We start from the raw sequence: 72089 nt of genomic DNA, 5'->3' as shown, positions 1-72089 counted from the left end.
TTGGAAATGCTAACATGCAAGTGTGTGCATTCATGCAAAATGCCAAGCTGCATGTGCCTGTCAAATGGACTTCCATGCACAGACATGTGCAGGTTACAGACCTGCAGTAACCAAAAACAGCAGGATGGTCCAGAACTGGACTTTGAACTTGGGGAGTCAGATGATGAGAGAAACGAGCAGTTTGATGAATGACAGTGTGATGATTCTGATGGTATTACTGTGGTAGTAGTCTATTGATGCACAGGATGTTGATTCTGGACTTGGTTACCCAGAGCTTGATAACAATAATGTAACCATATTCACATATACCCATTACCCTACCCATTACCATTACATATACCCACTAATGATATGGGATTACATGTATCATTGACTAAGTATATGTAAATGTCAATGTTGTTTAAAATATTATAATAGTTCATTACCTCACTATGGTATTCCTTTTTATCATGTATTTTGATTGTGTATTTAAACAAATGTATAGAGACCAGTTTGTGACCTAACTGGCTTTGGTCTAGTTCTCATTTAAGGCTCACAATCACCTCACACAATGGAATAGTATGGGTATATTATACATTTTCTGAATCTTTACAGTCCTGTGAGTATTCCAGTTTTTGTGTTTTGTGTCCCTGATATTCCTAGATGCCACAGGGCTAAAAGAAAGTATATAGTTTAGGCGAAAATTGCAGAAAGATGTGTGTTATTGACGGGTTGAAGAGCTCAAGTGACCTCTATATTTGTGAGAAATATCCACAACAGGGCTTGAATGAAAGCTAAGAAGGTCCCCTTTAAAATGATACCAAAGACAATATTATAGAACATTGAAAAATGTCCTGACCATGAGGCTAAACCAGGATATGCACCAGCGTCTAAAATGCAATTTAGTTTAGCGGGTGGTTAACTTCATGAGCTGATAACTGTGATACAGCTGCCACTCAGGAATGGTTATCATACCAAAATATCATCTACAGACATGGATCCTTTCAAAAATTATAAGTAAGTTTTGCCACCTTGAGTGTACCGAAATATCGTCTGGCCCATGGACTATAAGGTAGTCCTGAAGGGCTTTACAATCAGTACAATATACAACAATATGACTTGAACCTGACATGCAGGTGGCTGGTGTGACAGAAGAAGATGCAGAGGACAAGAAGAAATGGAAATGGATGATCCGCTGTGGAGACCCCTAACGGGAGCAGCTGAAAGTAGTAGTAGTAGTAGACGACATACAACAATATACAACAGTATACGACATATGACACCCTCTATCTTTGGACCCTAGACCCAGTTAAGGAAAAACTACACAAACCTCTTTCCTCAAATGATATATGTGTTGAATGGGACCTCTCATCTACAGCAAACATCTTTCCTGTGTTTGCTTAACCATGTTCTGTATGGCGCATCAGTCTGGGTAACTTTAAATTAAGACATTCAGACACTGCTCCATCTCTGCGCTGAAATATTTTTGAATATTTTTTCCATGTTTAGGAAAGAATGAATTCTTATTTGGCAGCTGGATTTACCTAGACTCGGGGATGTAGCACTCTGCCAAAAGCATAAACTCTTTTCCATCAAAACCATCACAGATGTACACCTTAGGGACCAGGCCTGGAGTGTGGTGTTGCCGGTGAAAGCCCTTCTCCTTTACTGGTGTGATTCATCCAAGTTAAATCCCAACTGGAGTCAGGCTGGTAGGGCTCAACAGCATTGAGTAACACGTGTCCATCAGAGACTTGCAGGCCATTCAGACCAGCAGGGTGAATGTGCAGGGATCATCTGGCACCAGCACAGGCGAGTAGGTCAACCATGCACTGAGGAAGTGTAAGCCCTGTCAAAGCCACAGTGTACACATATGCAGCGGTATGCAGCACCATATTAAGCTTATAGAGTTTTCTCTGGGTTAGTTACATACACCCATCTGTCAATTCGGGCATAATTTGACTCAGTGCCATTGATTTGACTGTTGCTACTCCGGCCTCCAAAGGGTGATGGGATTCCATTGGATGAGCATGGTTGAATCAGAGAGTTGCAGGTAACAGAATGAGAAGATCTGGTCATGCTCAGCTCACACGTGATTCTCAAGATTTCGTTGATGATGCACTTGAACTGATTTTTTTCTCACTATAATGTCAAGTTGTTCATAAACCACAGTAGCAGTAGGTCAGTTGCACATGGGGAGACTGCTCTTGATCTTTATCAGGATAAATTTGTGGAAGATGCCAGATATTCTGGAGAAAGAGATAATTAACTTATGATAGACTCATCAATTACCTTGGGCTGCAGTACAGGGATACGGGCTTTACAGTCCTCAGGTGAGTGTAGAGTCCAACAGTGCCTCGAAGCACCACATCTTCCTGCTTCAGTCTGAGTTCATCCTGTCACTTGAGTGAGATACTGGGAACTCTAAAGAGACCCACACCAGCACCTCAAAATGAAGCAGGACAGGACAGAGACGTAATCCTGTCATTGGTGGTCACAGCAACCTCTCACAATGTCCTTTAAAGTAACTGGTCTGCGGCTGTCAAAACTCCTCCAAAGTCTCTGATGTCACTCACATTGAACAAAGTGAAAGCAAACTCAATGATGACACCCGTCATATATGGGAGCACACTAGAGATGTGGTTGACCTGCTTACATGTTCCTGTCTATCTTCACGTTCCTATCATACATTCAGATGTGGTTGGAGCCACACGTAAAGATAGGATTTGGATGCAGAGTGCATTACTGCATTGTGGTGGTTTGATTTCAATAACTATGTTAAAGGCTGCTTCTTCACCATTTGTAATAGCTTATTCTCCCTCTGCACTTTCACTCTGTGTGAGTGGTGTGCCTGGGTCTGCCTGCTGTGTATATGAGAGCTCTCTTCTTTTTTCCAGGGCTCTGTGGCCCTCAAGTGATGCTGCTGCATGGGGTTATATTATATGGGGTTTTTCTGTGGCAATGTTTGGGGAGGATGCTTGTCCTGCTTGTGATTGCAGTGCTGGCCAAATGGCCACTTTTCTTTTCAAGTTTTATCACTAGCAATAGTTAAAGGGAAGGTTTACAAGATAGTTGTGGGACCAGCTATGTTATATCTTTTGGAGACAGTGGCACTGATGAAAAGACAGGAGGCAGAGCTGGCGATGGCAGAGCTGAAGATGCTAAGATTTTCACTGGGAGTGATGAAGAAGGACAGGATTAGGAATGAGTATATTAGAGGGACAGCTCAGGTTGGACGGTTTGGAGACAAAGCAAGAGAGGCAAGATTGAGATGGTTTGGACATGTGCGGAGGAGAGATGCTGGGTATATTGGGAGAAGGATGCTAATTATGGAGCTGCCAGGGAAGAGGAAAAGAGGAAGGCCAAAGAGGAGGTTTATGGATGTGTTGAGAGAGGACATGCAGGTGGCTGGTGTGACAGGAAGATGCAGAGGACAGGAAGAGATGGAAACGGATGATCCGCTGTGGCGACCCCTAACGGGAGCAGCCGAAAGTAGCAGTAGTAGCAGTTATCACTAATTGTTTTCATTTAGTCCTGTTATATTTCTAAATCTGTTACTGTCATTGAAGAGGGATCCCTCCTCTGATGCTCTTGCAGAGTTTTCTCCCATTCATTTTCTCCTCAGAAGTTTTTTTTTGCCTCATCCAAATCGAGCCTCAATTCTTCGTTCCTTAATTATAGAGCGTTATCCATTGACGTCTCTACTTGTTTTTCATCATGTGAATGTCATGCCCTCTGATACTGCAGCTGTTATTTAGGGTGATACAAATTAACTTGACTTGATAAGTGGTAAGCAGCATAATCTACGCATGGACATTTTATTCAGTGTAATATGTTGCATGAGGTGAAACGTTTGTCCTGCAACATACTTAATGTATCAGGGTATCTCAAGAAAAGGCAGTTAATTCTTCAATAGCCTCTAGTGGCGCTTTGCATTTACAATGAATTAACTAATGCTACTATTGGTGTCGGCTGTTACTATTGGTTCCGTACTTTAACATCATTATTATGTCTGCTATTGTGGCCTCCATTTATCTGCTGTTAGAATGACCATTTAGCGGCTGAATGATGCAGTAGAAACAGATGCTAAGGAGATGGTAAGGTGTATCATGTGGTGTTTATTCAGAAAAAAAACTACAGCAGTACAAGCATTGCAGTAATACAGGTAATGAAACCTAACCAGCAACACAGACAGATAGAAACTGGCACATTTTATAGTGTCACAGCTATACTAAATTGGATGCTTCCATTAACAGGTGTTCTCAAAATATTGTCATATGGCTACATTACCATAGACCATCTATATTGAATATAATTTAACACATATTTACAATGTTATGTTTACTATTTACACCAAAAGTAAACACATAAAACATATTTACAATAAATATACATGTACACAAAACTACCAAACCCCTGCTCTCCTATCACCTGATCCCTCCTGAAACTTTTATTTTTGTATGCCCAGGGGTGTAGAGTGGGCCAACGTGGGACCCGCGGGCCAAACTTGGCCCGCCTCAGGTTCGATTTGGCCCACCACATGTTTCTAGTAAAAAAAATAAAATAAAAAAAACCCCGATAATAATAAAAATTAAAAAGACAATAAATGTCGAAGATTAGAATAGAAATCACTGTTTTTGCCATTTCATTTTTGTGAGGTAAACAGGTAAACATATGTTTAATATGTTGGATCGCTAATTATTAATAATAATAATTTTTCATAATCTGGGCACGGTTGGCAGTGACACTTTGCGCAGGAAGTTTGGCACAAGTGAGACGAGAGTAACAGAAATGGAGCGACGACTGTGGCACACCGATAAAGGGCATTTCAAACAAAGCTGGTGAGAAGACTTCTCTTTTACAGAAGTGAATTCCAAGGCAGTCTGTCTTATATGCAAGCAATGTGTTGCTGTACTGAAGGAGTACAATGTCTGCCGACACTATGATACTAAACATGCAGCAGCTTTTTCAAAGAACCGCAGCGACACATGAAAGATAAACACCAGTGAGCTGCTAGCTAAACTTCTCTCACAGCAAGGCACTCGCATTCGACCCTTGGCAGTTCAGGAGAGCGTGACATAGGCCAGCTATGAAATTACAGTGGTGATTGCTAAAAGCGGAAGATCATTTGCCATTGGGGAGTTTATCAAACAGTGCCTCTCTTTGGCTGCTTAATTGATGTGTCCCTCTCAGGCAAGGTTGTTCTCCCATGTGGGCGTCCGTGTAGTGTAGTGGTCTATTCCGTTGCCTACCAACATGGAGATTGCCAGATCAAATCCCCGTGTTACCTCCGGCTTGGTCGGGCATCCTTACAGACACAATTGGCTGTGTTTGTGGGTTGTTACGGGGTCTAGGTGATAGGTAATCGACTAGCCAGGCTATCATACACCAGAAGCCATTAGGAAGCTATTGACACCGGGCCTGTCGAATCAGTACCTGGGGAGGTGCACTTCGAACTGGATAAGAGCGTCACTCAAGTCCAGTGCGCTCCTCACAATGTACCCATTGCAATGAAAGTGGTTGTGAAAGCACAGCTAGATGAGTATGAGGCAAACGGCCACATGACATCTGTCACTCATCCAACTGACTGGATCAGCAATATGGTCCTTGTAAAAAAAAAAAAAGCCAGAGAAACTGAGGGTCTGCATTGACCCAAAGCTCCTGAACCAGGTGTTGAAACGCTCTCATTTTATCATGCCGACACTGGAGGACGTCCTCTACAAGCTTTCCAATGCCAGGATCTTCACCGGTGGATGCTTGAGATGCGTTCTTGCAATGCAAGCTGGATGAGGAAAGCAGCCTCATGACCACCTTCTGGACCCCCTGGGGTCGAAAACACTGGCTCAAGCTCCCGTTTGGCATCTCCGTGGCACCTGAAGTCTACCAGCACAAGCAGTACAAGTTACTGGCTGGGCTCAGGAGCATCGAACCCAGCGCTGATGATATCCTGGTCGTAGGCTGTGGTGACTCTGATGAAGAAGCAGAACATGACCATGATGTAAAGCTCCTGTCACTGATGGAGTGCTGCCGAGTGATCAAGCTGCGCCTTGGCCTGAAGAAGCTGCAGTTCAAGGTGAGAGACGTTCACTTCCACAGCCATATTCTCCATATTCTCTCTGCCACAGGCCTCGAGCCAGACCCTGAAAAAGTGAAGGCGATCCTCGACATGCCAAACCCGACAGATGTAAAAGGAGTGCAGCGTCTCATCGGCTTTGCTAACTAGCTCACAATGTTCATGCCACGCTTGTCTGGAGTCTGCGAGCCTCTGCGATGGCTGCTGGACAAAGAGACACCATGGCACTGACTACCCAAGCATGAGGCAGCAGTGCAGGAGTTGAAATCTCTGGCCTCGTCTATGCCACTGTTGCATTACTATGATGTAACAAAGCCTGTCACAATCCAGAGCAACTCCAGCCAAAGTAGACTTGATTACTGCCTTGTGCAGGAGGGTCCACCAGTCGCGTTTGCCTCAAGAGCTCTCACTCCTACTGAGCAAAACTATGCACAAATCGAGAGAGAGTGCCTCATCATCATCTTCACCTGCCAGTACTTCCATCAGTACTTGTACGGTCGTGAGATGATCACTGCAGAAACTGACCACAAGCCACTCATTGCCATATTCGGCAAGCCTCTCCTCACTGCACCCAAGAGGCTTCAGAGCATGCTCCTTACTCCTTACTCAGATATTTAGCCTCTTTGGACTCCAAAGAGGCTAAATATCTGAGTTTCATTGCCAGCCAGTCAGACTAGCTTGGTCTAGTCAGAAAGGCACGAACTGATGAAGCCTCTTGGATGAGAGGCGAAACGTCTTCACGGATATATAACCAAGTCCAGTTGCACTTGATTCAATTCCTTTGGATTGTGGATGACATTGATCAAAGCAAGACATTTTTGTTGGCATAGTGAACTGTGAAAATGAGCCAGAGAAAGAAATTAATGATGTGAGAGAAGACAAATGGATAGCACATCTGCAAATAAACGGGACTTTGGTCACAATGAAACTGGACTCTGGTGCAAAAGCAAACCTGATCAGCATGTCTGGCATAAAAGAAATGAAAGATAGGCCCAAAATACAGAGAAAAACACCTAAACTGAAAGACTACAATAGACAGAGAATCGAGTGTTTAGGCACATGCAAGCTAAAAGTAATGGTGAAAAATAAAACACACCACCTACTCTTTTCTGTTGTTGCTGAAGGACTTGAGTCACTACTGGGTGATAAAGCCTGTGAAGAATTGGGGCTGGTGAGAATAGTGTACTGCATCAACATAGCCTTGAGCACACCAAGTGACTGTTGACTCCATTATACAGAACTTTACAGATGTTTTCAAAGGTTTTGGTGTATTGCCATTCACATACAAAATCCAGCTGAAAGAAAATGCACAGCCAGATGTGCATGCTGCTCTAAGATTTCCAACACCACTAAGAGACTGCCTAAAAAAAGAGTTGGACAGGAGGACAGTGCTTGATGTGATAAAGAAGGTTGAGGAACCAACAGATTTGGGTCAACTCCATGGTGTGCGCAAAGAAAAAGAATTGTGACCTCAGAATATGTATGGACTCGAAAGATCTAAATGAAAACATCAAGTGTGAACACTACCAAATATCCAAGCATGAAGAAATCACCAGTGAGGTGGCAGGTGCCAGATTCTTCACAAAGCTTGACGTGTCACAAGGCTTCTGGCAGTTGAAATTGGATGAAAGCAGCACCAAATACTGTACTTTTAATACACCTTTTTGCAGATATTGTTTCCTCAGGCAGCCTTTTGGAATAATTTCAGCATCAGAAATATTTCACAGAGCAATGGAGCATATCATTGAGGGGCTGGAAGGTGTCAGAGTCTATGTGGACGACATCATCGTCTAGGGCGCCACACTTCATTAACACAATGAAAGACTGAAAAAACTGCTGGAGCGGGTACTAAAATATGGATTGAAACTCAACAAGAGCAAATGCCAGTTTAGAGCACAAGAAATTGTTTTCCTCGGAAACAAGCTCTCTGCACAAGGTGTCCAACCTGACCAAGAGAAACTCAATGCCATACAGGACATGCCAAGGCCCACAGACAAGACAGGTGTGCTATGCATCATGGGGATGGTTAACTTTATAGGTAAATTCATTCCTAACCTTTCTGCAAAAACAGCCTGCATCTGTGAACTCCTGCACAAAGGCAAATGGACAGCCAAACATGAGCATGAGTGGCAGAAGCTCAAAGAGACACTTACAACTGCACTTGTGCTGACATTCTTTGACCTGACAAAAGGGGTGAAAATATCGACTGATGCCTCTAAGGATGGTATTGGTGCAGTACTCTTACAGGTTGAAGGTCAGCATTGGAAACCAGTGGCCTATGCATCCAGGTCCATGACAGAGACTGAGTGTCGATATGCTCAGACAGAAAAAGAATGCCTGGGGTTAGTGTTTTGCCCAGACAGGTTCCATGGCTACATATATGGCCTACCCACTTTCACTGTAGAGACAGACCACCGTCCACTAGTTGCCAATATCAAAAAGAACCTGAATGAGATGTCACCAAGAATGCAACGGCTCATGATGAAAATGCAGAGATATGTCATTGAGCTGATTTACATGCCAGGAAAGCACCGGATCCTTGCCGATGCACTTTCACAAGCACCCATAGGGAAAAGTGTGAGTAAAACTGAGGAGGATGTTCAAGGTCATGTGAACATGGTGTCTGCTGCGCTTCCTGTATCAGACACAAAGTTCAGACAAATAGCAGAGGAAACAGCAAAAGACACAGAGCTGCAATGTGTTATTGAGAACTTAAAAAATGGATGGCTTGCAGGTTCCTGTCCACTGTTCTACAACATCAGAGGTGAATTGAATGTTGTTGATGGACTGTTGCTGAAGCAAAACAGAATCATCATCCCACAAGAATTGATACGGGACATACTACAAAGACTACATGAAGGTAATCTCGGTGTCAAGAAGTGCAAAAGGAGGGCGAGAGATACAGTCTTCTGGCCTGGAATTAATAAAGACATTGAGAGACTGATAATAATGTGTGAGACATGTCAGAAACACAGAAACAGGCAAACCAAAAAGCCTATGATAGTAGCAGATGTGCCAAAAGCACCATGGCACAAAGTAGGAATGGACTTGTTTCATCTCAAAGGTAAAGACTTTGTAGAGGTCATTGACTATTTTTCAAACTTTCCTGAAATGGCATTGCTGTCAAACACATCGTCAACCTGTGCCATAATGCACACAAAATCAATTTTTGCCAGACACGGCATACCAAACACAGTGGTGAGTGACAACAGACCATGCTTCAACAGTACAGAGTGGCAGAAATTTGCAGAACAGCATGGCTTCAACCATGTGACATCTAGTCCTCTATATGCACAGTCAAATGGAAAAGCTGAGAAAGGCGTCCCCATTCTCAAACACCTCCTGAAGAAAGCTGCTGACAGTGAGTCAGATCCCTATCTCGCTCTACTCAGCTACAGAGCATCGCCACTTGAGTGTGGACTGTCACCTGCTGAGTTGCCGATGAATCAAAAGCTGTGCACCACACTGCCGAGCTACTAAAAGCAGAAACATCCAAAACTGGAACAAAAGCTACAGCAACAAAAGATCAAGCAGAAGTTGTTTTATGACAAGACAACCAAGCAGCTTCCACCACTGTAGTAATGATACAGTCAGGATTGAGGAGCCTGATGGATGGAGTACGAAAACCACTGTTCTTCAAGAAGTAGCTCCATGGTCATTCACTGTGAGGACGGAGGAAGGACAGATCTCCAGACGCAATCGTCGAATTCTGCTCAAAACACAAGAGCCAAATCAAAACAGTGACACCCCTGAAAACACCTCTAAAGACACAGTGGGACATGCCAGCAATTACAGGTTTGTTCTGGTTTACCGAAGCAAGCAGATGCTGCAGGTCCTGAGGTCAAAACATCTGCTGAAACATGCAGCAGACCGAGAAAGATTATTAAGGAACTGGACAGATTAATTGAAAGTATCTGAGATGTTAAAAAAAAAGTTTATGTATTTTTGTTTATTGTATTTTAAGATCTTTCATGCTGTTCATCCTTAAGGAAAGACTTGTTTTGTTTTTTTTTTAAAGGAGGGAAGATGGGTTGTTATATGCCTTTGTTAGGAACTGCGTTACCCAGAATCCTAGATGTTATGTTGCAGGCTAGTGACTGCTGAGGTCAGAGGTCAGGACATATGAAAGGAGTCTGGCTCGTGGGATAAATAAAAGCTTCGACATGAATTTGGAAAAGGTCTCAGTCCATTCATTTAAAACAACAAACAAAACAAACACGTGATCGCTAACGGTCCAAATCGGGGGGGGGGGTATTTGTCTATTGGCATGATTTGTTCTGACCCTAGCTAGGTGTTACATTACTGTACTGAATACACACTCTTTTGTATATTAACTGGATTCTCTTCCAGGTGAGAGACGCACACAAACAACTCAACTTAGAACAAGATTCCTTCCTGCTCTCTATAACTGCATGAGAACTGAAGACGACAGAACTGCCTGTAATATTCTCCAGAATATAATAGCCCGTTTGGCTATAAGGATGTGACACAAGCACTCCTATTGGCTGTTAAGTTAGCTGCAAGCTGATTGGTCCATCTGACGCATGAGGACGCAGGGGGGCCACATAATCGTTAGTCTATGTTTAGCACTCAGACTAGTCACTATTGCGGAGCTAGCTATTGTATGATTGTTTAAATAAAGACACTGAATTACAAAGTCGTCGTCGGATTCCTCCAAACTGACAGAAAGTCAGACATGGTGTCAGAGTAAAAGCGTGAAAAGGAGAAGAAAGAAGAAACAGAAAAGTCAGAATGGACGTCGCTGAAGTTCCTGCACCCCGCATGGACTGGGAAGCTAGCAATCTGCCCGAAGCATGGCGCAAGTTTAAACTGCACGTCGAGTTGATGTTTTCTGGACCTTTAAAGAGGAAATCGGAGGAAGCTACCTACTGATTTGGGTAGGAGAAAATGGACGGGACATTTACAATACACGGACGCTCTCAGAAGCGGAAGGAAAGTTGTTGGAAACATACTACGGTCGTTTTGAACGGTATGTAAAACCCAAAGCAAACGTGATCTTCGCGCGCTATAAGTTCCATGGAAGGGCACAGGCAGCTAGCGAGCCTTTCGAACAGTTTGTGACAGATTTGAGACTGCTTGTGAAGGACTGTAATTATAGAGAGAGTGAAGAGGAGATCAGAGACCGTATCGTTTTCGGAGTTCATTCACCGAGAGTGAGAGAGAAATTACTGAACATCGGTTCCGAGCTAACATTGGAAAAAGCAATAGACTTTGCTAGGTCTCATGAACTATCACAAGCACAGCTCAAAACCATTGCTAGCACCAGCACGGGCACGCGCGAACAGGCTGTGCATGCAATCGGTCGGGATGCAACAAAGAAGAAGCATTGGAAAAGGCGCGAGGACGACAGAAAATGGCGCGCAGCGTCAGACAATGCCTCATGGAGAGCGAGAGACAACAACCGCAGTAAAGGATGCAAATTCTGTGGGAACAAGACTCACAGTGGAAACGAAACCTGCCCAGCAAAAGGCAAGCAATGCAACAGCTGCAGCAACTGGAATCATTTCGCTAAAGTGTGTCTCTCCAGACCAGGAAAAGGCGTACACACTGTGAAGGAAAATGAGTCTGACAGATGCTCAGACAATGAAGAACTGTTCATCGACGCATTGACACAAGGTAAAGACGGTAAAAATATGGATCAAATTTTCGCTGATATGCAAGTAGGTCCAAACAAAAACACACTCAGTTTTAAAGTAGACACTGGGTCCTCAGCTAATGTCATTCCCACACAAGCTTTCAGAATGTAGCGCTATCTATCCTTTTTAACTGTCAAGGACAACGCTCCTGAGTTCTCTATACAACTCGGTATCCAATAAACTATTGAAGTATGTTAACTTCGCTTTTTATGTGTTTAAAGTATGTTCTAAAGGCTCTAAATGTCTTACAGTGTCATCTGGTAACTCCAACTAAAAAGGTTGACTACCCCTTTAAGGCAATCTAACATGGTCTAGACACCTCAATGTGTCACCGAGTAACTTATATTAAAATGGTGGACTAGCCCTTTAAGGTTGTCTCAACATGTCACTTACCATAGCCTAGACACCACAGGAATAAACGCACATGAATAATCCACACTCACACAGGTACATAGAATTATATATATACAAATGTATTATGAGTAATAATTATTAGAATGAATGAAAGTGATAAGCCTCAATGGCTAATGAGCATCTTCATTCAGATATACACAAATTAATCAGACTAACACATTAGCATACAGCTCAATAACCCTATAACTAAGCCGGCAATAAAATAAAAGAAAGTCAACCCCCAGTTGCAGGCCTGTTTCTTTATCGGGTACGTGGGGACCCTAAACAGCCCTCTTCGCTCCCCTTGGGAGCCCGCACATCCGGCTTGTACTCACAAAGAATGCTCCTCTTCGTCTCGCGCTTCCCGCCGCAGCGCAGCAGCGAACGTCAGGCCGGCAGCCATCCTAGCTAACTGGCTAGTTAGCCGTTAGCACCATCTCACGGTCGAACCGTGCGCTCGCCTCGGCAGCCCAACACGGCAACAGACGACTCCTTCTGCGTTCCTCGATGGTCGCATGAACCCACCACTACACTGTAACTGATAATGTTACTTCGCTAAACTAGAAGACGGCCCGACTCACTGTGGGGCAAGCCCCTTACCGCATCCAGTCCAATCGCCCGTCTTGCTGTGCTAGCAACGAACACCGACTGGCTAGCTCGCTCCGTAACGTCACTGGGTCCACATATGGGACTGACGAGTAGTCAGTTTGTCTCCACAGTCCACACAAACAGTTCCCGGGATGGGTCTCGGTCAGACACCCGCACACATCACTGTTCACTAAACTTCAATTACATTTCTCTCACCGCAAAATAGCATATATCAACTCGACATCAAACTGCTCCGTTTTGCTCACACCAGGGACGAGAGACCTCCTTCCCTCCGTCCAGTCTGCTCGTGCTGACATTTTCCGCTGCCCTCTCAACCAATCACATTCAAGGTAAGGTATTCTCTCCACAGCCAACCAATCACAACAATGGTAAGTTTCAACACTAAAATAAATGCATTTCACATTGGTAAACAACTGTTTTGCAGAACAATATCAACAATATAATATATTCATATTCAAAAGGTATACAAAATAACAAACATAGGCCAAACTCTTATCTAATAGTGCAATATATCTAAGGCCTATAAATTTAACCACAAGGTTACAAGAAGACTGGGAATACAGAGTGCATTGCAGCCCTCCACTCGCCCACTATATGGCTATGGTGGTGAGCGGCTCGTCATTCAAGGTAAATGTGACCTGAAATGCCAGTACAAAGGCACCCAGTCAATGTTGAAGTTCTATGTTGTTGACACACAGGCACCACCTGTGCTAGGATTAAAAGCATGCCTAGACTTGGGACTGATCAAGCTCATACTGTCTGTATCCAACACACCCGAGGTATCACTCATTGAGGAGTACTCAGATGTTTTCAAAGGAATAGGACCGTTTCCTGGTGAATGCATAATCCACGTTGACCCAAATGTAACACCTGTGGTCCACCCACCGAGGCGCGTTCCAGTAGCCTTACGTGACCGTCTCAAAGAGGAGCTACAGAACATGGAGAAGCAACAGATTATTGTGAAAGTCACCGAACCGACTGAATGGGTCAACTCAATGGTGGCAGCAGAAAAGCCACGCACAGGAAAGCTCAGAGTGTGCCTCGACCCGAAGGACCTGAACAAGGCTGTGAAACGACCTCATTATCCTCTACCTACCCTCGACGACATCACCTCCAAACTGGCAGGGGCCTGCTATTTCAGTGTCATGGATGCTCGCTCAGGGTACTGGGCGATAAAACTCGCAGAAGAGTCGTCCAAGTTGACAACATTCAACACGGTGTTCGGAAGATACCGTTTCCTTCGTCTTACCTTTTGGGTTGATCTCCGCCCAGGACGAGTTTCAATGGAAGGTTGATGAGACCTATGAAGGTCTACATGGAGTCACAGCCATAGTGGATGATGTCCTCATATATGGAAAGAGCAAGGAGGAGCATGACAGCAACCTCCGAGCCATGTTGCAGCGCTCCAGAGAGCGAGGAGTGAAACTCAACCCGGAGAAGAGCACGATCTGCGCCACCGAGGTCAGCTATTTTGGGCATCGCATCACAAAGGATAGAGTCAAGCCTGACCCAGTCAAGATTGCAGCTGTGAGAGACATGGAGCCACCCAAGGACAAGGGTGAGTTGGAGACAATCCTTGGTATGGTTAACTATCTGTCCAAGTTTGCCCCGATGCTCTCAGACATCAACGCACCCATGCGTCACCTGCTGAAGGAGTCAAGTGAATTCAGATGGGATGCGCAGCATGACGAAGCTTTCAGGAAGATGAAAGAAGTGATCACACGCGAACCAGGACCAGTCTTAGCCTACTATGACCCTGGTAAAGAGCTCAGACTACAAGTCGACGCATCAAAGTACGGACTAGGTGCAGTCCTGCTACAGGAAGAAAAGCCCATCGGATATGCATCCAAATCGCTAAATGACAGTGAAGTCAATTACGCACAAATAGAGAAAGAGCTATATGCTATTCTGTTCGGATGCAAGCGTTTTCACCAATACATCTATGGTCGTCATGTCATCGTGGAGAGTGACCACAAACCGCTTGAGTCCATTATGAGAAAACCACTCGCAGCAGCGCCTCCGAGACTACAGCGGATGATCCTCCAGCTACAGCGGTATGACTTCACCATCGTGCACAGACCAGGCAAGGAGATCCACGTGGCAGACACGCTGTCCCGCAAGTCACTCACAGACCAAAATGACAGCCTCAGAGAAGGCATGGACATGCAGGTACATACAGTGTACAGTGGCCTGCCGGTCAGTGACACGAAACTGACAGAGATCAGAGCTGCGACTGCCGCAGACACACAGCTCACAATGCTGAGAGAGACAATCAGAGAAGGATGGCCTGAGGAGAGGAGAAGATGCCCTCAGAGAGTTGCAGAATACTGGAACCACCGAGATGAACTGTCAGAGGTGAATAACATTTTGTTTAAAGGTGAGAAAATCATCATACCTACCTCGCTCCGCGCAGAGATGTTATCCCGGATACACACAGGACACAGGGGCATGGAGAAATGCAAGCAGAGAGCCCGTGACATAGTGTTCTGGCCTGGTATGAACAAGCAGATCGAGGAGATGGTTGGACAGTGCCCCCCCCCCACCTGTCTCACCTACAGACCGCCAAATACTAAAGAGCCCATGATCAGCCACAAGATCCCGGACAGGCCATGGCAAGTAGTCGCTACTGACTTGTTCACCTGGAATCATGACAATTACATCGTCACAGTGGACTATTACAGCAGATACTTCGAACTCGACAAGCTACACAGCACAACATCCTCAGCTGTGATACGCAAGCTGAAGGCTACCTTCGCCAGACACGGCATACCTGAGACTGTTATTTCGGATAATGGACCTCAGTACTCAAGTATGGAGTTTGAGACCTTCGCAAAGACTTGGGAGTTCACCCACACGACTACCAGTCCGCATTATCCCCAAAGCAACGACCTCGCCGAAAAGGCAGTACAGATCGCCAAGTTGCTGATGGAAAAGGCCAAGGTTGACCAGAGAGACCCCTACCTGAGTCTTCTTGAGTATCGGAACACACCTGTCGACAGCTTCAGATCACCAGCCCAGCTGCTCATGAGTCGTTGTCTACGCTCAATTCTACCCAACACACACCAGCAGTTTCAGCCCAAGGTCGTCAGTCACAGAGACACGCACGCCAGGAGAGTCCAACGTCAGCTGCAGCGGAAAAGGTACTACGACAGGTCAGCGAAGCCGATGTCACAGCTGCACGAAGGACAACACTATTGTATTTTTAAATCACTTCAGGACACAACCTCTCCGTGGCATTCTTTATTTAGACTGACACAGCATCAAAGGCAGACCCGATCAAACAACCCAGAGCCCGCAGGCATCACCAATCGATCCCAGCACAATAGAACAGCACCAAATCAAATGCAGCACTGTCGATGTGTGCAGACATAACATCCCCCCCCCCCCCCGTCAGGATTTCAAACATGAAAGGTTGACACAAAGTCCTCTAGGTGGCCAGGGCATAAACGTGTGCGAACAGGTCGCGGGGCGGCCTGAGGCTGGGCAGGCCGAGGTGGGGAGGGAGAAGGCAGGGGAAGCTGAGGCCCAGGAATGTCTGGGGCCCGTGTAGGAGCTGCATGAAGCCCCCGGGCGTCTCGCCATGCTGAGGGAATGGCTATGGTTGTGTCACCAGCTGTGTGTGGCGGAGCTGACACCTTCCGTAGACGACTGGAGTGCCACCGAGTGCCATCACTGAGGAGGTAAGTGGCTGGGCCCAGCTGACGGGTGACTTGGAGAGGAGAGGACCAGTATGAAGCCATTTTATTGTCCCTGTGGGGCCTGCGGACCCTGACCCAGTCTGACACATTGATGTCTGGCCCCCTGGTTCGTTTTGACTGGTCAAACCGTTGCTTCATCCGCGTCTGCTGACGAGTGACTGAGGCTCTGACCCCAGAGGGAGGTGCCTGAGGTGTGGAGGGGCGGAGCCTGTCAAGGGGCATGCACAGTTCCTGGCCTAGCATGAGAGAGGCTGGGGAGACGCCTGTGGTCGAGTGCTGTGTGGCCCGATAGTGCAGGAGAGTGTGACGGATGGCCTGCGTGAAAGAGCACCCTTGGGCCATGTGTGCTCTGAGGCCGTTCTTCAGTGACTGGTGAAAACGTTCAACGCTGCCATAGGCCTGGGGGTGGTAGTACGCAGTGCGTATATGATGGATGCCCTTGCTTTCGAGATAAGCAGTGAACTCAGCAGAGACCAGCTGAGGGTCGTTGTCAGTGGTGATGGTCTTTGGGAGGCCCCAGCGAGAGAAAAGAGAGTCCAGGAAGTCGATGATGATCTGTGAGGTCACAGTGCCGGAAGTGGTGAGTTCAGGCCATTTTGAGTGTAGATCGTAGGCGACCACCATGAAGCGTTGGTGGTGGGGAACTCCATGGATCTCACCACAAATGTCCAACTGCAGGTGTTCCCAGGGCTGAGAGGGCCAGGCGAGAGGTTGCAGGGGTGGGGGAGCCTGGTGGCCAGTCTTGCCACTCACAAGGCAGGCAGAACAGTCCTTCACCAGAGCCTCAATATCTCTGTCTATCCCCGGCCACCACACCAGGTCTCCGCAGTGCTGTTTCAGTTTCACAATGCCCAGGTGGCCTTCATGCGCCGTATTCAAAACACGTGCACGGAGAGCAGCTGGGACCACTGTGCAAAAGCCACGTGCCACGCAGGTGTCGTTCCAGCAGGAGAGCTCCTGTCTGACTCGGGCGAACGCAGCCAGCTCCTCTGGGACCTTGTGAGGCCAGCTGTTCTGGATGTAGGTGCGGAGCTGGGAGAGGACAGGGTCCTGTTCGGAGGCTGCCCTCAGCTCCTGCAGAGAGACAGTGGCCTGGAGGGGTGTGTGTAGCATTTGGACAATGTCCTTTTCCACACAGTCAGTGTCCGTCTGTGGAGCTGGGGTGGAGACAGAGCGAGAGAGCAGGTCGGCGACAACATTGTCTCTGCCTGGGGTGAACTGCAGGCTGAAGTTGTACTGGCGGAGGCGGTCAGACCAGCGGTGCAGCCTCAGGGGTTTGTGGCCTGTCCCAGATGTGGACAGCAGCGCTGTCAGGGCCTGGTGATCTGTCCTGAGGGTGAAGGAGCGGCCATAGAGGTAGAGGTGCCACCTTTCACAAGCCCAGATACAGGCTAACGCCTCACGCTCACCCACGGAGTACCGCTGCTCGGTCAGGTTGAGGGCACGGGAGGCGAAGGCAATGAGCTTCTCCACACCGTTCTGGGTTTGAGACAGCACAGCCCCTATCGCTGTGGCTGATGCGTCACAGGTCACAAAGGTGGAGCTGGAGATGTCGAAGTGAGCCAACACTGGTGGTGAAGTCAGTTGAGTCTTGAGATCACGCACAGTGTCACTGCATGCCTTTGACCACACCCATGGCTCGTCCTTACGCAGCAGCTGGCGCAGGGGGGCTGTGGTCGCAGAGTACTGGGGAAGAAACCTCAGGTAGTAACTTGTCATACCCAGGAAGGAGGCGACCTGGGCGGCCGAGCTGGGCTCAGGGATGGCCTGAATGGCGTCCACGTTGGATTGTTGTGGAGTTACACCGCTCGCTGACAGCCGGAACCCAACGAAGTCGATGGCTGGCACAGAGAGGACACATTTCTCAGCATTGAGAGTTAGCTTGTGCTTGGACAGGGCTGCGAAGACCATGTTGAGGCGCTTGTCGTGGATTTCACTGGTGGGCCCGTGTACCACTATATCGTCCAGATAAATGGCCACGCCTAGTATGCCAGCCAGCACGGAGACCATGATTTTCTGGAAGCAGCTAGGGGCGGAGCTGAGACCGAAAGGCATCCTGGTGTAGCGAAACACTCCTGCACGTGTCACAAAGGCTGTGAGGTTTCGGCTGCTGGGGTGGAGGGGCACCTGTAAGTACCCCTGTCTGAGGTCGAGCTTGGAGAACACCTCAGAGCCATAGAACTGAGCAGTGAGTTCTTCTGAGGTGGGCAGTGGATACTTATCAGGGACCACTGCCTTATTTACTGCACGTAGATCGACGCAGACACGCAGGCCCCCCGACTTCTTCTTAGCCACCACGAGGTTTGAGACCCAAGGTGACGCGTCCACCGGTTCAATGATGCCAGCTTCCAGCAGTTGTTGCAGCTCGGCGGAGACCCCATCACGGAGAGCCACCAGGATGCGGCGCAGTGGTTGGATGACAGATTTCACAGCAGGGTTGAGGAGAGGTTGATGGGCGAAGGCGGAGAGGCAGCCCAGCCCCATAAACAGCGATGGCCACTTCTGCTGCCAAGGTGTGGCAACAGTCAGGATTGCTGCCCCCCTTGTGTCTAAGAGGGAGAACCCCAGAGCGGAGAACAGGTCCAGGCCCATCAGGTTGGCCCCACGGCGTGCCACATGAAAAACTGCATTAGGCACCAGCTTGGTTCCATAGCGGACAGTCACTTGGAGAGAGCCAACCAGATCGATTTTGGAGTCACCATACCCACAGAGGACAGCTGATGGTGCGGACAGTGGCAGTGAACCGAAAAATTGACTGTAGGTATCAACATTCAGGAGAGACACACTTGCACCGGTGTCCAACAGCAGGGGAATGCACACATCATTAATGTTGACTGTGCATGATTTGAATGACACTGGCCCAGAGCTCACCTTGTGAATGACGGCGGTTGAAGACTGGGGGGTGTGGCCCTCTGACCCAGCCGGGGAAGATCGACAGACGTTGGCAAAGCGATTGTGCTTACCGCAGCTACGGCATGTCTGGCCACGGGCAGGGCAGTTCTGAGCCCTTGAAACATGAGACCGAGACCCACAGTTACCACAGGACTGTTGAGGGCGGGGCCGAGAACGCCGTCGTTGCAGTTGCAAGACGTCCCCAGTGGAGTCCGCGCCCGCCTCGCTCTGGCTGGGTTGCATCCCGAGGGGCAGCCGTGAGTAGAGGGAGGAGTCGTTGGCAGCTTGACTGGAGGTGGCCACTTGCTGTGTATTTAGCATAGCAGCACACTCAGCCTTTCCCTCAACCTGTAGTGCGATGGTAATTGCTCTGGACAGCAGCAGATCGTCTTTTTCCAGCAGGAGAGTCTCACGCACCTTTGCGTTGCTGGTGTGTTCGATTAGCTGGTCGCGAACCATCTCGTCCTGAAGCGCGGCAAATTTGCATGAGCTAGCTAGCCCTCGCAAATTAGCTACGTACTGCCGCACAGACTCACCAGGCAGTTGGTGTCGCTGACGGAATATAAATCGCCGAAGGAGGGCACTCTGTGGAGCAGCGAAATGGGTGACGTTCCCCAGAGTCCCGAGCACACGATGACCCTCTGCTCCCAAGCAGTGTAGCAACAAAGCCGTCTTCCTAGCCTGGCTCACGTCGTCGAGCCCTGAGGCGATGATGTAATTTTCAAAACTATGTAGCCAGCGAGTCCATGGTACCGGAGGCTCGCCAGGTAATGCCAGGAAGGGGGCAGGTGGTGGGAGAGAGATATCAGCCATCCTCGTCGCCAATATTGTATTTTTAAATCACTTCAGGACACAGCGCTGTCGCTCGACACAACCTCTCCGTGGCATTCTTTATTTAGACTGACACAGCATCAAAGGCAGACCCGATCAAACAACCCAGAGCCCGCAGGCATCACCAATCGATCCCAGCACAATAGAACAGCACCAAATCAAATGCAGCACTGTCGATGTGTGCAGACATAACAAACACATCAGACTCCAGGAGCACATCTGTTGGAAATCAGCAGTTGTCATCCAGCCAGCGGATACCAACAGATCCTACCACGGCCGCACAGCTGAAGGACAGGAGTACAGACGAAACAGACGTCACCTCCTGGACACAAAAGAAACACACACTGACACTCACACCAACACAGGCACTGACGAGAAATATGGTCAACTCACAATTCACAACACACCACACGTCTCAAATGCAGCGGCTGAGACAGCCTCAGAGACTGTCCCCTACCAGACAAGGTATGGACGAGCAGTGAAGCCCAGAGAGGTTCTGGACCTGTAATGTACAAGGGTGTAGGCGGATCACTGCCCTTATCTAAAAAAAAGTATTGTAAATGTTCTTGTGATTTGTATTACCTCTTAAGTGTTTGATTACTTACCGTAGTTTAATATGCATACAGTAATATTGAATGAATGATATTACCTGTTTTATTAAGAGTATTGACTCTATCAGTGATTACTATAAAATGTGTTTTCTTTCGTCTGGATTGTTCATATGTTTGATATAGGACATGTGCTACTAATGTTGGGAGTCTAATGTTTGATTTCAATTTCTTAAGAAGGGGGATGTAATATTCTCCAGAATATAAAAGCCCGTTTGGCTATAAGGATGTGACACAAGCACTCCTATTGGCTGTTAAGTTAGCTGCAAGCTGATTGGTCCATCTGACGCATGAGGACACAGGGGAACCACATAATCGTTAGTCTATGTTTAGTACTCAGACGAGTCACTACTGCGGAGCTAGCTATTGTATGATTGTAACCGTCACCGTTTAAATAAAGACACTGAATTACAAAGTCGTCGTCGGATTCCTCCAAACTGACAGAAAGTCAGACACTGCCCATGCTTTGTTATGACGTTAGGTGTTACAGGGCTGCCCTCTATTGGTTGTTTTAGGTACTGTTTGTTTCACCAGCTGGGAGTTCGTTTTGTTTATCTTCCGCTTGGCTCGTTATGAAGCAGCAAGCAGTGTGTGTGAAATGCGGTCTGTTTTTCTTCGTTTGAACCTTGGAGTAGATGTCTTTTTACAATGTTGAAACCAGTAAAGCCACACTCTGCTGAAGACGGGTTTATTGAGGATTCTTTTTGTTAGCTATCTGTCTAGCCTTGCTCAGACGCAATTGCGAGGACAGAATAGTAAAAAGACATTTACACAACGGGTATAGACAGCGAAAACAGTACTGTGACCAGCACGCTGCATCTTTAGCCAATCAGACGTCCAACTATAAAGATGTCAGAAAATCAGCATTATGAAGAACAAATGCAACAACTTCATGAGGCTATGCCACAAGCCTCTAGTCACAAGTCCTCAGCCAGCGCTGCAGCAACCAGAAGCTAAAGCAGGGGCAGCTGGGGTAAAGGTCTCTTATGCTGAGAGGGCTGCCGTCATGATGAGAGAGAAGGCTCACCTTGAGGAACAACAACAGAAGACATCAGCTGAAACCGCTCGATGCAAGGCAGAGGTGGAAGCTAGTCTGTATGTGTTACAGCTACAGGAGGAGGCAGTAGCAGCATCCACAGAGGCAGAAGTCTATGAAATCGCAGCTGCTGAGCAGGAAGGAGGACGACTTGATGAGTTGACATAGGCACCAGTTACTCACAATGAAAGAGCTCGACGCACTAGTGAGTATGTACAGACTCACTCTCTGACACAATATCCTCTGCAGCCATATTCAGATATACAGACAGAGCAGTCACCCTCCAAAGACCCAGGCCACAATCACCAAAACCAAAATCAACCTCCTCATTACAACTCAAAAAAATATCTGGGCAGAGATGCATGTAAAAAGTGGGAGACAAGACCAGTTGAGTAATGCAAGGTAAATGTATTTCTCCTCTCCTCCTGTGTCTCACTCTCATCCTTTGTCTCAAGCATCTTTCGAAAGAAACTATGTCTCTGCGACACCACAACACCCGACTTGGTCAGATACCTGGTCTGAAAAGAGATGGTGAGCTCTGGGCTGTTGAACTTTGAAGACAGACCGGAAAACTACTGGGCTTGGAAAACATCGTTTCAAAACATCACAAGAGATCTCCACCTGACTGCTAGTGAGGAACTCGACCTACTTACTAAATGGCTCGGCCCAGAATCGTCTCTACCAGCAAAACGGATTAGGTCAGTTCATGTTCACAACCCATCAGCACGTGTCAACATGATATGGCAGCGCCTAAAAGACTGCTATGGATGCCCCGAGGTGATTGAGGATGCTCTTTTAAAACGTCTTGAGGACTTCCCTCGCATCTCCAACAGAGATGCTCGTCAACTAAGAGAGTTAGGAGACTTACTCCTGGAAGTGGAGTCGGCCAAGTCTGTTGGGCTCCTACCTGGACTCGCATACCTCAACACAGCATGGGGAGTTAATCCCATAGTTGCAAAGCTCCCACACAGCCTACAGGAGAGATGGATCACCCAAGGCTCTAAGTACAAGGAAGACCATCACGTCTTTTTTCCACCCTTCAGCTTCTTTGCGAGGTTCGTCTGCAATGAAGCAAAGATCAGAAATGATCCAAGCTTCGCATTCTCCTCATCCTGCAGGTCAAGTTATGCAAAAACAGAGAAAGCTGGCAAATTCCGTAACAGGGAAACTGTGTTGGTAAGGAAAACTGAGGTGTCGGCCACAACTCCAGCTTCACAGCCTGAAACCGAAGAACTAGACAAACAATGTCCTCTCCACCACAAGATACACCCCTTGTCAAAGTGTCGTGGATTCAGAAGCAAACACATAGATGAAAGGAAAGCCTACCCGAGAGAAGAGTCTATCTGCTTCCAATGCTGCGCATCCACCAGACACATTGCAAAGAACTGTAAGGCTGCTGTCAAATGCAGTGAGTGTGATAGTGCCAATCATGTCTCCACTTTGCACCCAGGACCCACATCTTGGTCAACTGAAGTGTTTGAAACTGAGCAAGATCATGGTGGAGAGTCAGAAAGTGAATCCCCTGAAGTCACAACCAAGTGCACAGATATGTGGTGATGCTCCCAGGCGCAGATCATGCTCCAAAATCTGCCTAGTGAGGGTTTACGCCTCCGGCCGTCTGGACGAAGCAGAGAAAGTTTATGCAGTGCTAGATGACCAGAGCAACCAGTCTCTGGCAAAGTCACAGTTCTTTGACCTATTTGGCATTAGCGGCAACCCATTTCCCTACACTCTGAGGACATGCTCGGGCATAGTTAAGATGGCTGGGAGGAAGGCAAGAAACTTCACAGTGGAATCATTTGACGGTACAACACAGGTAGTGCTACCCACTCTCTTAGAATGCAATTCAATGCCAGATGACCGAACAGAAATCCCCACACCAGAGATGACACAGTACTTTCCTCATCTCACTCCAGTTGCACACAAGATTCAGTTTCCAGATCGCAGTGCTCCAATCCTTCTCTTGCTTGGAAGGGATGTTCTAAGTGTGCATAAGGTACATCAACAGTACAATGGGCCTAACAACACACCATACGCACAGCGCCTAGACTTAGGTTGGGTTATTGTAGGAGAGATTTGCCTCGATGGAGTTCACCAACCATCTGATGTTAATGTGTACAAGACCAGTGTGCTTCCCAATGGTCGTGCTTCGTACCTTACTCCATGCACTAACAGTGTTTACATCAAAGAACGCTCCAGTGCTCCATCTCAACAGTACCTTCCCATCCCCGGTCATACAGAGAGCTCAAGAGTCTTCAGCACAGATACAAACAACCTGGGAGAAAACATCTTCCAAACAACTGTGGATGATGACAAACTCGCCCCATCCATAGAGGACAGCATCTTCCTTAAAACCATGGACAGAGAGGTGTACATGGATAAGGAAAACCATTCTGTAGCACCCCTGCCCTTTCGTTCACCTCGCAGGCCACTTTCAAACAGTAGGGATCAGGCAGTTCCGAGACTCACCTCCCTGCAGCGCACACTCCAGAAAAAGCCAGAAGAAGTGGAATGCTTTGAGCTTGTGGAACCATATCTAGACGGCGAGATTCGACCCCTTGTGACAACACTTGCAGCCAAGACCACGGAGCAGCCCCTCGGGACGCACAGGTTTCAGCGCTTCTCAAGCTGGAAGTCTCTCTTGAGAGGTATTACAACACTTACTCACATAGCAAGGTCATTCTCCAAAAGGTCACACAGATGACTGCAAAGGCTGGCACAGCTGTAGAAAGCCTTGCGCCACAGAACTTTCACAAGCCAAGACATCTATCATAAAAGCTGTACAGCAATAGACATACAGAAGAGTTCAAGACTCTGACACAGGTGGGGAAGGTTTCATGGCAAAGCCTTCTAAAGAAATTGGACCCCTTCATTGACGAGGAGGGGTTGATGAGAGTTGGCAGTCGTGTCCGCTTAGCTGACATCTTAGACCAGAAAAAGCATCCGATACTTCCAGCCTGTCACCACGTGTCCACTCTGCTAGTCCGCCACTATCACAGCCAAGTAGCCCACCAAGGCCGCCATTTTACTGAAGGCGCACTGTGTACTGCTGGACTTTGGACTGTCGGAGGCAAAAGGCTTGTCTCCAGCACGATCTACAAATGTACCACATGCAGGAAATTGAGAAGGAGGTTTGAGGACCAGAACATGGTAGACCTACCTGTGGATCGAGTGGCCATGGATCCACCATTCACCCATGTAGGTGTCGATGTATTCGGCCCATGGAACGTCGTGTCATGCCGAACAAGAGGAATCAGCGCTGAAAGCAAACGATGGGCTGTCATGTTTAGTTGTTTGAACACCAGAGCAGTTCATCTGGAAGTAATAGAGTCCATGTCAACTTTAAGTTTCGTTAATGCCTTGAGATGCTTCTTGTCTATTCGAGGCCCAATCAATCACCTTTGGTCTGACAGAAGCACAAACTTCATTGGAGCTTGCAAGGAACTACAAATCAACTCAGAAGGCTCAGAGATCAAGAGCTACTTACAAGATCAGCGCTGCACATGGACATTCAATGCATCCCATTCATCCCACATGGGAGGAGCGTGGGAGAGAATGATTGGTATTGCTCAACGCATCCTTGATTCAATACTGCTGAAGAGCAGCGCAACACGCCTCACACATGAGGTCTTGACCACTCTTATGGCCGTGGTTATGGCTATCATGAACACCAGACTCAGGTATCTCTGTGTCGGAGATACCTGAAATTCTCTCGCCTGCAATGCTTTTAACCAAAAAAGCCAGAGTAACACCAGCTCCTCTGGGAGACTTCAAGATGGATCACCTCTGCAAAACCCAGTGGCAACAGGTTCAGAGCCTAGCAGATTCTATCTGGAAGAAATGGAGGCAAGAGTACTTAGTGACGCTGCAACCAAGGCGGAAGTGGACTGATGAGAGACCCAATCTTAAGGAAAGAGATGTGGTCCTGCTGAAGGACAATCAGGTGAAACGCAACAAGGGGCCAGTTGGACTCATTGTACAAGCCATACCAAGCGCCGACAACAGGGTTCATATGGTCATGGTGAAAACCATTAAGGAAGGTACTGTGAAAAAATACCTTAGGCCTATTAGTGACTTAGTTTTGCTATTACCTGGTGAAGTACAGAAGGACTAAGGGACAATAGTGGTATAATAGTATTATACCAGATTGGGAGTGTTCTGACCCTAGATAGGTGTTACATTACTGTACTGAATACATGCTCTTTTGTATATTAACTGGATTCTCTTCCAGGTGAGAGATGCACACAAAAAACTCAACTTAGAACAAGATTCCTTCCTGCTCTCTATAACTGCACGAGAACTGAAGACGACAGAACTGCCCATGCTTTGTTATGACGTTAGGTGTCACAGTGCTGCCCTCTATTGTTTGTTTTAGGTACTGTTATTTTCACCAGCTGAGAGTTCGTTTTGTTTATCTTCCGTTTGGCTCATTATGAAGCAGCAAGCAGTTTGTGTGAAATGCGGTCTGTTTTTCTTCGTTTGAACCTTGGAGTAGATATGTCTTTTTACAATGTTGAAACCAGTAAAGCCACACTCTGTTGAAGACGGGTTTATTGAGGATTCTTTTTGTTAGCTATCTGTCTAGCCTTGCTCAGACGCAATTGTGAGGACAGAATACGATTTATTTATAATTACAAAATAGGCGCTTATATCTATGTCTGCAACTGCTGCCCAATTCATTCCTGTTATTCAATGTGGACATTTCTGGTTTGCAAACGACAAAATATTTTTCAGTTAGACATAGATTGCACATTTTACTACTGGTTGAATATGCTTTGCTCTTTGAGAGGATTTTCCAGGTGGTTGAATAATTAACGTTTCTGTCCGCCAATGACCACATATAACGGTTGAAAGATGTTACAAAATCACTGTAGGGTACTGATGTTTGTGGCCAAGGTATCACTGTAGGGTCATGTGCATGACGAGGCAATAAATGCTATGTTCCTTTCCGAGTAGCTTTATTGACAGCTGATGATTGCTTATGGCATGAAACAGGCTTGTACAGTCTCATAAAGAATTTACTTGATTCACTGGATTTTTATATAAATACTTAGCACAAAAAAAAGGAAATTTGTGTTTGGTAATTATTTCTTTCTTGTAACAATGCTTCTTGGCAATAAATCTTATACCGTTGGAAAGCCTGTTTATTTTCCTTTAAAATGGTGCCACATATGTAAGGAACATGCATTTGTGGGATGAGCAGCAGAGTTGAGTATTTGGGTTGCGCCCATGAAAAATTTGCCAAATCTTCTCTGCCAATGCCAAACAGCTTATTTTGCTGTTGCTATTGACTCTTGTTTTGAGCTTCTGGTACCCCAGGTGCTGACAATCAGGTGCTTGATATAAGATTTATTGCAAAGAAGCATTGTTACAACAAAGAAATAATCTACCAAACACAAAATTCCTTACTTTTGTGCTAAGTTTATATATATAAGCAGAGGTGGACACCCCGGCTTCAGAAAGTAAACATTCGACCGCATATTTGTTCTAGCCATTCACTAAACAAGGTGATTTCACTGTTCCTGGCTGAAGAGTTGAGCGAATTAAATTCAGCTCGTGTAGTGTATGGGTGGAACAAAAACGTGGCAGGACGTTTACTTTCTGAAGCCAGGTTGTCCACCTCTGCAGCCCTCCCCGGATTGGCAGAGGGGGTGGAGCAGCGACCGGGACGGCTCGGAAGAGTGGGGTAATTGGCCGATACAATTTGGGGGGGGTGTTCTCCCAAACCGGCTTGTCACGGAATACAATAACACGCCGCATTGAAAACATGTTTTAGGACATCAGCGAGCAAATTAAGGCAAAAGCTGCTGAATTTGCCGCCTTTTCAATTGCGTGTGATGAGAGCACAAATATTTCAGATTCAGCGCAGCTTTTGGTGTTTTTGGGGGGAGTGAGCGAAAACTTCGACATAACACAGGAACTGGCTGGCCTCGAGACACTCAGCAGTACCATAAAAGTGGAGGATTTGTTTGCGGCTGTTGAGAGAGTGCTGGAGAAGAAAGGTTTGCCCTGGGAGAGACTGGCTGGGATTACAAAAAATGGAGCCCCTGCCATTGTTGGGAGAAAATCTGGCCTCGCCACACTTTATCCCAAAAGGTTGGTGAATGTGGAGGTAAAGTGGCAAAATACCACTGCATCCTACACCAAGAACAGCTGTGTGCCAAATCCATCGGGCTGAGAGATATGATGCATGACGTTATTAAAATAGTCAACCACATATGCTCAAATGCTCTTTCACACCGCCAGTTTCAAGGCTCTGTTAGAGGAGATGAATGCACAGTATGGTGATGTGCTGAACCACCAGGAGGTTAGGTGGCTGAGCCACAGAAAAGGCCTGAAGAGATTTTTTTGATCTGCGTCATACAATCAGAGATTTTCTTGCTGGTAAGGACAGTGATACTGAAGTATACCCTCGGATGAGAAATGGCTCTCTGATCTGGGTTTTCTGGTGGACATCACAGACCTGCTCCACGTGTTGAAATGTTCAGCTTCAGGGAAGGGAGCAGATCATCACACAACTGTTTGACCACGTCAAAGCCTTCAAGCTGAAACTTCAGCTACTCTGTCGACATCTGACAGAAGGTAAATAAACATAGCATGTATACTTTTCATTATAATGGTATAATGTACCTAATAATATATTTATTATATTCAGTTATATCACTTCTGACCATTTTCAAGTCACAATACATCAGAGATACATTTATTTGAAAACGTCTTATTTAGATGCATTAAATTAAATTGTCCTCTCCTTTTAACATCTTTTTCCTCTTTATGCCCTCCTCTTTACCTACCTACTCCTCTCTCTACCTACCTCTCTTTTACCTACCTACTCTCTCTACCTACCTCTTTCTTTACCTACCTACCAACCTACCTCTCTCCACCTACCTCTTTTTACCTATCTACCTACCTCTCTCTTTACCTACCTATATATATCTCTCTCTCCCACTCATGGAATTTGGCACACTTTCCCAGCCTCAGAGAGGTAGACATAGTGGAAGAGAGTCTGTCTGAGTACGCTACACTTCTCAGCAACCTAGCCCAGGAGTTTGACAGACGCTTTGAGGACTTCAGGGGCAGTGCAGCTGACTTTGAGTTGTTTTCTCAGCCCTTCACCATCAGTGTGGACTCAATCAGTGATGAACTAAAGATGGAACTGATTGAGTTTCAGTGTGACTCAGAGCTCAAAAAGAAGTTCAACTCTCTCCATCTGCAGGACTTCTACAAATGTGTCCCAGCAGACAAATATCCAAAGATAAGGAAACATGCCCAGGTGATGCCCTCCCTTTTCGGTAGCACCTACATCTGTGAACAGACTTTAAGTCTCATGAACCTGAACAAGACTAGACTCAGAAGTTCACTTACTGACACTCACTTGCAGATCTCACTCTGTCAGTGAGTCAGCTGCAGCCTAATATTGACCGACTTGAAAAAAGGCAAGAACCAGCTGCATGGATCTCACTAGTGGTGCTCTCTGATATTGCAATTGGTCATGCGCTGGATGACTGAAGTTAAGCACCAAATTATGTTATGTTTACTTCTGGTTCTGATTGTTTGAAATTGAATTACGTGCACTTGAATTCAAATGTAATTAAAAAAATTGAATTTGGGGGGCTTCTCTGGGGGTCGAGCGGAATAAACCGCCGTTCTTGCAACCCGCTCGTCGTGTGGCTGGGAGGTTCGTATCTCAGTACTCGCCGTAACCGGTCACGGCCAAAGCGTCCACGGGAAGTTCGTATCCTAGACTCGCCGTAACCGGTCACGGCCAGAGCGTCCACGGGGTAAGACATTCATTAGGCCACCCTTACCCGAGGGATAGTGGTTATAGATCGGTGTAGTGTTCGGGGACTCGTCGTTCTCCAGCGACCTCTTTTCCATCCGGGTGCCTGCAGCTAAGCAACTGTAAGCATTCTCCGTACTCTTCTTTCGCGGCCTGAAGGTGATGCAATCCATGCGAGGCTTCAGCGTGTAAAATAGCGAGAGCAGCAGACACGAGTTTGAAGGAAGCTGGTGTAACGACTATTTCCTTCCTGTGGAAACGTGAGCCAAGGGAGTTATTCGACAAGAGTTCCGGCCATATGCCATTGGGTTAATCGGGTGGGATAAGGGGGAAAACTAGAAATCTACTCATATATTTTCGTAATATGTGTGTGTGTGGTGTTAGTGTAGATAGCGAGACCAAAAACTTAAGCACTTATGATCCTAATTCTTTTTGGAGGTGGTCGGTATTGTTCCAGAAAGTACGGGAAAAATCCCAGAAAATTAAAATTATGCATAGTTATGCATACATATGCAAAATATGCATTTTTAAAAAAAGAGGCTAAAAACCACTTTTCTCCGCATTTCAGATGATTCTGAGCATCTTTGATTTATTCACCTATATAAAAAAAAAATTTCTGGGACTTAGAAATGTTTTGGCATTATGCAAAATATGCATTTTTGCAAAAATGCACTTATGATCCTAATTTTTTTGGAGGTGGTAGGTATTGTTCCAGAGAGGACCAGAAAAATAGCAGAAAATTGAAATAATTATAATAATTATGCATAATTATGCAAAATATGCATATTCTAAAAATGGCTAAAAACCACTTTTCTCGGCATTTCAAATGATTCTGAGCATTTGGGGGGAGGGAGTTAGAGTGGGGGGGTTAGGGGCAGGGGGAAGGCGGTTAGCTGGCAGGATGAAGAGGAGGGAGATTTAGACGGGTGGATAACCAAACCGCTACACTGTAGCGGGGTTCTTCTAGTGCATTTATAAAAAAGAAGAAAAAATTGAATTTGATGTAATGGAAGCACCTTACAAAAAAATATTGTGACTGAAACATGTAATGTTATGTTGTTATTTAACTAAAGTAAAAGCTAAACGAATGTTAAATTAAGGGAACCTGGATCTTAACATGCATGTTAATTGTACAATACAATAGGTGTTTGCTTTTGGCCCACGGCCCACCATTAAGTTTCAGTTTTGGCCCTCCGAGGGAAAAAGTTCGGGCAACCTTGCTCTAAGCCAAACACCCCGGAGGAGAAACAGCACAGGTTTGCAAACAACTTAAACAATGTTTGCTGTACTAACAAACCAGCACACACTTTATACAAACATATTATAACACATGCTGTTATATTTTGTAACTTCTTCCTTTACCTTGATTCGTTTAATTAGGTTTTTCAGAATCAAATCTCGGACACCTGTTTTGAACTCCAACTCGTTTACTGATGTCTCAGCTGTGGATGTGTGTTACATAAAATGTCTTTCACTAGTTACCTATCTCTATCACAGTGTTCCTCTTAAAGGTACTGTAGTGAATTCAGGGGGCAGTCTGGGAGACCGTCTCCCACTCCGCAAGCGACGACGTTAACCAGTCGACTAAAGGGTTAGACTCATTAACCGGGGGCCAACATATCTACTTATCCATGCACGTTACAGTACAGTACACCATTCAGTACATGACACATGCTACTGCACAAAACTCAAGAGAACTTAATTTTAACCGTTGCTTATGTTGCAGGCCCCGGGTTGCGGTCATGCAAGCAGATTATATTCCCTGTAATATGGGAGAAATAAGTGATGTGTTGTTGTTTTGGTTATTGTGGTTGTGTTGTTTGTTTGGGGGTTCGACTCGGACTAAGTAGATAACCATTTTACTGTAGGACCGTGACTGAGACTAACGTTTCTAGTGATGACTTCGGGGGGATCATTATCCTGTAGCCATTTTGGTGTGCAAATAAAAGAACATTCCCGGGGTCGTGCGGTGTATGGGACACGGGAACTGCCATTAAAAAGAGATCGCTGCCTTTCCACTCCTTCCACGCCGGCTCACCACAATATTGTTGGAGCCTAATCTTGACTCCATCCTCTTTCAGGCAGAGTCGAGTACCCACTACAGCACCTGCCAGAAGACAACACAATCAGTAACAGTTTAAAATGTTCAATCTTCTTCTTCTTTCGGCTTGTTCCCTGTTTCTCAGGGGTCGCCACAGCGGATTTGATACAATAAATAGTCAATAAATATGTTAGACAATGTGCAAATATGCAATGTGCAAAATATGCTGTGCAAATCTTGCTAATAAAGTACAAATGTCGTTACCAAAGTGCAAAGTGCCATTATTAAAGTGCATAGTTAAGTTGTTTGTTAAAAGTGCTATAATACAAAAACCCAGTTGTGTAATATTTACAAGACCAACGCTGCCAGTCGCTAGTGTAACCGGTTATTTTCTTGCCCGGTGCAGGATTCGATACGACGTGTACTGCACCACAAGGCGACATCACTAACCGCTCGGCTAAAGGGTCAGACTCGCTAGCTATTGGCTAACGTGTCTTATTAGTAGTTTACGCTAGTAATGAAGTGCTCTTCCTTACACCTGCACTTGACCTTTTATGTTCTTACGACTATAATGACTGTTGCAGCGATATGTGGTAATGTAAATCCACTTTGTACTTTGATTTTTCTATTCTTAGGTTCGCTTATACAAATGTTCCGACATGAAATGCACTCTTGGCTATAATATGATTACTATGTAGCGCTCTGTGATGCCAGTTGGTAACACTCAAATATGTCTGCTGATTGCTGACTCGTAAATTACTGTGGATAAAATTCTGCCAAATGAGTAATTGTAAATGTAGCTCTATTTTCTAAGCATACCTTTTTTTTTTTTTTTTTTTTTTACTTGAAGTCAAAAGAAAATAGAGTCCCAATAGTTTGGTTGTCATATTCCTTTAAATCCTTCAGGCCCCTGCAGGGGGCCCCGTGGCAAACACGTCGTCATTGCGCAGAACAGTTTGAACCAAAAAGCGGAGTGACCTTCCCCGGCTCTCAGTCTGTAGAGGGGTTGTGCTTTAAGTGATTAACCGGTTACAGCTCGCTCAGTCCCCTTTTTAGCCTCAGAAATGAATAACAACTTGGCCGGAGATGAAGTCGGGTAAGACAAACTGAATCAAAAAAGCATGTCGTTACGAAAGCGGGGACATTTCAACTGAGCCGTAACTTGCACAGTTGGCATGCGGTCATCTTAGCTGTCATTTGACGGCTACCATTAGCTGGCGAGCTAATGCAGCGAGCGCGGTGCTGTTAGCAGTCGAGCTAGCCTGGGGAAAGACGACTAAAAGTGCAACTAATAATCAAGTGAGCTTAGAAGTTACGAGTTCTGCCGTGGGCAATGAATTGCCGATTTAGCGAAGTTATCCACAACGCCGTCGCAAAAGCAAATGTGTGGAAATGTCATTACTTTGTCGTTATGTATATATATATATATATATATATATATATATTTTTTGCAGGGAGCTCTCGGTGAGCTAACGCTAGCCAAGCAAGCTGATCGAAGCGAAAGTCGCTTCCTGAATGTGCCGGTGCGAGGGCATTTAGCGGGCACTGTGGCGGGGGCAGCGGTCTCTGTCCGCACCGCGACAACGCGCCACTCCGTGTCGTAGTCCCTGCATTTACAACGGGGGGGAACGTGATCTTAAATCGGACCTAACGTTACACAAACTTGCTAGCTACCCGACTGGGCAAGCCCACGTTAACGCTGACGTTAAACTTCTGTCTCGGCCAGCATCTCGTCGAACTTGTGTAGCAGGAGAGACTGAATTGGGACGTTGTGGCTTGCCCGAGTCACTTTGTCCGCCGAGTTTAAACTATTAGCTCGCTAAATGCTAATCGCTGTGATGATTTGGGGTACGTGGCAGCAGCATCCTTAAAAAGACCTGTATTGTTGAGACCTAAACAAGTCACTCTTATTGTTTTTATCAAAAGAATGACATCCACGGGCTACCTCTATGAAATACCGCTAGTCTGTCTGGAGAGCTGCCCTGACTGTTTGCTGCCGTGCCGCATCAGCTTTCGCAGGAATCGAGTCGTTGTTGGCTGTTGTGTAATAGTTGTAGCTGAAACTAGTTGGCTGGCTGCTCAGTCAGCTCCTAACGTTTGTCATCACGGCAGGACTGTATTCTAAAATCTCCATTAGATTGTTAGGAGATCAGTTGTTGTGTGTCCTTGTGTTATGGTATACCACTTTAACATGCCCTCCTCATCATTTTGTCACTTGCGTCATTTTGTCACTTGCGTTTGGTAGTGGCATGAGCTCTCTATGTAAAGCGATTTAAAAAGGTACGTTATGACTAACGGTGTTGTTTATTAATTTTAAGGAAACTTTTTGTGGGTGGCTTGGACTGGAGTACTACACAAGGTGAGTTCACTCTAAAATCTAAAAAAAAGAGGTTTGTATCCATGTGGATATCAGTCAGGTGCTCTCTTTGCCATGTCTTTGACATTTTTGGAGGTGCAGGGATACGTTGTTAGACTGGAGCGTCATTCTAATCGCCATTTATTCTGTTATCCGAGTGAGTATTCGTTAGTATCAGTCGAGCGTTTCTTAAATTGTGTCTAGACAGTTTGCATAAGGCTGATAAGCAGATGGACACAAAGTGTTAAGTAGGTGCATTGTGCAGATGCTTGATACTAGCTCTGAATTGTAAAGTCAGAAGTATAGCTCACAGACTGTCTTCACATAGAGAACCAGTTTAACAGAAGCTAAGATATTATTTTCAGTTTAGCTTTGTTAGTACTCTCATTCCAGAGATAGGCTTGACTGTAGCCCTGGGCATTCACAGCCATTCACCAACTCATGCTTGATTGACCAGTGTGTGTATCACCAGGCTTGTCTGACAGTGCTTTGATATTACAGTTGGTGGCCATAGCACCATGTATCTTTGCACTTATTCCTTCAGTGATTTCACCCTCCAGGGGCTTTCCAGCGATGTGGAGGAAACACAATTACCAGAATTCACTCCAAAGTGACTCCTCATTTGTTGAAACTTGCAGGCTGTGCCTCTAAGGGTGTGTACAGGCATTAAATCATTTGTATAGTATATATGCTGCCATGTGCAGAGGACAGTGGTACAGCATTCTGTTGACTCTTGAGGAGTGTCTTTATTTCTGCGACTGAACTGATTCACCTGAAACACCACCACATATTGAACAGTGTACATCATTCCACTATTGTACCATAAGACCCAGTGTAGGTCATCAGGCTACTCTGAATGTGTCCTTATTGTTCCTTTAGTTATATGGAGCAGTCATGTCTGGTTTTTCATCCCAGGGTTCTTCCCATCCCAATCCTAGCTCTGGTTGTATTGCTAATATGCAACCTGCATTTTTTTTAATGCATACATAGTTGTGATAGTCATGTCGGGTGGTCACTAATTAGTATTTTGGTAAGCAAATAATATAGTGGTTTTTCAGATGATTAATCAAGCTAATTGGATAAAAAAAAGTAAAGTGTTTTAAGAACAAAACCGTAAAGTAAGATATACTCTGGCCTACAATTTACACTCTGGTTTCTGGTCGATGTTCTTATGTTGACCCTGTTTTATTACATTTTTCAATGTAAGGTGATCTTGAGTGTACAAAAAGGTACCAGTCAAATAAAATTATAAATTTGTAGGCAGGATTTGCATGGTCTTTGTTGAGGCCCTGCAGTATGGTCATTGTGCTGTTATGGTAAACACGTTTGGGTAGGGCAGGGCAATAATTCAATGCCATTGTTAATCATCTTTAAATGACAGTGTCAGGATGAAATTTGGATATTCTTATATTATGGTACGCAGTTTTATCTACATTTGTAAAAAGGGAAATCTATTACCTAAGATTTCTAACAAAAGTATTTTGAAATCTAGTTTTGATTTGATACTAAGGCAGTGCCCATTCTGGTGAAATCCCCCCTCCGACCACGATATGGGTTGCAATGGCAGAGTGGTGCTGTTAGTCTGGTCACTACGGGAAGAATGTTTCTGCCTTCTTTTCTTCACTCAGCACTTCAGTAAATTCTCCTATGAACTTGCGCCTGCTGTGGAAATTTGTAATCTGAGTGTGGGAACGGTTGAACTGCAGTATTTATACTCACAATGTCATTGCGTCTATCACGTGTAATGTCATAACATCTATTCGTTTGGCACGAACGTATAGCATGATAACCTTAGCCTGATTAGCTTGCTGCTCTGTTCATCCAAACAACTTCACGCTCGACACTGCACTTTTGGTCCTCATTAATATACCCGCTAAGTGTGAAGTTTATTGGAGGAATGATTGTCGAGAAAATCGAAAGACAGCGGCAAAGACATTCCTTCCATTTTAGTATGATTATACTTCACATTATCAAACAGTTAATTATGATGAACCTCAGTTGAATTCTTAAAACATGGCATTTTTGCATATGTAAGCAGATATTGTGATATCTGTCATGTTAAATTCTATATAATTAATCTTGACAATATCTTCCAAGTCTCCCAGTACTAAATTCAGTTTTGCAATACTTGCAGACCACCGCATCTTATTCATATTTTACAGAAGTTGGAAATGGGCCCCAGACTTTGGACATTTTCTGCCCCCCCTTTTAAAAAAAAAATCCCTGCCCCTTCTTTTGTTCATCTTTGCATCCCTCCATTTTCTCCCTTGAGATAATTTTCTCAATTGAGAAAATGGAGCTCAGTCATTACTGTTGTACAGCAGTAATGACTGTCTGAGCTCCTTGCTGTCCTACATGGTCGTTTTGCATGGTCAGGCATGTTTAAACATGCATAAAGATATGAAGGAGGCAGTAAATTGTAATCAAGGACTTTGTGTAATTGAGTTAATCAAGTTACTCATGATAGCTCTACGGTCATAGATTCTCAACATGAGGGCCACAATTGTTTGTATTTAGGAAGGAAATTAGGTGTGATTTGATTTCAATTTTGTATGGTCTCTTGTAGCAATGTTGAGTTATCAATTTGAACAATAATTTAACTATACATTTCTCTTCTCAGAAACCTTAAGAAACTATTTTTCGCAGTATGGGGAAGTGGTCGATTGTGTCATCATGAAGGATAAAACAACAAATCAGTCGCGAGGCTTTGGGTTTGTCAAATTCAAAGATCCCAACTGTGTACGGACAGTGTTGGAGACCAAGCCTCATAATCTTGATGGCAGAAATGTGAGTACACTGTTTGTTCTTTGTGTTAGCGATCACATATAGCCTAATATTTTAGAGTCCAAAGTAGTTTGAAGGTAATTATGGAGAAGCATGGTATTGCATGTGGTTGTACCTGCTCACAGCAAACGCAAACAAGTACAGCAATTTTTCAGGATTGACGTGTTTGCCCAAAGAGACTTACCTGTTCAAAGTCAAATTAACAAAAGTGGCTGTATCTGTTAAGTCTTGTTAAGATAACTAACAATTGATTTTTATGGCACAAAATCATTGTTAATCTATCAGTTGCCCTCTTAATTGACTGTTCTAGTGTCTGTGCACCATGAAGGGGATGTTGCTTCCGTTTCTCTGTTGGAAAGGGCCTTGAAGAGCACACAATTGTATTTATACATTTAGAACAATACATTTTATTTGTATAACACGTTTCATAAAGTGCTTGATGGTGCATTAAAATAATGACAGAGAATAACAAAAATGCTACTTAGTTAGAGTAAAACTTTTCTGGTATTTTTTCATGCATTCAGTTTAATGAATGTGTATAGTATTTAAGTTGCCCTGCCATGTGCAGAAAGAAAATGCATTAGGTTCATTGAAGAACATTTGAAGGTGCTTTTTATTTAGGGCTAAGGTCAAATGTTCCCTCTTTTTCTCTCTTTTATTCTTTCCATCCCTGTCTGCTGTCAGATTGACCCCAAGCCATGTACTCCCAGAGGAATGCAACCTGAAAAACCTCGAACGAAGGAAGGCTGGGTAAGGAGGATCTGCTCAGGCCAGGCTACATGTGTCCTCTAGTGAAACAGTGTACCAGCTGTCAGTATCTCTGTAGATATACTCTACTTTTTTAAAAGGGCCCCCTGAGCCTCATTTGTAAAAATAGTGACTTCAACTAAGACCAGGTATGATTGTTTCCAAAATGAAATTAATATAACGAACTTGGTGCTGAGCCTTGCATGCTGTGAACTCTAGAACTCAGCTGGAGCAATTTTTTGTTTTAACTAAACAAAAATTTACATGCTGTCAAACTTTGTAAATGAGGCCTCTTGTCTGCCACAGGGAGTCTCCTCACTTACTTGAATTCACATTGCTACTGCATCAAGATTTAACTAATGAAATGGATGTAGTTTGTAAAAAGTTAATGTTTGAGTGAGCAACCTCTAGACACTGCAGCGTATAAGTGCAGTAGGCAACGATGCTGAAACGTTCTGCAATTCAGAATAAGTGGAGGCACCAGTGCTCTCTGATCCGTGGAGACTAGTGTTTGCATTGACACGACATGTTAAGAATTATACCCCGGGGCAAGAGAACCTAATTTCTTCTGCGCTGTCTGACTACATGATGGCTAAATGGCTCCCTCCCAGTGTGATCCTTTAACAGACCCTGAAATCCATACACTCCCTGTTTTCTTCCAGAAGGGCAGCAAAGCCGATAGCAATAAATCAAAGAAGATATTTGTAGGCGGAATCCCCCATAGCTGTGGCGAGCCTGAACTCAGGGACTATTTCAATAGATTTGGAGTGGTGAGTACTGCTGTGTGCACCATGCAAGCCAGTTCATATTGTCATAAAGACTGCTTGAATGAATGTGACATTGAGCAGGGTCAATTTTTTTACAATAAACGAAGTGCTATGGATATGTGGGCTGAGTATATGCAATGGCAATTAATAAAGTGTTTAAATTGATATAGAGCTTAATGAATGGAAAAAGGATTGGGTCCTGTTTGTCCCTGGTATTCTAAATGGAGCCAATGTTTTCCTTTGTCCTATTCAAGGTCACAGAGGTGGTAATGATCTATGATGCAGAGAAGCAGCGGCCCCGAGGTAAAAGCTGATCCTGTGTTTCCCCCCCCCCCCCCTTTCTCCTCTCTCCATACCTCACCATCTTAAATCCTCTGACAAACTATTCTGGCCCAAAGAGGGGGAAAAAGTAACATTCGTTCAGTTATTCAATTCAGTTCAACCCAAAACCTAATTTTCCCATAAGAGGAATTTATTTTTTTCAACCAGGTTTACGATAGACACACAAAACGGGTCATATAATGGCTATAAATGCAATAAGAACATCAAACAAAACCAATTGGAATAGAAATTAAATTGCAAAATGTACCATACAGCTGAGGACCAGACAGGGATTTAAGTTGCCATGTTGCGCCTTAAGGCGCACCATTATTTCATGTCCAAGTTTGAGCCTTTACAGTGTCTCTCATGTCCTCGTTAGGCAGATTGAGTCTGTTTTTGTTAGAAAAAAAGTCCTATTCTAGTCTTAAGTGGCATAGTTAACCTGATCATGTATAACAAACAAATGTTAATAAGGCTGGCTAGCAGTGCAAGGAAGAGCTCATGAATATTTCACATTAGATATCTGGTGGCTTTGTCTGTGTTTGATTCAAAAAAATAAATAAGGATAATTGATTTTTTTCATGACCTACTTAGAATGAATAAATTTGGTTCCATTGTTTTGCAAAATTTTAAAGATGCTGGTGTTTCAGACATTGTAGATGTTCACAACATTTTAGGATTGCTTTCACTAGAATGACAGAATTATGAATGGTTTTTCATGTCCTTTGCAAGCTTAAGTCCGTTGTCTTGCTTTTATCCAAAGAGCATTCCAGAACATTTAGTGCGTTACGGCAGGCCAAAGTGGCAATCAAACCCTGGTCTATTGCAGTGTTAGTGCTATGCAGCACACATTGAGCTACACAGGGAATGGAACCCTTAACTCTGGCAGTGTACACGCCATGTTCTACCCAAGCAGGACAGTAGTCAGGGCAGTTGGATCTGAACTCGCTACAAAACCTTTATGCAGTTATTGTTGACCCACATAGTGTACTTCCTCCCTTCAAACCCCAATCACTGTCCTTTGGGAGAAAACCAGAATAGTTTGACATTGGAATTCAACTTGATGTATTGCACCAGTAACAACCATAACATGATGTACAATAGTGTTAACAGTTGTCTTTATTAAAAAACAATCAATGTTGGAGTAAGTTTTATTTATTTTGATTTAGTCATGTTTGATGCATATATCTTAAATGGCTTAGTATGTGTTTTCCCTTAATTAGAAAGTTAAGTGTTTTTGTAAGTAAGCCCTTTCTATTTTTCTTTCCTCTATCCCTTTTTCTTGTGAATGGTTTGAAAGTGATTAACGGTGTCTCCTAAGATTTGTCTTCTCTCCTTTAGGTTATTTTGCATTGACTGGTACCACAGAGGTACAGGCCAAATGGAAAAGCCCCAAATTTTTTCACTTTGCTCTAATGGGGTGTACACAAAGTTCCATCATATTACCAGATACAAGTCCAGTTATAGCTGTTAGATGGAGAATGTTTTGAAAGAGTTTGCTTTGAAGTTTTGTGAGTAATGGCAACTCAATTTAATTTCTAAAAGGCCATAGAATTGTTTGGAGGGAGAAATTACCTGATGTTGAATGGTCAGTATTTAGGCAGTGCAGGTGATTACACTTATAAACAGAAATATTTTGGAGATTGCAGATGTCCAAATAGTGGATACTGTTCAACGTTGAACTCAAGTGTCTCTGGGATGTACCAGAATTGTATCTCTATAACAGATATACCAGTGTACCTGATATTTTGAAGTTTCCAAGATATGTGATTCACTCATAGATGCTAACTTTGTCTTAAATTAAGATTAGGGGCAGGTCATTGATAGATGGTATTAATAGCAATAGATCACCAGTTATGGGATTGCTTGGCATGATATTTGAAGTTTCAGAAATCTGTCTCGTAGGACGTTTAATCAGAATCAGGTTAGGTCCCCAAGTAGTGATGTGCTCACAACCCAGTTCTGCCACAGAAAAGTTAATCAAATTGAAAGTGGACCACTGCAGTAGGGCTACACTGCAGACTGCTGATCTGAAAAGACTTCATTTTCCAAAAGACAGTCAGATGACATAGCCCTCTGGGTCCTGTGTTAACCAGGCATTGCTAACAGGTTGTAATAGCTAAACCTTATTGAGCGTCCTTGGATGTTTCGACTTCTCACTGTTGATTAGGGTAGTCTGGATGATGAGAACTTTGAATCCTCCCCATGAATTCTCTTAAGCAACATCAGTAACACTTTGGAAAACCAGTAAATGGCCTTTATCTTTGTTTTACTGTTGTTAGCGATATTTTAACTTTACATGTTAGGCTTATCCCGGCTGACTCAGAAGTGTAATATATATACCATATTTGGAAAAGCTGTGTAAAAGCTTTAGAGACTGTACAATTTCTGTTTCTCCATATTTTTTGTTCTGCATTAACAACGGCTGCTGCCAGTGTGTGCTGCACAGCAATATTCCAAGGGACAGATCAAGGCGGGGTTTGGATGAAACAGCATGAAGTAATGCAACCTAGTATTAGTCCAATTGGCATCTATCAATATTTATATATATATATATATATATATATATATATATATATATATAGTCAATACTTGCTTAGCTTTGTAGGAGCATAGAACATAGACTGTTTTATCCCCCTTTTAAATGACATTTCAATATTACTGCACCTGTCATTAACATTTAACAATAGTTGATAAGCCCTTTTATTGTCATACTCACTGAATATTTTGCTGCTTTTATAAGGATTTAAAAAAAAAACAAAAAAAAACAGGCCTGTATGTGTTACAAACATGGATTGTTTAAAGTTTCCCTTGGTCCCTCAGGCCCAAATGTTGGACTTGTGTTGTACTGCAAGCCTGCAACATCATCCGAACCCCAGCAGCATCTAGCTCGGTCTTGACGGATCCTCAGTCTGCTGAAGCCCAATACTGTTCTTCATCTTGTGTTGTCACAACCCCCTGCTACCTTGATTCACTCTTGGTCATTGGCTAGGTTTTGGATTTATTACTTTCGAGGCCGAACAATCAGTGGACCAGGCTGTCAACATGCATTTTCACGACATCATGGGCAAAAAAGTGTGTAGTTGTAGTTTTATTTTACCCTCAAGATCAAACGGAGGCTTGGGCGACAAGTCGAGTTTGAAAGTTTTTAGCGGTTTCTCTAAATTATTATTGGCCATCCAATCGTTTTGGGGTCATGTCATCAAGACAAGACTAAGATGATGATTTTTGTAGATTTTTTACCTACACCACCATTTTCATTGTCTCCAATTATCAACCTTTTATAACTTTGAATTCCCCCGCTTTGCTGTGGGTTTTATAGGCTTTCTCATGTAAGACTCCCTCATCTGGGAAAAAAAAAGTTTTGAAGTTTCTATAGTCGCCCAAGGCTTTGTTTAAATTGACTTCTCCTTTGGGTTGTCTAAAATACATTGTCTTGCTTTAAAATGATGCCATTCTCATACTTTGAGATGAATGGGTTACTTATCAGAGACAATAACTGATAAGACGTAATTTGTCTTGAATTAGGCAAAGAATTTGCTTTAAAGAAATCACCCAAAGGATTGGTCTTCTCTCAGTTCTGTTTCTTTTCCTTTTTATTTTGTCAACAGGTCACTTAATTTTTTTTGAGTTACCCGTCAACATGTTTTGAAAGTTAAAAAAAAAGATCTCAACCAAGTGACCTCAGTTAAAGAATCTCCATACTGTGTCGGTCTATGTGGACAAACAACTACTGGTTAGGATAAAACTGGGGGCACATAATATTTGCATTGGGGTTTTGCTGTTTGTCTTATTCCCGATTTGGCCCAGATGGGTGGGGATTGCAGTATTAGGACTGTTCAGATAGTTATGGGTTAGGTGTTGGTTACAGAATTGCTGGTGTTAATGTACAAAATGGTACACCTCACTTATATGGCAACTAAGTAGGATAAAACAAATCTGAAAAATTATTTGCAAATACTGTGTCGAGAATTTCTGGTTAGGATCAGTCCAGATACAAGGTCTTTAAAAGGCAGTTATGAACGCTTTATTCATTTCTCCCTCCCAGTGGAGACATTTTATAATTGGCTGCCAAAAGCCACAGTTCCACAGATACCAGGGGGAGAGCCTTGTGAAACTTCTCTCCTGACCTCCATCCATGCAGCAGTAATTTTAGGTATACAAAGAGTGACCAAACATCTTGGAACTTTTATCCCCGTAAGCCATCTTGAGCTCATGAAGTAGTCCTTGCTTTTGTCTTTGTATGGCTAGATAACTTTTTTTTTATTATTTTGTAAATGAGTCTGGAACATGGTGGAATTATGGCTGCTGATTGCCCACATGCACATCAGCATATAGGGCTATGTGAGGTTTTCATAACTTACCTCCTGAGGACCACATTAAAACAGTTGAGCTGCATTCTATACCTTAAATAAAGAACCCTGCCCTATCTGCACATTCACCACCAGCAGCAGCTCGCCGTGACTTTGCCCTGGTTTTCTGCAGGAACCAAGGCTTGACTTGAGCCATTGTTCTTGAGTTGACATTACCTGGCGCTGGGACTTGAAGGGCGGCTGGGGAGATATGTGTTACAAAATTAGAAATTGGAACACATCAAACTGTGGGACAGATCCCTGCTCTGCTGTTGGGGACTGTACATGCGTTACAGTATCCATCACGCATAGCTGCCGATGCCCCCGGGAGAAGTACCCAGGTAGCTGCACTCGCGACAGTGGTGGGGGCCAATGGCGGGAAATGTGTGCGTGTAATTAGGTCGACAGAGAAGGAAGAGTAGAGGCGGGGAAAGTGGCACCACCTTAAAGCGGGGAGGAATTTGCGATTCGTTTTCCTCCTGCAAGGTGACCCCAATAACTCAACCCCGCGGTCTATTTCTGGTTGGCTCCACCTTAGTCTAAGCCTGTTTCTTCGCTTTGGTTCTCTGCTGATATGTCTTTGCCTGGTTGCAACAAGGAGAAATTTCTTACCAGGGCAAAAAATTAGCGTTTCTCTCTGTGGTGGAATCAAACATCAACGGTTTTGGAGGACAGTTGGTACTCATAAGGCGACAGCCCTAAGTAACAAAAGGATGAGCTGAAGTCTCGTACTGCTTAACTCCTCCAAATCAGGAAATTTGTTTCACCCAAAAAAAAAAAAAAAAATTCAATAAAAAATAGGCAGGATATGGTAGACTGTATGCATTTGACAATCTCATTATGACAGCTGAAACAATTGGGGGGGGGGCATCTTGATCTTGAAGTCTGCTCCAGTACTTGTGCTTTGGAATGCAAAGTGTCCATCAGCATTGGTTTGTGTTATATTGGGGTAAACCTCTGTCAGCTTGTTGGGCTCTACTAAAAAAATTACTTATATGACACAGTATGAAGATTACTTTTTGAAACTCAACTTTAAAGAATTAATTTCGATTATCTGCATGCTTACTGTGATTTTGTTAGATGTGAGATACAAATCTCTCTACATCCATTCTGTCCCTGCCCCCTAAAATTCTCAGTTAAATCAAAATGAGATTCTTTAAGCGTTAGCAGGAGAAAGGTAAGTCTTGACCTTCCATTGGAAGTCTTTATCAAATAATAGGGCAATTCATTCAAGGAAAATGACATTTTATGTTTCTCAGGTACATCCTCAAATGCTTTGATCTGGAGACCGATTTTCCTACTTGCATTGCCTGTTCATCATTTACATGTATTTGTAATTTTGCTTCAGCCACCGTAGATTATTGTTGTATTGGTAGTTTGGTACCTGAGACACATAGCTCTACAGCTCTTTCACCTACACAGTAATAATAATATACATAGCTGCCCTACATTGATCCCATAGAAATAAAGTGAAAGTTTTTGAGCTGCCCCCAAAAATGTTAAAGTCAAATGACAGTGGTAGGACAGGTTTATTAGACAAGGATTTACAGGGACCATATACGGGCCTTGCAAAATGTCCCGTCCTTGTCCTTTTTCCAGGTGGAAGTGAAGAAGGCAGAACCTCGTGACAGCAAAGCTCCCAGCCAGCTTGGCCCTGGCCAGTGGGGACCCAGAGGCATCTTGAGTGCAGCTAATGGTTGGACGGCACAGCCTGCTCAGGGCTGGCAACAGACCTACGGGCCACAGGGTGAGTGGGACTGAATCCCAGGGTGGCACATGGTTCATTCTGCTATAGATTAACAACACAAGTCACAGTTAGGCGGAAACTAGAGATGCTAAACCCTTTGGTTTTAACATTAACCGTATAACTGTGTCTGTACTTTTGATTCTCTGAATGGTCAACTTATACATTATTTTTTTTGTATTCCATGGAGCTTTTTTGTCCTCAGACTAAACTTTTTTTTGTTTGTTTTTTTTTTTCTTTTTCTCTGAAGGAGTGTGGGTGTCAACTACTGGCCAACCCCTGGGTAGGTGTCAGCTCGAGTCATTTGAAACTGCACAAAGATCCTTTCACCATTTTAGTGAATTGGCTGTCTTGTGTAAGTGTTGTGTAACAGAATTGGATACATATGTGTCTTTGTCATGCAACTGTGTACTTGGCTAGAAAGTCTTGTGTCATAGAGATTGCCTCGCATTCTGTTATGTTCCCCAGATGACCAATATAGTAAGGAGTTAACATGTACTATAACCGTTTTATTCAAAGTGGTTGTGGTCACTGATAAACAATCGGCTGTTTCAGACAGATGGCAACCTTGGATGGACTCCACCCCCTGCTCTGCTATTGGTTAGGCCTGGTCCCTTATCACTACCTCCAACTTGGCCTACAGCACGTGTTGAAATGTCCTGTGCTTGCTCAAAAGATACCCATGATGATAAAAAGGATAATACAGAGTGGTTGGCATCAAATCAAAGATCTGATTTCCTAAGCACTACCTGTCTGTCTACATTTTTGAGGGTGGGGCATGACCTGAACACTTTCAATTAGTGTTTCAAAAGCAGGGGATCTTTGGTTTATCAATTTTCCATTGTCTCATTTGGCTTTAAGTCACCCACTATCACATTAGTGTTTATATGATAGTGAGTGACTATCATACAAACACTAACAGGATTTTTCTTAATTTTACTATTTAAAAGTGCTATTTTCATGTGTTGAAAAACTCATTTAGAATCTAAGGTTGTAGTACTTGAGTATGAGCTGTCTCAAGTCCTTATTTTGAAGGTCTCAGTCTCTTCTTGGACTTAACATCATAATGACTTGGACTTAACTCTATCTCGGACATTGCGGACCTAATGATTTTTGAAGACTGGTCGAGTAAAAGACTAATTTACTTTTTCATATTTACTCTTGAAATGAAAATCAAACTTACCCTGAGTAGATCAACAAAGTGCAATCTAATCCAGTCAAGTCTCTGAAACATTGGAAAATTGGAATCTAAAACATTCCTTCCCTGGCAGAGATAAAAAAGGGCTAAATAAATACTACACTGTATTGGAATTTTTATTTTTTTTCTACAATGATAGAAAAAAAGAAAGGACAGAGCTGTCTCTACTTTTTGAGGAGGCTGAGATCCTTCAAAAGCTGCCAGAAAATGCTCAGGATGTGGTATGAGTCTGTGTTGGCCAGTGCTCTCCTGTTTGCTGTTGTGTGTTGGAGCAGCAGACTGAGGGTAGCGGACGCAAACAGGCTCAATAAACTGATCCACAAGGCTGGTGACGTTGTGGGGGTGGAACTGGATTCTCTGGCGGCGGTTTCTGAGAGGAGGACGCTGTTGAATTTATGTGCCATCATGAACAATGTCTCCCACCCAACTCCATGACGTGTTGGTTGGGCACAGGAGTACTTTTAGTAATAGACTCATTCTGCGGAAAAGTACCACAGAGCGCCACAGGAGGTCATTCCTGCCTGTGGCCATCAAACTTTACCACTCCTCCCTCAGAGTGTCACACTCAGAGTTAATGGTCATTGGACTGGCCCTTTGACTTGTTTTACCCTGTCGCATTTTGTTTGTGCTGCTTGTTGTGTGCTGCGGTAGTGCAGTATAGATAGGGTGTTATGTGCACCATGCTTGTTGATATATTTTGTTCTTATTTCTATTTCTTATTTTATCGTTTATTTCTATTTGTTTCTTTTTTCTTGTTTCTATTTGTTTCTATTTTCTTGTTATTTTGTATCTTGTTAGTTTTTAGTTTTTTCTTACTAGAGCGTGAGTGTCTGTAATAGAACCCAATTTCCCCTCGGTAATGGATAAAGTATTCTGATTACTACAGTTATAGTCATAGTGATTAATTGGACTTGCACTGTTCGATGTAAGTCTTTACATAAGTGTTGACCCAATTGGTTCAGAGTTGGAATTGCCTCCTTAAAGTCTTGGACTTGACTCGGACTTGCCCCCCTAACAACTTTGTCTGGACTTGGTCTCACCATTAGTGGTCTTGACTACAAGGCTATTGGAATCATATTGGAGTATCCATCCATCCATCCATTATCTGAACCGCATATCCTGCTGTCAGGGTTGTGGAGATGCTGGAGCCTATTCCAGCAGCAGTCATTGGGTGGCAGGCGGGGAGACACCCTGGACAGGCCACCAGGCCATCACAGGGCCTCTATCTATCTATCTATAGTATATATATATACACTACCGTTCAAAAGTTTGGGATCACCCAAACAATTTTGTGTTTTCCATGAAAAGTCACACTTATTCACCACCATATGTTGTGAAATGAATAGAAAATAGAGTCAAGACATTGACAAGGTTAGAAATAATGATTTGTATTTGAAATAAGATTTTTTTTACATCAAACTTTGCTTTCGTCAAAGAATCCTCCATTTGCAGCAATTACAGCATTGCAGACCTTTGGCATTCTAGCTGTTAATTTGTTGAGGTAATCTGGAGAAATTGCACCCCACGCTTCCAGAAGCAGCTCCCACAAGTTGGATTGGTTGGATGGGCACTTCTTGCGTACCATACGGTCAAGCTGCTCCCACAACAGCTCAATGGGGTTCAGATCTGGTGACTGCGCTGGCCACTCCATTACCGATAGAATACCAGCTGCCTGCTTCTGCTCTAAATAGTTCTTGCACAATTTGGAGGTGTGTTTAGGGTCATTGTCCTGTTGTAGGATGAAATTGGCTCCAATCAAGCGCTGTCCACTGGGTATGGCATGGCGTTGCAAAATGGAGTGATAGCCTTCCTTATTCAGAATCCCTTTTACCCTGTACAAATCTCCCACCTTACCAGCACCAAAGCAACCCCAGACCATCACATTACCTCCACCATGCTTAACAGATGGCGTCAGGCATTCTTCCAGCATCTTTTCATTTGTTCTGCATCTCACAAACGTTCTTCTTTGTGATCCAAACACCTCAAACTTGGATTCATCCGTCCACAACACTTTTTTCCAGTCTTCCTCTGTCCAATGTCTGTGTTCTTTTGCCCATCTTAATCTTTTTCTTTTATTGATCAGTCTCAGATATGGCTTTTTCTTTGCCACTCTGCCCTGAAGCCCAGAATCCCGCAGCCGCCTCTTCACTGTAGATGTTGACACTGGTGTTTTGCGGGTACTATTTAATGAAGATACCAGTTGGGGACCTGTGAGGCGTCTGTTTCTCAAACTAGAGACTCTAATGTACTTATCTTCTTGCTCAGTTGTGCAACGCGGCCTCCCACTTCTTTTTCTACTCTGGTTAGAGCCTGTTTGTGCTGTCCTCTGAAGGGAGTAGTACACACCGGTGTAGGAAATCTTCAATTTCTTAGCAATTTCTTGCATGGAATAGCCTTCATTTCTAAGAACAAGAATAGACTGTCGAGTTTCAGATGAAAGTTCTCTTTTTCTGGCCATTTTGAGCGTTTAATTGACCCCACAAATGTGATGCTCCAGAAACTCAATCTGCTCAAAGGAAGGTCAGTTTTGTAGCTTCTGTAACGAGCTAAACTGTTTTCAGATGTGTGAACATGATTGCACAAGGGTTTTCTAATCATCAATTAGCCTTCTGAGCCAATGAGCAAACACATTGTACCATTAGAACACTGGAGTGATAGTTGCTTGAAATGGGCCTCTATACACCTATGTAGATATTGCACCAAAAACCAGACATTTGCAGCTAAAATAGTCATTTACCACATTAGCAATGTATAGAGTGTATTTCTTTAAAGTTAAGACTAGTTTAAAGTTATCTTCATTGAACAGCACAGTGCTTTTCCTTCAAAAATATCGACATTTCAATGTGATCCCAAACTTTTGAACTGTAGTGTATATATATGTGTGTGTGTGTGTGTGTGTGTGTGTTTATATATATATATATATATATATATATATATATATATATATATATATATATATATATATATATATATATATCAACACGGATACAGGAAAAGGGATTTTACTCTTTAGCATGGGCTATTATGTCTCTGTCTTGGTCAGATATTTTGGTGTATGTTGAGGCAAATTCAATAGCTTTGTTTAGTAGCCCTTTAGTTATGGAGGGGTAAAACTCACAAATATCAAAGCATATGAACGTATGTCTGCTCTTGTCATCTATGTCCTTAAACCATTTCAATACTTGGTCGGTGTTCTTCTACTGGTTTAAGGGAACTTTCTTCAGAATCGTCTGATTTATATTTTCAATAATTTTTTTGCTTAGCTTACCTATTTTGGGTTTGGTGGGGTTGATAAGCCTACATGTTGGTTTGTTTTTAAAATTTGGTTTGTGGTCTTTCAGGGTAATAAAGGCTTGCTTCTGGGCGGTGACATCAATGTGGTCGTCTAATTTCAGATCCGATGCAATTTTTTTGTCCTTTAGGGAGATGTCTCTTTCAGCAGACTTTGCAGCCTTCTTGTATGATTTGGTGATGTTGCTGTGTAGAAGATTGTCATATTGATCGGGTTCTGTTTTATAAAAATTAGAAGTTTTGTCAGCTGCAATGAAGAGTTTGTCATCTTCTTTTATCAATCTTGTGTATTTATGGGGTTTCTTCTGGAAAGCTTTGTTTGAGTATTTAAATTTAATGTTCTGGATGATTCTGAGCATACCCTCCTCAAAGGGTTTTAGTTCCAGGATGGTCGGCAGTGATTTAGATGATTTGAATCCATACATAAGCTTTTTTTCAGTTGAGTTGAGTTATTAAGAAAGAAGAAAGCTGTCCATCTTACCAATCTTATGAATTTCTCTCTCTTTGCAATGAGGCATTTCAAGAAGTCTTTCTGTGTGGGTGCTGGTATGTTCTTTGTTGAATATCTGAAATTCATTGGGTCCATGATGGTCTCATAAGTGCTTAACAGGGTAAGGAGCAGAGATTGCATTTTTTTCTGAAACCGTCAATGGTGTTGTGAGTGCTCAACTAATGAGGAGCGGAATATCAACACGGATGCATGAAAAAAGATTTTTGCATCAGATCTGAAATTAGACGACCGCATTAATGTCACTGCCCAGAAGCAAGCCTTTATTACCCTGAAAGACCACAAACCAAATTTTAAAAACAAACCAACATTTAGGCTTATCAACCCCACCAAACCCGAAATAGGTAAGCTAAGCAAAAAAATTATTGAAAATATAAATCGGACGATTCTGAAGAGGGTTCCCTTAAACCAGTGGAAGAACACCGACCAAGTATTGAAATGGTTTAAGGACATAGATGACAAGAGCAGACATACGTTCATATGCTTTGATATTTGTGAGTTTTACCCCTCGATAACTAAAGAGCTACTAAACAAAGCTATTGAATTTGCCTCAACATACACCAAAATATCTGACCAAGCCAGAGACATAATAGCCCATGCTAAAGAGTAAAATCTTTTTTCCTGTATCCGTGTTGATATTCCGCTCCTCATTAGTTGAGCACTCACAACACCATGACGGTTTCCGAAAAAAAACGCTATAGCTATATATATATATATATATATATATATATATATATATATATATATATATATATATATATATATACAGTGCATCCGGAAAGTATTCACACCCCTTCACTTTCCCCACATTTTGTTATGTTACAGCCTTATTCCAAAATGGATTAAATTCCTTTTTTTTCTCATCAATCTACAGACAATACCCCATAATGACAAAGTGAAAAAGGTTTTGTAGAAATTTTTGCAAATTTATTAAAAATAATAAACTGAAATATTGCATGTACATAAGTATTCACACCCTTTACTCAGTACTTGGTTGAGGCACCCGTGGCAGCAATTACAGCCCCAAGTCTTCTTGGGTATGAAGCTACAAGCTTGGCACACCTATATTTGGGGTATTTCTCCCATTCTTCTCTGCAGATCCTCTCTAGCTCTGTAAGGTTAGATGAGGAGTGTTGCTGCATAGCTATTTTCAGGTCTTTCCAGAGATGTTCAATGGGGTTCAAGTCTGGGCTCTGGCTGGGCCACTGGACATTCACAGACTTGTCCTGAAGCCCCTCCTTCATTGTCTTGGCTGTGTGCTTAAGGTCGTTGTCGTGTTGAAAGGTAAACCTTCGCCCCAGTCTGAGGTCCTGAGCACTCTTGAGCAGGTTTTCATCAAGGATCTCTCTACTTTGCTCCATTCATCTTTCCCTCTATCCTGACTAGTCTCCCAGTTCCTGCCGCTGAAAAACATCCCCACAGCATGATGCTGCCACCACCATGCTTCACTGTAGGGATGGTATTAGCAAGGTGATGAGCGGTGCCTGGTTTCCTCCAGACGTAATGTTTGGCATTCAGGCCAAAGAATTCAATCTTGGTTTCATCAGACCAGAGAATCTTGTTTCTCATGGTCTGAGAGTCCTTTAGGTGCTTTCTGGCAAACTCCAAGCAGGCTGTCATGTGCCTTTTACTGAGCAGAGGCTTCCGTCCGGCCACTCTACCATAAAGACCTGATTGGTGGAGTGCTGCAGAGATGTTGTCCTTCTGGAAGGTTCTCCCATCTCCACAGAGGGACGCTGGAGCTCTGTCAGAGTGACCATCGGGTTCTTGGTCACCTCCCTGACCAAGGCCCTTCTCCCCCGATTGCTCAGTTTGGCTGGGCGGCCAGCTCTAGGAAGAGTCCTGGTGGATTCAAACTTCTTCCATTTACGAATGGTGGAGACCACTGTGCTCTTCGGGACCTTCAAAACTGTAGAATTTTTTTTGTACCCTTCCCCAGATCTGTGCCTTGATACAATCCTGTCTCAGAGGTCCTTTGACTTCATGGCTTGGTTTCTGCTCTGACATGCACTGTCAACAGTGGGACCTTATATAGACAGGTGTGTGGCTTTCCAAATCATGTCCAATCAATTGAATTTACTATGGGTGGACTCCAATCAAGATGTAGAAACATCTCAAGAATGATCAGTGGAAACAGGATGAACCTGAGCTCAATTTTGAGTGTCATAGCAAAGGGTGTGAATACTTATGTACATGCAATATTTCAGTTTTTTATTTTTAATAAATTTGCAAAAATTTCTACAAAACATTTTTCACTTTGTCATTATGGGGTATTGTATGTAGATTGATGAGAAAAAAAAGGAATTTAATCCATTTTGGAATAAGGCTGTGACATAACAAAATGTGGGGAAAGTGAAGGGGTGTGAATACTTTCTGAATGCACTGTATATATTAGATCTAATGTTGGATCATATTAGAGTAACCATGTGCAGTGTTACTCAGTATATTAAGGGCAATGTCATGGGCTGAAAGTGTTGTATTGACATCCATACCATTTTTATATCAACTGCTTTTAACAAAGCATGTCACAAAGTAATGGCAAAGCAAAGAAAAGCATATTAGCAATTGAATTAAAAACGAGACATAGTTGTTTGAGAGGGCATTACAACAGTTTACCTGCATACCTTTTATGATGAAATGGTCTGTACTATGTTTTACCAGGTGGGTATGGACCACCTCTGTCAGCAGCCCGGGGAGCCCCTGCCCAGCCTCCATCTCCGTTCAACGCGTTCCTGGTTACAACCCCAGCGGGCAGCTTCGCTGCACCTCAGGGCTACGCTCAGCAGGGCTACAGCACAACACCACAGTTTGGTCAGTAGTGCCAGTCTGATCATTCATGACGTTACTACATAATGAATTATGGGTTATTGGGCATGATATCTATCATCCTGTACAGATTTTGGCTGTGGCTGGTGATCTGATATATAAGCCACTTGATCAAATATGGTTTGGAGGTTCTCTTGTATTCTAAAAACCTAACTGGCTGCACCAAGAGTAAAGTGAATGATGTATTTTGAGGGATACCAGCTATTGTGGCCGTTGAACTAGAAAGTTCCCTTGAGAACTTAATATTATCCCTATATTTCAGGTACTTAAGTGACTGCAGAATCCGACTAAAAAAAGATAGGCTTATGGGTTGTTTATTGTGGATAACCAGCCATATTCACCAGAGATGGTTTAATTTACATTTCAAGTATATAGCTATATTTCAAACAATGTTCATGTAATTTTAAAGTTGGGAATGGGAAGGATAACTTAATAGAATTGTAATATTCAAAAGAATGAAATTTAAAAGTTACAAAAAAGTTAGTTGAGTTAAAAGAACACAAAAACCTTACCGTTTATTTATTTTAACAGGTTACAGTTTTGGCACACCCCAAGGAGACCAGTATGCACCCCAGGGAGTTCCTCCCCCACCCACCACTCCTGGAACAGCACCGCTTGGCTTTGCCCCCGCCACCACACCTACTCAGGACTTGAGCAAAGCCCAGGCTGGACAGCCAGACTTCCCTTACAGCCAGTATGGTAAGTAGAGTCTCATCTATTGGACGGTCTGCAGCACCTTTCTCTTCCCTCGGGGCCAGTCCCACCTCAGTCCTGTTTCTCAATGGATTATTCTTATTGAGTGCATCTGTTCTACCCTGAAACAGGCTGGATCTTGCTGTCGATGCCATTTAGCTTTAACAGCTCCACATGCATACATGCTTTATGCGTACATACACGTCACTGGCTCAGCCATGAAGATGCCACAGAAGGCCCTCCATATCCAGGAACCCTGCACCATCACCTTGTTAGCATTTCGTCTCTGGGCTTTTGATGTGGTAAAGATTGGTAGGTTGTGGTCGGTTTGAATTAGATCATCCTGCCTTGCAATGGATTGCTTCTGTTTGTTTTGGTTTTTTTTGTATCTTTTTTTTTTTAGAGGAGTGGAAACCACCACACACACACACACACACACACACACACACACACACACACACACACACACACACACACACACACACACACACACACACACACATCAACCAGACGTAATAGAAACTGTTGAAATTTTCAAAGATTGTACAACTTGAAACAAGAATACGTTCTTCTCCCCCATCCTCTTCTTCTTAGCTGACTTGTTTTGTTTTCCCTGATTTTGCATGGTCACCACAATGTTGATGGATGAGCATGCATAACTGGATTAGCATGAGTACTGAACTGGGTGTGTGTTTGGCCTGCCAAATGACTTATTAGCATTTTTTTCCTATTTCCTGGGCAACAATTTACCATGTGGGAGCTTTGCATGCTTGCCTGTTTCATCTAGACTTTGGCTCTCTTTCCTGAAGAGTTGCAACTATTAGTCTTGAGGGGAAATTCTGTCTCGTTACCAGAGTTTCACTGATGTGTCTGTTGATTTAATGTTTTGGTTAAGTGTGAAATTGTAGGCCTACAGACTGGACTCTCTTCTATGTTATTTGGATTGTAGTGAGCCTGGATGATCATGTGCTCTTTCTGGACTTGGTAAAAGTGCAATCAAACATTACTTAAGAGGAAAAAACCTTAATTCAGATAGATGTTTCATTTTAAAAGATTTTCTTTCCGGGCGTTCAGGTGGCGTGGTGGTCTGTTCCATTGCCTATCAACATGGGGCTCACCGATTCGAATCCCTGTGTTACCTCTGGCTTGGTTGGGCGTTCCTACAGACACAATTGCCTGTGTCTGCGGGTGGGAAGCAGGATGTGGGTATGTGTCCTGGTCACTGCACTAGCGCCTCCTCTGGTCGGTCGGGGGCCTGTTCAAGGGGTAGGGGGAACTGGGCGGAATAGCGCAATCTCCCATGCGCTACGTCCCCCTGACGAAACTCCTCACTGTCAGGTGAAAAGAAGCAGCTGGTGATTCCACATGTATCGGAGGAGGCATGTGGTAGTCTGCAGCCCTCCCCGGATCGGCAGAGGGGGTGGAGCAGCAACCGGGATGACTCAGAAAGTAGGGTAATTGGCTGGATACAATTGGTGGGGAAAAAGGGGGGGTGGGGAATCCAAAAGATTTTATTTCAGTTTCAAATGTTTCTTCTTATAAACGAGTAATTACATTTTTTTTTTTACAACCTGTGTCTTATTTTCTGTTGGTTTCTGCCATCCTGCATATTCGTTACAATACTACTTTGCTCACCGGTTTCATTGTCAAACTTTTGAGCAATTTGGGCAATTAAGAAGTAATACATAATAGAAAATCGAGTCTGAGGTTAGGGTTTTGTTGTTATTGAAAAGGCAGGTTCAAGGCTCATGTTCAGTTGCCCCGTAAGATGCCTTTGTAAAGCTGTCTAGCAGTGGTCCCATGTCCAACAGAAGACAGTAAAATATCAAAACTGATACACTGGCAAAAACTATGAAGATAAGAATCAGGTTGTAAAAAAAAAAAAAAAAAACCCGAATTTTTCTTTTGAAGCAGCAAAAATTAGACTCTTAAATTTCAGAGTTATAAGTAATCACAGATGATAATTTTCTACTTGCCAAGCAACCCCTCCTGGGCATGTTATCCAGACATGTCACCATGCTGATGTAGGTTGAGAGGCCATGTTGAGGACACACAGGTGGCAGCCTTAGTCTGCCCTCATCACTAAGGTAGTAGTAAAGTGTACAGGCTACCTTTTTCAAAACATCTTACTGGAGATCTCATCCCCGTTGATTTCCCTTCAGTGTACGGACGAAGGAGCTCACTCAAAGACACTAACGATACTCTGGACATGCGAAAGCTTTCCTTCCACTCTTCATTACTAACAACCCCAGTTTCGAAATTGTCCCACCATCTGCTGGTTCGACTGGGCCTGAACCAAAACCATCGTCCCTGGCAGACTTTAACCCATGGACACTGTGGATCAAGTAATGTTGAGCGTAGCGGACGCCTTTGAATCCCGGTTAAGTGGTGCAGCAGTGCAAAATTAAGTCGCAAACTTGTAAAGAGATCTAGCAGTACTAACCAAATGTAAACAAACTGGGATATAGCCGCCATTGTTGTTTCAATCACATGCTCATTTGCGCAAATTGAGGTGTGACGTCATCGTTTCCCAAACGCTCCATTTTACATGTACACACAGATACACAGAAGCTGTTTTTTTTTTTTTTAAATCTTCACTTTAGAAGGCATTTTAAAACATCTCCCTTCTAATGACCTAAAACACTTTTTGCGTGTGGACGAAAGGCCAAAATATGTTGGACATGATACCAAGTTTAATGACCACCGCTCTTATAGCAACGCGTTACCACCCGACCTCATCATCTGGGATTAACAATGTTGTATATGACAAGAAAATATGTTGTACATGCTACCACGTTTAATGACCACCGCTCTTACAGCACGTTCATGCACAACACTGACAGTAACACTCTGTATGTAGCTAAAATATCACACACAAGCTTTTTTCTTTTAGCCTAGTTACATTTGAAGGTTAAGCACAGCAGTGGAAAGTGTGTTCTCTGTTTGAATTGACATCCTGTTGTTGAGTTCATGTCAGACCGACGGTATGCTCTTTGGTGTGTGTGTGTGTGTGTGTGTGTGTGTGTGTGTGTGTGAGGGGGCAAGAGACGGAGAAATTAATGTTACGGAGTATGCTTTTCTTACAAACCAAGTGGGTTTTATGGCATCTGGCATGCTCCTCTTACCTTAGAAAAGTGGTCCGACTCCTCGATGCTTCTCTTCTGTGTTTGTGTTATTGGAGTGAGTGTCGTGCTGTGCTTCAGGAGAGTGAAGGCTGCATCAGAAGTATGCATGTTGCGCAGTGGACTTTTTTTTAATCGACTGGCCGATAAAAATTGCCGATAACGATAATATGACAAAATGACAAATATCTAAGCCGATAATCAGCCAGACTGATAATCGGTCGATCCCTAGTCCAGATGAACTGATTCAGCTTTCTGTGATACTCCTTCTACCACTACTACTGCAGTTACTACTGTTAATCACTACAGGAAAAAGGGCCAAATTCCTAATTATCAATTATAAGGGAAATGTGTTGATACCATAAGGCAGGAGTGTCAAACTCCAGGCCTCGAGGGCCGCAGTGTCTGCAGGTATTTGTTGCAACCATGCACTACACCACCTGATTAAACTAGTTCCTTTCCCTCCTTGATCCAGGAGGTGAGCTAATTAGTTAAATCAGGTGGTGTAGTGCACGGTTGCAACAAATACCTGCAGACACTGCGGCCCTCGAGGCCTGGAGTTTGACACCCCTGCCATAAGGCAACAACAACATGCTTGCTTGGCATTTTGTGTATTTGAAAATACAATTTACCAAAGGAAATGGACAGCATTATCAATCAATTTTATTGAACATGTTAAAGAAAACATAAGAAATAAAAACAAACAAAATCATCAGCAACATATATAAGCGACAAATAAGCAACTCAAATAATATCATTCATGTTCAAAAGGGGTGAGAAGTTGAGAACTTTTCTAGTCCTACTCCCTTATACTATTGTTACGTTGATTATGGAAATGAAAGTTCAGTTTACAGCATCAGTGTCTGTGATATCTATCTCATCCATCCATTATCCAAGCTGCTTATCCGAATTCGGGTTGCGGGGATGCTGGAGCCTATCCCAGCAGTCACTGGGGGGCAGGCAGGGAGACACCCCGGACAGGCCGCCAGTCCATCACAGGTCAATGAACTATCTATCTCAATATATCTGTCTCAATAAATATCTATCAGTCAACTCAAAACAAATCAACCCATTTGGAAAAAAAGAAGAAAAGAAAACTGGACACTGGTTCATGTCATAACTGTTCAATATTTTGCTTCTGAAGAGTCTTTTTAGTTCAGATAAACTACCACATGTTTTCAGCTCATCACTGCGGTTATTCCACAAACCAACTGCCTTGGTTGTAACTCAGTGATGTTTTGCACCAGTCCTAACTAGTGGGTTTTTTGAGTATACAGGTTCCTCTCAAATTGTTTACTTTCTCTCAGTTAGAACAACCCTTGGATACTAATGGGTAATTGTTGATTTATTACTCTGTATATAATTTGAATAGTTTTAAAATCAACCAAATCTTTATATTTTAGTGCTTTGTTTGATAAAAAGAGGATGCATTGATTCTCTTTGAGTGGTTTTATTTACAATTCATATAGCTCTTTTTTGGTGGTTGAAGATTGGATCTGTGTGGGGGTTTTTTTGTGTTCCCCCACAATGAAAGTTCAGTTTACAGCATCTGTCTGTGATATCTATCTCATCCATCCATTATCCAAGCTGCTTATCCGAATTCGGGTTGCGGGGATGCTGGAGCCTATCCCAGCAGTCACTGGGGGGCAGGCAGGGAGACACCCCGGACAGGCCGCCAGTCCATCACAGGTCAATGAACTATCTATCTCAATATATCTGTCTCAATAAATATCTATCAGTCAACTCAAAACAAATCAACCCATTTGGAAAAAAAGAAGAAAAGAAAACTGGACACTGGTTCATGTCATAACTGTTCAATATTTTGCTTCTGAAGAGTCTTTTTAGTTCAGATAAACTACCACATGTTTTCAGCTCATCACTGCGGTTATTCCACAAACCAACTGCCTTGGTTGTAACTCAGTGATGTTTTGCACCAGTCCTAACTAGTGGGTTTTTTGAATATACAGGTTCCTCTCAAATTGTTTACTTTCTCTCAGTTAGAACAACCCTTGGATACTAATGGGTAATTGTTGATTTATTACTCTGTATATAATTTGAATAGTTTTAAAATCAACCAAATCTTTATATTTTAGTGCTTTGTTTGATAAAAAGAGGATGCATTGATTCTCTTTGAGTGGTTTTATTTACAATTCATATAGCTCTTTTTTGGTGGTTGAAGATTGGATCTGTGTGGGGGGTTTTTTGTGTTCCCCCACACTTCCACACAGTAGGTAATATGGGAGAATGAAGGAACACTACGATGTATATAGTTTTAGTGTTATGAACCGTTATAAAAGAAAGTGACGAAACAAACTCAAGCTGTTTGATTGCTGGTAACAAGTCTTATTACTGATTCTTGTATAGTCACCACCATTGGGCTTGGAGGTGACCTTTTTGTCAGTCTTCATGTTGTTTGTAACAGATAGCAAGCAGGCATTTCTCTGCTCACCCTTTCAGCCTTCCTCTCAAGCTATCAGCTCTCCCACTCTGAGATGCTTGATAGATCCTCAAAACTGCTGATATACGTAAGACTTTAAAAGATAAGGGAGATATTGAGGCACATACTGGTGTGTGTATGGCTGTAAAAAAGTAGGCTCAGCTGTGTGATGTATGGAACACAATGGATAGCGTCTGCTCTGAGGGATGATGAGAAAAGAGAATGACCTTGCGCCATTATCAAGGTGGAGAACGGACACTAGCCATCAGACAGCTACTATAATAGGTTGTCTTGTCTTCTTCTGTTCACTCAGCCACTTGGCGAGTCACTGAAAACCACTTTGACTTTTACCTTCACCACTTAGCTTGTTGAAATGGTGGAAATATCTTATTGAGTTTTAGAAAATTACCAGCCACTGTTGCACTTAAGAATCCTTCATCTTCATGACCAATGGCATCTGGTGGCTAGTGTTTTCTCATGGAGCTGGCTGAGAGCATCACACTGCCCATTATTTCCTTAAATTAGTCAAAGGATTCCTTTTTTTTTGTTTTTTTGATAGGCACCCATTTTGTTCAGTGTTTCATGCTATTGCCTTTCTTCCATCCAGCTCTTTGCATCCAGTGTCACTGTCCTGCCAGGCATATAATCTAGTTATTGTAGGCAATAAGAGGGGCCTTACTAGCAAGTAGCACAGACACTCACATTTCCCTATTTTGTCCAGACTTCCAGATGGAGCTGAGCAGTGATCTTTATATTTTAGCAGGTTTAGTGGAGTCCCAGGAATTAAGACTGATAAAATGTAAATGTAAAGCACTGCTAGCTGATTAAAGGGGTAAGTTAGGCAAATAGTATCTGGGTGTAGTCAACCTGGTCTCCTCATCTCCCTGATAGGCTTGGGTAACTACCCTCAGGACCCCTCTTCCTACGGACCAACGCGTCCTTCTCACAGTTATGGTCAGGATGAGCAGGGAGGATATAGTGCAGGTAGGTGCCAGCATTGTCTTCTCCAACCACCAAAGTAGCATCTGTCCGGTACTATAGAGTTGTATAGAGCTGCGACTGTTTATTTATTTATTCATTAATAGTTTTGGCTCTTTTCTTTTGCTCTGTGTTTGTATTCTGCATGTACTGTACATTTCTTGTACATGCAAAGTACCATGTCTGAAACTTGAGTATAGTAAAGTGCAGCTATTAACTTTATCATGCATATTAGATAATTTATTAGCTTCCTGAGATCTAACGGCTCATTGCGGTTGACGGCTGTGGTTTTACTATATGAAGGTTAACCATGTCCTCTCTTTTTGTCCACTCTCTCTCTATGTCTGCATTGCGTTGCTGGTATAAAAGGATGATCTAATTTTTGAAGGCTGTGTTCATGGTTCAGTTGTCCCACTGCATCAGCTGCCCATTCTCATGTTTTATGTCCGTCTCTGCAAGCTAAAGGGTCAAGAAACAGGAAGATATAACGAAGGAAAATTCAGTGTCAGTAAACTTTACTTTCTCTCAGATATCTCTCATTCAGTTCATTCTCCTTCGTTTTGTCCTTTTTTTTTCTTCTTTTTTTTTTTTACTTCCATAGGAGCACCCCTACAAGAACAGTTTGTATCATGTCCTTTTTTTTCTTCCTCTTCTGTTTTTGTTCAAGAAGTCTACAATTTTCTCTACTACGGTATTTATCTTACACAGTTTAATGTTTTATGTCTTGGGTGCACTGGATGTCACTAGGTGTGGAAACCAACACAAGGGAATTACTAGTAAATATTTTTCTTTGGCTGGTAAGTCTGTCAATGCCATCAGCCCTTTAGCAGATGACCAAGTAGTTTACCATTTTATGGAAAGATTCGGCAGGTAAAACGATGGAACTGTCAAATTTTTGGGATCAACAAGCTGATTTGACCAGTGCGGGAAAAAAACCCAAGGATCCTACCCTGGGTGTCACTCAGATCCCTGTCTCTGCAGGGAGATTGGCACCATCTACTGTTTGAGAGATGCCAGAGCTCTCCTATTTAAAATGAGAGACTTTTCCATAATGAAGCCCCTTAGATACATCCATAGTATTGAAGTGAAATGGTCAGTCCTACCTAAATAGAATTAGAGAATTAATTTTGGGGAAAGTAGATCTGTTTTACATTTATTCCTATTTTTCATATCTGACATTCAATACAGAAGGGCTCATGCAAGGAATACAAATATCTAAATTTAACTTAAAATTCCTTTCCCCCCCTCCTTTTGGCTAGTTTCTTTATAGAGGGGTAAGGATCTTCCCCTAGAGGCTGTCTGATCCTACCTTCGAAACCCTTCCCCTCCACCCCATTCTTAACCATCTTATGTCCCTCTCAGGCTACAGTCAGGACCTGAGCGCCTTCGGCCATGGCTTTGCAGATCCAAGCCAGCAGACGGCATCCTACGGAGCACCCACAGCACAGCCCGCAGCCCCCCAGTCTGCCGCCAGCGCATTTGGCCGGGGACAGAACCACAACGTACAGGGCTTCCACCCATACCGGCGCTGACTGACCACCAACTCCCAACTCACAGCCTACACTTCATAAAAAGAAAAGGAAAAAAAAAACAAAGACAAAAACGCTTAAAAGTCAGGGAAATGTGTGTTCTTGCTCATAAGCAGAACTGGAATTCTGGATTGTTAGGAAAAAAATCATGCACAGAAATTTGTCAAAGGGGAAATTTTGTGGAATGGAAAACCAGGGATTCCAACTAATTTCTGTTACAATCAATGAAAAAGATTTAAAAAAAAAAAAAGAAAGTTAAAGTAACCAGAATTTTTTGCATAATTTATGGAACGTTCAGCTGAAAGAAGCTTTTATTTCTCTTCCCCCAATGTTTTATAGTAGAATTTTACTACTTTGCAATAATTTTGATTGTCTGGTCAAACACTAGCACAGAGATTATATGTAAACAATACTTGCATATAAATATGAATATGTATATTTATGATGGATTTCGAAATGATAACAGGGTCTCAAGTTTCCTCAGCTTTAAATTCTAGGGAAAAAGTTTTTATTTTTCTTTTGGTGGATTTTGTTTACTTTCTGAGCCTTTATTTTAAAGTTTGTTTGAAATGGAAAATATGAATATATATTATACACAAACTGTGCAATTTTTTAAAAGAAAATTTTGTACTATAAATGTACACGTCGCTTGTTTTTTATTTAAAGATGTAGACTTCCCTCAGGTGGCTGTTAGGGTGCATTTTGCACTCATGCAAAAAGAAAGGAGAACTTATTTCAAAATAAATGTTTTAAAGATATGCCGCTCCTTAGTGAGTGTTTGCGTGATTGATGGCTGTGTGTGAGTGGAAAGCTTGGCCCAGATGATAACATGCCAGAGCAGACTCTGCTCTTCTGCAGCCTTGTTAAGACATGGGTACCACAAGTTAACATGGGTCGCTTCAGAAAGCAGGTCCCTCACACAAACACTTGTGACCAAAATTAATTTGTCTGACCAAACCAACAATGGATATTCTACAAACACTGGGAGGAAAAGAACAATGCTAAAGTTTTGTGCTAGAGACAGATTTTGGATTACCAGTTTACTGCATTTGAGGAGGGACTTGCTCCCAGGGGAATGATGGGTTTTAGTACTGGTGTAGAGACACTGCTGATTGAACACAAGTGAGATGAAAAATGGTGGAGAAATTTTACCATAAAACAGCATAGCTGCAGTCTTACATTTTGTACATTTAAGTGGAAACTCCAATGTGGAAATGAGGATTAAAATGTATATATAGCTGGGTGAAAGGTTAAAGGCTTTTTATATGGCTTCTATATTGTTTCCTTGATAGTTGTTTTTTTTTAAAAAATTTATATATATATGTGTGTATATATATGTGTGTGTGTGTATATATACAGTTGTGTTCAAAATAATAGCAGTCCAACATCACTAAGCAGATCATTCACTGTTTTTGGTAGAAATTATATTTCTACATGGCAAATAACTTACTAGTAGGTGTAGTAGCGTAATAGAAAACTAACAGACCCAACAGTCATGACATGCATGCTGCTGATTCTGTGTAATTGAATCATTAATTGAAAGGGGCGTGTTCAAAATAATAGCAGTGTGGCATTCAATCAGGGAGGTCATTCAGCTGTGAAAAAACAGGTTTCAAACGGGTGGCCCTTATTTAAGGATAAAGGCAGCAAATGTTGTACATGCTGTTTCTAGTGCATTTCTCTCTGAAAATCTGAGTAAAATGGGTCGTTCCACACATTGTTCAGAAGAACAGTGTACTTTGATTAAAAAGTTGATTGGAGAGGGGAAAACATATAAAGAAGTGCAGAAAATGATAGGCTGCTCAGCTAAAATAATCTCAAATGCTTTAAAATGGCAACCAAAACCTGAAAGACGCGGAAGAAAATGGAAAACTACCATTCGAATTGATCGAAGAATAGCCAAAATGGCAAAGACTCAGCCAGTGATCAGCTCCAGGGAGATCAGAGAAGATCTAAAGTTACCTGTGAGTACTGTAACAATTAGAAGACGCCGATGTGAAGCCAAGCTTTTGGCAAGAAGCCCCTGCAAAGTCCCACTGTTGAAAAAACGACATCTGCTGAAGAGGTTACAATTTGCCAAAGAACACATTGACTGGCCTAAAGAGAAATGGTGCAACATTTGACTGATGAAAGCAAGATTGTTCTTTTTGGGTCTAGGGGCCGCAGACAGTTTGTCAGACGACCCCCAAACACTGAATTTAAGCCACAGTACACTGTGAAGACTGAAGCATGGTGGCGCAAGCATCATGATATGGGGATGTTTCTCATACTATGGTGTCGGGCCTATTTATCGCATAACAGGGATCATGGATCAGTTTAAATACATCAAAATACTTGAAGAAGTCATGTTGCCTTATGCCGAAGAGGAAAAGCCCTTGAAATGGGTGTTTCAACAAGACAATGACCCCAAACACACCAGTAAGCGAGCAGCATATGGTTCCAGACCAACAAGATTAACGTTATGGAGTGGCCAGCACAATCCCCGGACCTTAATCCAATAGAAAACTTGTGGGGTGACATCAAAATGCTGTTTCTGAGGCAAAACCAAGAAACGCAGAGGAATTGTGGAATGTAGTCCAATCGTCCTGGGCTGGAATACCTGTTGACAGGTGCCAGAAGTTGGTCGACTCCATGCAACACAGATGTGAAGCAGTTCTCAAAAACAGTGGTTATACAACTAAATATTAGTTCAGTGATTCACAGGAAAGCTAAATCTTTTCAGTTTATACAGTAAATGTTTGAGTTTGTAAAGAAAAATGCAATGCAGACACTGCTATTTTTTTGAACAGCCTAATCATTTTTCTTCACTTTCTGTAAAGGAATAACAAATTTGATAATTTTTTTTGTTCATGTTTTGATTTGGAATAGAATGTGAAGTGTTCCCAATGCATTTGCGTGTATGGAAATAAAAGCTATTGTCAGGATTTTGAGCTTTACTCACTTTTTTACACACACTGCTATTATTTTGAACACAACTGTATATATATACATATATATATATATGTATATATATATATACACAAGCCATGATTGAGGTTGTTTAGTTGAAGGCTGTTTTTTCCCTAAGAAGCAAAAAAGTGATTTTAAAGCATCAAGCAGAACCTGTAAGCCGTAGCTTTGATAAACTGCTGTAATTACTGCTATAATTTGTTACTAATGGTGTTGCCTTCCACGTCACATCGTAGCACAGAGATGCTGATAGAGAGATCTGTTCATGGCCAGGCAGCACCGACCTCCAGGAGTTTTAACCATCCAGCTGGGTTAGAGCTGCGACACCTCACCTGTTGTGTTGTCCTGCACCCCGTTAAACAATAACGGCACATGTTGATTACTTTTCTCCAGCAGGAGTTCAGTTAATTGATTGAACCAAGCTGTCTCCTCACTAGGCACTCCAGGGAAAGGTTTCAAATTCCCTGACATTTCAGCTGCCAAGCTTCCTGGGAACTGTATTATAATTCAGTATAACCAAACTCACCCAGTGGACTTCTACAATAAAACCGATGGTTGGTCATTATGTGTTCAGGTGTCCAACGTGAGAGCGTTCTGATAGACCAACGGTTAATATCCACGGCACAAACAGTAAAGTAAACCTTGTCTCAGCACCCTACCATATGGTGCCACAAGATTTTGTACTGATCACAATAATTGCAAGTCATTTCAGATTGGCTGAAGTGACAAAAACGTCCTGGTTTATCTCACAGGACCAGACGAAAATGTAAAATGATATTTAGACCTTCAGTTCAACTCTGCCAGTCCTCCAGGAGTCACTTTCATACATGAAGTGCCATTGTCTCAATAAGATTGTCACCGTTATAAATCTAAATTCAGTGCTAAGTTAATTTTATTTGTATAGCCCAATATCAGCAATTACAGATTTACCTCAGGGGGCTTTACAGCAGTACAACATCCTGTTCTTAGATCCTCGCATCGAATAAGGAACAACTCCCTAAAAAAAAAACACAAAAAAAACCTTTAACAGGGAGAAAAAATAGGAAGAAACCTCAGGGGAGAGCAAAAGAGGAGGGATCTCTCTCCTAAGACGGACAACGTGCAATGGATGTTGTGTGTACACAATTTAGAGAATACAACATTGAAAGAGGATAACAGAACTATAATGGAATTATAAGATATATGAGGGATATGATGAGGAGGAGGCCACCGGAACAGCCCAAGACCTGAGCCACACGGCCAGCATCACCATGCAGACAAAAAAAAAAGAAATTAGTCACACATCTTAGTGAGAGAAGGATACAACATTAAAACAGGATAACAAAATTATATGGATTTATAAGAAACATAAAAAGAAAATGTGATGAGGGGGATACCAAGCAGTGTTCAAGTGACAACCACCATCACCATGGAGACCTGGGAGGACAGACTGCCTGTGCACACAAGGGAGACTCGCATCACAGCATTCACACACACAAGGAGAGATAGGCGAAGACATTCACAGGGAGAGAAAGGGCATGTGAGAGAAGAGAACAGTTTGCAGTAGTCACTCTACACTCTATAGCCTTGTCGGCAGAACAGTACTTGGTAAATTCATTGAGACAGAAACCGACCTGCCATGCAATGCTAAATAATCATTCATCTATTGAAATAAAGTGAAATCTGTCTTGTCTTATTTGCAAGTTTTAAAAAGGTTAACGTAAACCTCAATTTGGCCCCAGAGCTGTGTGAACCCCCCCCCCCCGATATACAGCCTGTGAAATGTAGAGTAGGGATGTGACATTTGCTTTTCACATGGCGTTGGTGTTGAACCCTCAGAGTGGGACACACACACACACACACACACACACACACACACACACACACACACACACACACACACACACACACACACACACACACACACACACACACACACACACACACACACACACACATGCAGTCAGACCCCTTCAGAGGAGTGTAGCTGGAAGCAGGCTTGTGCGGTCCGGTGCCTCAATGGAGAAGCCCAGAGACTGCTGATCTGAAGATGGCCACTACCTCAGAAGCAGCGACAGGCGATTTGTAAGGGACATGAGAAAGACATAATCTGCTATTTCAATGGCCTGTGAATGCAGTTTTATTCAGTTTCATGTAAGATACTCTTCTGAGTGTTTAGTTTGCTTATCAGTGTCACCATGCGCTGTTGTCTTCTGACTTCTTTCATTGTTTAATGTAATTTCCTTCATGTAGGGTGACTTTTTTTTTTGTGGCTCATTCAGTTCTGTTGTGTCTACTTAATGTGCTACAGGTTTCCTGGTCTTATCCAGGGCTTTTATCCCGATAATGCACAGAGCCAAGAGGCTGATTCTTCAAGACATTACACAAGACAGCTACAAAAGGTTAGCAGACAGTCTGTTCACTAACATTGTCCTGCACAGTGTTCATTTGACAATGCCTGCGAAGAAGAACAGTTAAACCAGGCTTTCCCCAACACTGACGGCAACCCAGACAGGCTACTTTTTGATGCCAGTTGGCAAATACTATGCATGACTATAAATACAAAACAACCAATTAAAACTTGATACTTGTCATGCTAACTGAGGGGAAATTCAATTCAATTCAAAACTTTATTGCAGACTCAGGGTCCATAACAGACAAAGACGAATAGGTAAAAGACAAACCCCAGAAAATACAAAGAGTAAACACAATAGATAACAAATGGAACAAATCAGTGTCTTATAAGAAGGCAGCTATACCAGTGGTCCCACTGCCAGGATTGGTAGTGTGTGGCATCGAATCTTATATTAGTTAAACTGTTGATGATAACATTATCAGAGTCATTGAGCTGGCAAATACATTTACACATGAGCTTTCTTAGAAGAGCCCGAAAGGTATTGACTCCTGAAGCCACATACATTTCACTTGCACTACACCATCTAGGTCTTTTTAACAGTATTCTCATAGCATCATTATAAGCTACTCGAAGCCCCTGTGAGCTTGCTTTTTTATAATTTGACCACAGGTGTGCAGTATAGTGTTGTACAATATGCTCTGAACAGAGACATCTTCACACTAACTGAACACATACCGAACTTGCGTGACAGAGTGTTTGCTTGTGCATACATCATGTGGCATTGCCCATAAATATCATCATTGTCTGTCATTTGTTCAGTAATGTAGTGCCCAAGATATTTCACCTTATTACATACCCCAAGATTATTATCAGACAATTTAAAATCAGGAAATTTTAGATGATTGACCTCTTTGGTTCTGCAGATCAAGACAACACTCTTACTAGCATTGTATTTGATATCATGCTCCACACCATACACAGAACATATATCAAGGAGCTGTTGGAGACCAGCGCTACAGGGACTAAGAATGACAAGGTCATCTGCATACATAATATGGTTCACCAAGGCATTACCAATCATGCACCCAGTGTTACAGGCTTTCAACTGCTTGGACAAATCATCAATAAATAAATTGTAGAGAACTGGAGACAGAATTCCCCCTTGTCTGACACCATTGCTAACCCCAAATGGGGCTGAAACACTATTACCCCATTTCACTTGCATAGTCAGTGGCGTAACCAGGAATATTTTTGTAGGTGGGCCTGAGTGAAAATGGGTGGGCCAAAATTTTCCAGCAATAATCCTTCAAACAAGACGCAAATTCGAACACATTACAGCAGTAAACACGTAACACAGGTTTTTAGTACGTGACCAAGAAACATACTAAAACTTTAATAAAAACCCACTTAAACAAATACCACCCCAGTCATCCTCGCCAGGCTCTGCACAACCATTTAAACATCACTGAGGAAAACAGCCCGACTCGGTCTAAAAGATCATGATACAACATGTAAGCTATAGGCCTATAGTACACGTTTTACAGCACAATGTGTAGACGCCGAGGGCGAGCGTTGAAGATCGAGATTATTTCATCATAGTCCAAAGAGTCAGTAAATTCCCTTTCAAAGGACAACAGGGATAGATTGTTGAGGCGTGCAGTTAGCATGGAAGATCTTAGACATGTTTTGATACGGCCTGTAGTGGGGAAGAGTCTTTCAACAGTACATGAAGTCAGGGGAGTGGTAATCATTGCCCTTAACAGTCTGTTAATGTTTGGGAAAACGTCAGAGTTGCAGCTGTCCAGCACTTCAATGAGGGATGGGTAACACTGACCCCTCTCCACTTTACGACGCAGTGCCTGAATGAAAACGGTCCATTCCGAACCCTCAAATTTACCAAGTGCAATACAATGGGGGGGTTTGCTAGCCTGATGTTTCGAGCATGCCTGGCGGAGGTGCTTCCAATCTACAAACCCGCTTCGAAAAAACGTGTTTTCTATATGGGGCTCGGGGAAATGCCCACACATTTTACAGAAAACAGCGTTCCTTGCTGAGCTGTATTCAAGCCACTTAAATTCTTCATACCACTTATGGGAAAAAGAACGTAATTTTCCTGAAATGTTGGTTGCAGGGAACACTAATTTAGGCTGCGTGGGTGGCTCATCCACAGCAGACAAATCTGACGGTGGCATGCTCAAGGGAATCGTCTCACCGTCGTCAGAGGGGGGAGGAGAAGCTGCCTGCAACGGAGAAGCTGTAGCCTCCTCTGTCGTTCTCTCCGGCGGTATCTCACTCTCATTGGGCGGCTCAGTCGGTGCTGGAGCAGGTGTGCTTTCCTCCTCTCCATCCGTGGCTTTTTAAAAAAGTGGAAGATTGAACTTTGTTTCGCCATTCCATAAGTTATGGCTAACTGTTGGCTATTGGCTAGTTAGCAGCAGTGAAAAATACAGAGCGTGATGGTATGCGCGCTCAGATTTTGCAGTTCTACGTACGTAAAAGGGGCCGGCCTACGTGCTTGTAAGCCAGCGTGATTGGGTGGGCCTGGGCTTGAAATGGGTGGGCCTGTGACAGGCCAGGCCCACCCGTGGTTACGCCCCTGTGGTGGGCATACCAATAAACCAGAATTCTCACAATGTATATAGGCACCCCTCTTTGACTCAATTTAACAAACAACTTTATGTGATTAACACGATCAAAGGCTTTAGAAGCATCAATAAAACACATAAGAACTGATTAGTTTTGGCCTCTATATTTGTTTACAATTTCCTTTAAGGCATATATAAGTCAGTGCCATGTTTGGCTTTAAAACCAAACTGGTTATCCATGGAGTTGAGAAATTCATGCACTCTATCCAGCAGTATTCTTTCTAGGACTTTTGACAGTATGCTGGCTAGAGCTATAGGCCTGTAGTTATCTAGGCTGCATACTTTACCAGCTTTGTCCTTAATGGAAAGTAAGTGTATAAAATGAGATATGTTGTACTAAAGGGGAAGACATTAGAATAGTCCTAAAGGATCAGCAAACCGTGGTCAGTGGCAGCCGGCAGGTGAGTGACTATAGATTTACACTAAAAGGAAATAATTGTTTTCCTTGCCGGCCTCAGCAGTTGATGACTCCTAAAACTTGCAGTCACGTCCATGAGCCATCTATCTAGATTTTAAAAGCTGGACGTCCAAATAAAAGTTAGTTAAATTGCCAAAATGGCCTGTGGTGTTGGATGATGATTTTACAAGGTACATTAAAGGATTCTTGAAAGTGGTCAAATGTTCTCTGTCTCTGTGAGATTGTCAGTCAAATCTATTCTAGATTATATGATATTATTTCAGATTAGATTAGATTATATAGGGTTAGATTAGATTAGCTGTGCTTTGATGATCTCCATGGGGAAACTGATCATTTTAATATAAGAAAAGATAACATATATGTAGCCCTTTTAATGCTTTGTGTCACTACAATGCTACCATTGACCTGAATGCTACCAATGACCCGAGTTCTGTTAGTCCCTTGCCCGCTGAACTGGATCCAATAAATTCACTCCGGTTGCTAGTAGTGAGTTGAAACCATAAAAGTTTAGAAAGATGCGATTTATTTAGAATAAGAAATCTGCATTAGGCTGTGTGAACGGAAATGTGTGTGAAAATGTTTGTAGATAAGTTGCATAAATATTACCAAGAGTGCCATCTGCTAGTAAACTTGACACCAATCATCATCAGCAGCAGTCACTCAAAGCCAGTATGACTATCCTCTCCATTGGGTTGTCTGCTTGTGGGTCTTCAGATGGCTGTAGAGGCTAATCTGCGATCCACATACTTTGGTGCAGTCTGGACATGGGAAAATGGTGGTGGCTGGTGGTGACTGAACCTTTTTCTCTCTCTGCTTGCGGTGCTGTTGCTTTTTCTGTGTGGCACAGTGGAGTTCCATTTCATGATGTGCAGCTCCTTCCTGCACGGATTTCTTCCAGGAGTGCCTATCCAGTGCAATGTGTTCCCATTTGCTAAATGTGATGTTGAATTTCTTCAGACTGGTCTTGATATTGTTCTTTAAATGTTTCTTTTGCCTGCTGGGAGCCTGCTGACCTTCCTTAAGCTGGGAGTACAGGATTTGTTTGGGGAGACATGTGTTGGACATGCGGATGACATGGCCTGTCCATCGGAGTTGGTGCTGCATTATTGTGATGCTGGTCATGTTGACTTGTTCCAGAAAGGTGATGTTGATGTGTCTGTCCTACCAGCTGATCCTCAGGATCTTTCAAAAGGATCTTTGGTGATATTGTTCCAGGGCTCTCAGGTGCCCGCTGCAGGTGGTCCATGACTCTGCTCTATACAGCAGGGTGGGGAGAACAACAGCTCTGTAGACCAGGAGTTTTGTTTGGGCCTTTAGGTCTCGGTCTTCAAAGACTCTTTTCCTGCGTCTGGCATAAGTGCCACTGGCATAACTCAGGCAATGATTGACCTCAGAGTCGATGTCAGCTTTTGAGGAGAGAAGGTTGCCGAGGTAGGGGAAGTGATCAACGTTTTCAAGAATTTTGTTGTCCGCTTTTATGGTGAGCTGGGTAGATAGATGGCTGGTTCGGTGGAGGTTGATATAGGACCTGGGTCTTCCTGATGTTTAATGCTAGTCCCAGGGCTTTGTATGCCTTGGCAAAGGCATTCAGAATGTCCCGGAGGTCTTCTGCAGTGTGTGCTGTGATGGCGTTGTCATCTGCATGCTGAAGCTCCATGATGGTGGTGATGCAGACTTTGCTCTTGGCCTTGTACCTATTAAGGTTGAAGAGCCTGCCATCAGTTCTGCATAGGTTTGGGATCATCCATGGCAGTTCTTCACCAATGAGGTGGCGTATGGCAGTAATAAAGATGGCGAACAGGGTGGGTGCGATGATGCATCCCTGTTTGACCCCTGTTTCCACAGTGAAGGGCTCTGACTCAGTGCTGCTGTTGCTGAGCACTGTGACTGACATCTCGTCATGTAGAATCCTTAATATTCTGATGTATTTGTGAGAGCAGCCACATCTTGATAGTATGCTCCACAGAGCTTGTCGGTCTACTGAGTCAAAGTCCTTTGTCTGGTCTATGTAAGCCATGTACAAAGGTTGCCTTTGTTCACAGGATTTTTCCTGGAGTTGGCATGCTGTAAATATTAGGTCTGCTGTACCTCTGGACGGGCAGAAGCCACACTGAGATTCTGGCAATATTTCCACAGCCATTGGTAGCAGTCGGTTTGCGAGGACATAAGTGAGGACTTTACCTGTTGTTAACAGGAGTGAAATGTGCTTGTAGTTTCAAATTCCACTTTGTCTCCTTTCTTTTTTTTTTTTTTTTTAAATTATTTCTGATTTTTCCCTTTTTTCTCCCAATTTAGTGGCCAATTGATCCCTATTTTAATTCAAACACCCACCCTCGTATTGCATGCGTTCGCCAACTGCATCTCTCCGGCCGGCAGTCTCGAAGGAAAGCGCCTCCCCACTTTCGTGACAAGGCGAATCCAAGCCGAACCACTGTTTTTCCGACACACACAGAGACGCATTCACATGACGAACACAAGCCGACTCCGCCCCC

The 72089-nt window shown here is 43.2% G+C and overlaps 1 protein-coding gene across 6 annotated transcripts; it reads left to right on the top strand.

Moving 5' to 3' along the window:
* Window positions 1-32597: 32597 nt before the first annotated feature.
* dazap1 (DAZ associated protein 1) lies at window positions 32598-62916 on the top strand. Of its 6 annotated transcripts, none has more exons than XM_056276463.1 (13): window positions 32598-32693; window positions 33916-33956; window positions 36574-36740; window positions 37422-37487; window positions 38147-38254; window positions 38506-38554; window positions 41565-41647; window positions 44524-44671; window positions 44919-44951; window positions 52327-52476; window positions 53023-53190; window positions 59635-59727; window positions 61084-62916. In XM_056276463.1, exons 1-13 carry the CDS (start codon window positions 32662-32664, stop codon window positions 61251-61253), a joined length of 1308 nt encoding a protein of 435 aa, XP_056132438.1. In that variant the 5' UTR covers window positions 32598-32661; the 3' UTR covers window positions 61254-62916. The 6 variants fall into 6 exon arrangements, with proteins under 6 accessions (XP_056132438.1, XP_056132437.1, XP_056132436.1 ...); XM_056276462.1 differs by lacking the exon at window positions 61084-62916 and adding an exon at window positions 60091-60898; XM_056276461.1 differs by lacking the exon at window positions 61084-62916 and adding an exon at window positions 60091-60898 and having other exon boundaries at window positions 44919-45023.
* Window positions 62917-72089: the final 9173 nt, after the last annotated feature.

Source organism: Lampris incognitus, chromosome 3 (genome assembly GCF_029633865.1).
Source record: "Lampris incognitus isolate fLamInc1 chromosome 3, fLamInc1.hap2, whole genome shotgun sequence".
Lineage (NCBI taxonomy): Eukaryota > Metazoa > Chordata > Actinopteri > Lampriformes > Lampridae > Lampris > Lampris incognitus.
This window is presented reverse-complemented; position numbering and strand designations above follow the sequence as displayed.

Excerpts from the sequence above, each read along its gene's own strand:
- dazap1 (XM_056276463.1), top strand. The coding sequence starts at position 32,662 with ATGAATAACAACTTGGCCGGAGATGAAGTCGG. Across the intron at positions 44,952-52,326 it reads AACTACTGGCCAACCCCTGG|GTGGGTATGGACCACCTCTG; the intron begins GTAGGTGTCAGC and ends ATGTTTTACCAG. Across the intron at positions 52,477-53,022 it reads CAGCACAACACCACAGTTTG|GTTACAGTTTTGGCACACCC; the intron begins GTCAGTAGTGCC and ends TTATTTTAACAG.